The sequence below is a fragment of the Larus michahellis genome, chromosome 6 (genome assembly GCF_964199755.1).
Source record: "Larus michahellis chromosome 6, bLarMic1.1, whole genome shotgun sequence".
Taxonomy (NCBI): domain Eukaryota; kingdom Metazoa; phylum Chordata; class Aves; order Charadriiformes; family Laridae; genus Larus; species Larus michahellis.
The window spans coordinates 29,985,874-30,041,263 of NC_133901.1; the positions used below are offsets into that span (position 1 = coordinate 29,985,874).

A 55,390-nucleotide genomic window follows, 5' to 3' on the forward strand; every position below is an offset into this window, starting at 1 on the left:
TTTAAACACACTCAGCTCTTCTTCTCCGTCTTCCCCCATCCCGGGTGCCAGCCTTGCCACCTGCTTTACTGTATCCCCTGAAGATGCACCGTTTGGGGGGGTGGGGGGCAGTTTCTCCAGGAGCCCTGGGGGCAGTCCCGGAGTAGCTCTGCTCCCTCCTCTTCCAACAGGAATGATTTACTTGTTGGAAACAGGTTGTTTTCCGCATCTCCCTGGCCGGAACCTGGCAGAGCTCCCCGGGAGAGGCAGGGCCGGGGCTGCCTGGAGCCAGGCGGAGCCGGCCCCGCCGGGGCTGCAGGGAGGTCGAGGGGGTGCAGCCCCTCTCCCCCCGCACCCCCGAGCAAGAATTTGGGTAGTGCGTGGCAGCCCGCGCCCTGTGTCCCGTGTGTGCCCCCCCCGCCGCCGCCACTGCCGGGGCCTGGCGCTTCCCCGCGGTGAGTCTGTCGGTTTGTCCACCCACCCCCCCCCGGGTCGGTCCGTCCCTCCGTCCGTCCCGTCCCCCCCGCCGTTACGTAAAGCGACGCCGCGGCGCCTTTAAGAGCGGGGCCGGGCGGGCGCGCACCGCCCCGGGAGCTCGCGCCGGCGGCGGGGCGGGAGGGGGGCGGCGGCGGAGCCGGGGCTCCAGCGGCGCGGCTCGGGGGGGGGCGGCCCCGCGGGGGGTGCTCCCCCAGCGACCGGGACCGGGACCAGGACCAGGACCGGTGCGGAGGCCGGGACCGCCTGCACCATCCAGGGGCAGGGGGCGAGCGGGGCCCCGGGGGTGCCGGAGGGCGGGGGGCTGAGCCCGGGGGTGCCGGAGGGCGGTGGGGTGGCCCCGGGGGTGCAGGAAGAGGGAGGGTTCTCCCGGGGGGTGCAGGAGGCCGGGCTGGGGGCGCTGCCCCGCGGACAGGAGCTGGTAACCGGAGGCGGCGGGGAACCGGGGGGCGGCGGCAGGGGGCCGGGCCGGTGGCACTGGGTGCCGTTGGGGGAGCGGACGGGCCTGCAGGAGTGGGGCGAGCGGCCCGGGCCGGTCACCGCCTTCGATAGCCTTAAGCCGGCAGCAGAACCGCGGCGGCGGCCCCGGGAACGGGGGTCGGCCCGGGCGCGGCGGCGGGCGCGGAGCGCGGAGGAAGCGGCGGCGGGAGAAGCGGGGGGCAGCCCCGGGGCCCAGCCGCCGAGGCGGGCGCGGGGAGCGGTGCGGGGGGTGCAGGAACGCGGCTCCAAAGTCGGGCAGGAGCAGGGCCTGAGCCGGCGGGCGCAGCAGGAGCGGGGCGGGGGGCGGCGGGAGGTGACCCCCCCGGCCCGAGCCCGCTGGTGGGTGCGGCGGGGCCGGCAGGAGGAGGGGGAGGCCCAGAGAGGGGTGCAGGAGGAGGGCGAGCTCTACCCGGGGGAGCAGGAGCACCTCGCCGGCACCCCCGGCACCCGCACCCCGGCCCACCGGCAGAGCCGCAGGAGGGCCGCCCGGGTGTGAGGAGCCGGTGCCCCCCGCCGCCACCCCGCAGGGGATCCCACCCCGTCGGCGTCGACCAGCGCACCCCGCCCCGGCAGGTGGGCGAGCGCATCCCGCCTGGCATGACATCTGTCCGGAGCACCGCCGTGCCCATCCTCTCCCATCGGTGACGCTGCGGATGCGGTGCGAGGATGCGGTGGCAGCGGCGGTGAGCGCAGAGGTGAGGAGCGAGGCGTGATCCCTTGTTTTGGGGGGCAGAGGGGTGGGTGGGTGGGTGTGTGTGTTTTCAGGATTTTGGCACTGCGGCACTGCCTGGGTCGGCGTGTGCCCGCTGCGCCTCACCGGGCGCTGCTGGCACCATGCCCTGCAGCACTGCGGGCTGCCGGGACTGCCGTCGTGCCCGGGCGCTGCGGGGCTGCTGAGCCCCTGCCGGCAGCATGCCCGACCCCCCCACACCCTGCTCCTGCCTGCCCAGGGCACAGCAGGCAGCCGGGCCTGGTGCGAGTGGGTGCCCGGTGCTATTGAACCGCCTCAAACCGTAGCGGAAGCCGGGGGAAGGTTGTTTTTTTCCTGGAGAAAAGGCGGCTTTGCTCTGCTCTTCCTCTTCCCCGGGCTCGTGGGAGCTCTGGCGTTGAACAGAAGATCCTTGTCCTCCGGGGCCGGCCCTGCGCCTCGGGGTGTCCTGCTGCTGCCCAGACCCGGAGCAGGGGTGAGGCATGGGGAGCCTCTGGCTTTGTCGTTTTGGGGTTGTTTGTTTTGGGTTTTTTTTTTTTAATAAAACCTTAAAGTTAAACTTGGTAAGGTGGCACCGACAGCCTAGGTGAGGATCCCACCACACCGGGAGGACTCTGCTCAGCTTCTCCTGGCGTGGTCGCACCCCTCAACTGCTCTGCAAGCTGGGGAGGGGGTTTGGAGGCGGCCGGAGGAGCCTGGGCAGGGGCAGCGTCTCTGCCCACGGAGCTGCCGCCAGCCGTGGGCTGGAGGCCGTGCCGGGGCTGGGCCGTCTGGGCAGGACAGGCCGGGGCAGAGCCCGGCACTGCCGCTTCCCCACGCACTCGCCTCCCTGGCGCAGGGTGCCCTGGTGCTGTGGGGCTCCGGCGTCAGCTCGCTGCCCCACAAGGTGGGTCCCCCTTCATCAGGTGCTGCGGGATCTGGGGGTTGTGCATCCTCCCGTTTCTCAGCTGGCTCAGGGCAAAGCCCTTGAACAAAGGTTTTCAGCGCCAGAGTTTGCAAAACTCTCCTTAGAACATGACCTGCCTAGAGGGGTGTCTCTGAGCAGGTCTGATCTCCCCTCTTTAGGGAGACGGTCCTGGATGGGTCCCCGGTGCTACAGGCCCACCCTGGGCTGCAGCCCTGGTCCCGCTGCTGGCCCTGAGCCCACTTCTCCCTGCAGGGAGAGGGGCCGAAGCAGCCTCTGCACCCCCCAGCCCTGGGGGTGTGGGGTGGGGGCTGTTCGGGCTGTGCAACCTGTTACCAACTCCTGGAGCTACTCAGGCCTCGTTAGCCCGGTATTCGTTAGCGCAGGGCGTGGGCCAGCCCTGCCGGCGGGGTATTGTGGGTATGGCTGGGGGGTGCTGGCGATGCCTCCCTCTTCCTCCTCAGGCAGCTGCCAAGCTGCTGTCCCACCGTGACTCAGCCTGCCCTGGGGCACGGAGGGCCTCTGTGGGCAGAAGAGCATCCCCCACAGGACCAGGAACCACTGGGGGCTTGTAGCCGAGCACTGTCACAGCCACCCTGCAGACCAGACATCACTCTGTGCCTCAGTTTCCCCCTGAGAGGCTCCATCCTGCCCCTGGAGCACAGGGGTTTTCACTCTGGTCGTGTCCACAAGGGATAGTAGCTGGCTGGGGCACGGCATCCCGGGGGGCATTACCCGCTCGTGTGGGTTTTGGGGGGCAGGAGGAGACTCTGCCCCACACGCAGCCCCTGCTGGGACAGGAAGGCTTTAAGGAGAAAGTCTTGCTTCAGCCCTCTGCTGAGCAGCCCCAGGGGGACACTGCCCGCTTGATGCAGCCTGGCTAATTAGGCTGCTGTCAATTAGTGCTAATGACCAGCAGATGCTGGATGGTCTGGCTAGGGTGCTGCTCCATGCTGGTACTGGGGGAGTGGCGGCGGGGGGGGGGGAGGTGAGTCTTCACCTCCACCAGCTCCGGGGGTCCCACCTCCCCTGCTCCCAGCACAGAGGGGAGATGCTGCGGCAGGGACGTGGCTTTGTGCCCATTTGGCCTGAGACCTGGCAAACTTGTTTCATGCCAGCTGCCACCCGCACCGAGGGCATGTTTTGCAGCGGTGTGAGGTTGGGGGTATCGCTGCCGTCATCCCTAGGGCAGAGGGGACGGTTGGACCCAGAGCTTAGGGTGTTTTTTGGTCCCCCCCCTTCCCTGGCAGGACCCCACAAAGGCTCTTTCAGCCACCTGGGCAGGGCAGGGGGTGGCTGTGGGTGCAGGGAGACGTTCCCACCCCTTGGTCCCCAGGGAGTCTGGAGGGTCTGGGCTGGGCAGAGGGGGGGATGCCAAGCTGAGGGGCCCATCCTGACCTCTCCCTCCCGCTTCGCCCCAGGGGGACCCCGCGGCTGGTGTCACCGCAGCCCTGCCAGCCCCATGGCTGAGCCCTGACGCCGTGTCCCCTCACACATCGCGGTGACACCGGGGCTGGCACTGCCGAGGGACCCCTGCAGCGCCACCACCGCGGCCCAGGTGAGAGGAGCGTGGGGGCCAGGGCGTGCGAACTGGCCTTGCGCGGGGGCAGGGTGGCAGCATCCCCACAGTGGCGTTGTCCTTGGGGGCGGTGATGCCAAGGCTCAGTGACACCAAGCCTGCTGCCCTCTCCCCTTTGCGGGCGCGGAGCTGAGGGTTGGCAGGGCGCTGTGGGTGCCAGGGGGTGTTGCTTTGCCTGCTTGTCCCCCAAAACACCACACTGGGTCCCTTGCCTTGGTGACAGAACTTGGGGCTGAGGTGGGGGTCAGAAATTCCTGCCTGTCCCCAGCCTGCGCCGGGGAGGCACAGGGTAGGCTCAGCTCGGCCCGGCTCGACCTGCGGAGGGGATTTAGTGGAGGAAAGAGGCTTAGGGAGGGGATTGGGGTTGCGCCGGGCTCTGTCAAGGTGGGGGGGCCTCCCCCTGCCTGGCTGCGTCTCTCCTTCCCGAACAGCCGCTGCTGCGGGCAGGGGCTCAGAGTGGGGGACACTCTGTGCTGACCATCGGGATTTGGCCATGGGGCCAGGCTCTGGGACCACGGAGGCAGCAGCAGGGGGGAAGCTGGCACTCCGGCCTCCCCGGCCACCCCCACCACGGGGGTCACCGGCCCTCCGTGCCGGCCCCCCGCGACCTCCTGCTTGCCCGAGCTGGCCGAGCGAGCAGCATCATATGCCAGCGCCGAGGGAGGCGAAACACCCAGCGGTACGGGGTCCCATGGGGGGGATGTGGGGTGGTGCTATCCAGCAAGGGGCTGGGGACAGTCCCCAGGTGGGTGGGTGGCAGTAGCATGGCGGAAGCAGGCATGCTGCAGCCGGCAGCCCTGTCTCCGGTGGGAGTGGGGTGCGTTTGTACGCCTGGGTATGTGCGTGCCCGCACGCCTGCGCCACGGCCGCCGGGACCGGGAATGTGTCACCGCAATTTGGGGCCGCCCCCGGGGCCCCGCCAGGGCTGAGCGAGCCAGCCCGGGGTGCCGCGCAGCTGGCCCTGCTGCCGCCACAGCCGGTGAGATCACTTCCAGGTGACACGGCCACCAGGAAGGTGGCAGGCGGGCCGTGACAGCGAGCGGGGTGATGTGCCGGAGGTGAGTGGGGGACCTCATCCTCCGCTGGGAGATGGTTTTGGGGACCCGCCGCTTCCCAGGGTCCTCTGTGCGGGGTGGTGGCCGCAGGACATGGGGGATGCTGTGTCCCCGGTCCCCAGGGATTCTGGAAGGGATGCAGGACCAAGTGTGGTGTCCCACAGGTCTGGTGGCCCCACGGAGGGGAGGCACACCCTATGGTCGGTGTGAGTGTCACCACCCGGGCGGCCAGGGGACAGTGTGCCCTGTCCAGCAGCTGTCATTGTGGTGGGAGACCTCTGGGGAGGGAAGCACAGGCAGGTGGGTCAGGGGTGGCATACTGCGATGCCATCTGTCCCCTCGCAGGGGACCTCATCGTTTGGGTTTCAGCTGAGCCTGGGCATGCCAGGAGGACCCGACACATGGTGGGGGTCACACAAATCCGTGCCCGGGGCTGTGGGGGCAGGATTTGTCCCCTCTCGGCTTGGGGACCCCGCAGCATCGCTCTGGTGGGGTAGGCTGGCGAGGGTTTTGGGGCAGCGCGGGGCAGCTGGGGCCGGAGGGAAGGTGGCATAGCATGTGCATCAGTCACCGGCCCGTGGCGTGCCAGCGCGGTGACGCCGGCGGGCCGCACGCGGGGGCGGCTCACTGCTCCCACGCCGCGGGCTCGGCCTGCCCCGGCTGCGCGGCTGAGCTCACCTCCGTGGTATGGCAGGAGGAGCCGCCGAGGGGCTGCCCCCGCCCGGCCCCCCTGAGCCCCCCAAGCCAGGGCGGGTGCCCCCCGGGATTGGGGGTGTTTCTCCGGGGGGGGGGGGGCCAGGATGGGATCGTGCCCCCTGCCCTGGCACGGTGACAGACTGGTGTCACTCCTCCGGCTGCACCAGGGTCTTGGGCAGGATGGTGGGGGAGGCAGGTGTGGGGGTGCAGCGGAGGTGGGGGGGTCCTGGGGGCACTTCCGGGGGTCGGGATGGGGCACTGTGCCCCATGGCATTTTCATGAAGAGCAAATTGGTCCCTGGGGCTGTGCCATGCCCCAAAGGACAGACAGCTCCTGAGGGGCTGCAGGGCCCCCCCCCCCCCGGTTTCAGCCCCCTTGCAGCTCTGGCCTGGGGGGCTCAGAGAGGGGCTGCGGCCAGGCAGTGTTGGGGTGCGGGGCAGTCCCGGTGTGCAGGTGGGGGGTTCCCCATCCAGGGGGGTGACTTCCCTGTGCCACCTGCCCCTGCTGGGGGCTGTGCTTGGTGCAGCGCCTGGCAGAGGTCTAGGAGACCCGCAGCTCCCTCCGAGGGGGTTGGGGGGGAGGATTGATCCCAGGAGGAGTCCTCCTGGCATGCCCCCCACCCCGGGCTGCCATCCCGGCAGCACCCTCCAGGGCCTGGCGGCTCTCTAGGCCCTGCTGTGCTTGCGCCAACGCTGCCGGGTTGCTGCAGAGCAGCCATCTTCCCAGTGCATCCCATCCCCCTCCGCCAGCGCAGGGAAGCAGGAGGGATGCTGGGGATGCTGCCAGCCCCAGAGCTCCCCCACCCCTCTGCAGGTGCTCAGGAGGGGGTTATGGTGCTTCCTCACCCACCCCGCTTGCCACAGAGCCCCGGCTGCTGGACGATGCTCCCCCCTCATCCTCCTCCTCCGCCTGGCTGCCTGCGCCGCATCCCCGCTGGTGGGCTGCACCGTGCCGGGGTGGGGGAAGAAGGGGGCTGCGAGCACGGCGCTGGGGCTGGCAGTGATGCCACCGCCTCTCTGCTCGGGTGCCGGAGTGGGGACAGCAGGCAGCCAGTTGGGCTGCTGAGCCGGGAGGAAGACAGCGATGCCAGGCTGGGATTGGGGTGAGGATGGACGCTTGAGGGGCTGCCTCCCCCTTCTCTTTTCCCCATCTCCTCTGCATCCCTCCATCCCCCCCTCCCCTCCATCACGGTTGCGGTCACCTTCACCCTCTTGCTGTTTTCCGGAACTGCAGCAACTTTCTGCCATGTGATCCCGAGCCTGGCTCCAGCCCTCACCACCCCCAGGCAGGCACGGGCGTCTCCGCAGAGCCCCCCGCTCGCCACCGCGCCGCAGCTGCTGCTGCCACCCCGGCCATGGGCGAGAGATGCGACTACCAGCGCCTGAGCAGCACCGAGGAGGAGGAGGAGATGCTCGGCCCCCTGCCCCACAGCTTCTCGGACAGCACCGGGCAGCGGGTCCTGCGGCCGGGCAGCGGGCACCCCATGCCATCCCCCCGGCAGGACATCGTCCCGGGCATGCCATGCCGGCGGGTCAGTGCGGGGGGACGTGACAAGGGGGAGCAGCAGGGGGCACCCGGACGGACTGGGTGTCCCCAGGGGGGGCAGGCTCCCGCTGTGGGGCGCAGGTCGGCAGCTGGCATGGGGCTGGGGGGGGGGGTCCCTGCATGTCACCTCCCCTCTCTGGCACTCGTGGTACCCTGTGGCATGGGGACAGCATCGCCCTGCATGGCTGCACTCCTGTCCTGACCCATGGCAGTGGGGCTGCCTGTTCCTTCTTGCTGGGGAAACTGAGGTACGGTGGAACGATGTGCGGCAACGCAGCTCGGCCAGGCCTGGCACAGCTCGGAGGGGGGGACCACAGTGCCCGGCAAAGGATGGTGGCCCTGCAGGCTGCCATCTGCATGTCAGGGTGTCAGTGGGGGGGGAGGTTGGTCAGGCTGTGCGTGGCGGTGTTGGGAGAGGGGATAGGGAACATGTAGGTACATGTGGAGGGTGCAGCTGCCTCGGGGTGTAGGGCAGGTGTTGGGGTGTTGTTGTGGGTAGGAGTGATTTCGGGGGGGCTTGGCCACCCGTGTGCCAGCTCAGGCAGGGGGCATGGCCGTGCGTGATGCTGGGCAAGCATGGAGACCAGGAGCATGCCATGCCGGGGGCAGGCACCCGTGGGCGCGCAGGGGTGCAGGCGGCTCCAGGTGTGTGTCAGGCGGAGGCGGGGGAGCGGGACGATGGGGTGCCGGCGGCTGTGCGGCACCGGTGTGTTTGCGCACGTGCGGCGTGAGGAGGGGGGGGTGCGCGGAGGTGACGCGTGCATGGGGGGGCGGCTGCGGTTGTGCAGGTGGCGGGAGGCGCACGGGGTGTGCAGGGGGATGCGCCTGTGTGGTCCCAGGGCGCACGTGAGAGTCGTCACCACCCGTGCATGAGCCTGGGTGCACGTAGGGTGCATCCCTGGGGATGCAGGGGTGGGTGTACACAGCATGGCGTGTGTGCAGGGCATGGGGGGCCGAGTGGCACCTGCGCCGGGAGTCTTTGCCGCCTGCTGGCTCGTGGGGCCTGGACGGGCATCTGTGACTCTCCCCAGGATGGGGGTTTGCTGGCAGGACGTTTCGGTGTTAATCCCTGCATCCGTGGGTCTGTCACAGAGAGGGAAACTGAGGTACGGAGCCTCCCCTAGCATAGCTGGAGAGGCTGAGTCTCCCCGCTCCCTTTTGAAGACCAGTATTCCCAGTGCAGGGGCTGAACTGAGCAGTCGTACCCAGGGTTTGGGGGCGCAGGAGGTGGGCTGGGGTGCAGGAGGCACGGCGCCAGCCCCCGTGGGTGCCAGTACCGGCTGATGAGGGTGATGCACCGTTTCAGGGCAGGGAACCCCCCGCATCCCCGGTGTCCCCTGGGCCAGGGAGGGGGGAGCTGGCGCGTGGCAGAGGTTGGTGCCGAGGGCACCGTGCCCGGGTGTCCCCAGTCAATGGGCTTGTTGTGCCGGGTGCCTGTGCCGCCGGGTGCCAGCTGGGATCCCGGTGGGGTGGTGGGAGCCACAACGGAGGCTCCTTTGAGCCTGGGGATGCACTTAACCCCCTCCCAGCTGCCCCCCAGCACAGCGGTGCCACAGTCTGGGGGGGCCAGGCAGGCAGGGGATGCAACAAGAGGTTGCCGCAGGTCTTTCCTCTCTCACGCCGCAGCTGCCGGCGCGGCCAGCTGTTCCCCCCAGGGAGCCCATGGGTGGACAACAGCTCTAGGGAAGGGGAGCGAGCTCCAGGGTGCTGGTGGCACCCCACGGCAGAGCCCTGCGGGGGCTGGCAGCTGGGCAGCGGGTTCGTTTCCCAAGCCAGAAGCTCCCCCCCCTCCGCGGTGCCCATCGCCCTGGCATCGTGCCTGTGGCCTCGGTTGGGGAGCGGAGAGCCGGATGTCTCCTCTCCCTCCCTCCCCGCTTCCTGGGGGGGAAACTGAGGCCCGGGAGCATTTCCCAAGGCCGGGGCGAGTTTCCATGGAAATGGGAGCGGGGGTCCAGGCTCCCAGCTGCCGGAGCCCGCCGAACAAGGGAGAAAGCGGCACATTGATGGGAGCCCGGCCCCCTGGGCGCGCGTCCCAGCCCCGGCCGAAAATAACCCCTCCCGGGGAGCGCTGGGCGAGCAGCCGGCTGGGACCGAACCCCGCTGCCGGCCGGGGTCCCCGGGAAGCGGCTCCAGCCACGGGGGTGACCCCCGGCCCTGCGTGCCGTCGCCCCCCGCGCCCCCCCCACCCTCCCGCCTCCCCGGCCCCGTTGCGTTGGGGAAGAGGAGGGACGGCCGGGAGGATCGAGAGCGGGACGGAAGGAGGGGGAGAGAGCCACAGCCTGCGTCCGGCCGGCGGACGCCCCGAGCCCCCCTGCCCGCTCCTGGGGGGGAATATATGGGGCGAGCAAGTCTGGGGGGCATCTCCGTAGCCCAGATGACGGGGCTGCGGCTGCCCCGGCGGCGCTGAGCGGGCTCTGCCGTGGGACGCCGGGGAAGGGACATCGACGGTGCCAGGGGCCGGCGGCGGGCAGCCAGGCAGGATGCGACGCTTCCAGGCTTTGCGCCGATCCTTCCCCTTCCTCACCCGCTTCCGCTTCTACCGAGTAAGTGCCGACCCCCGCCCCGGGCAGACCCTGTGCTGGCCGTCACCCGGCCCTGTCCCCGTCGCCTGGTGGGCAGGGGACCGGCCATCGCCGTGCCGAAAGCTGGCGGCTGCTTTCGCCCCGCATGCCCCCGTGCGCCCCCGTGCCCAGCTGCTTGCCGCACCCGCCGTATTTTTAGCCCAGTGCCGAGGGTTGTAATTGCGGTGACGCAGCCAAGGGACCCGAGCGCGGGGGGCGAAGACGCCGGGGGCCACGTTGTCTCCTGTGGAACGAGGCGAGGATGGAGGGGGCTGCCCTGCTGTGGGGCTGGGGGGTCCCAGCTCTCGGCAGTGGGAGGCAGAGCCGTGTCCCTTCCCAGAAAGGTGGCGATAAAAGCGGGGAGATCTGGGATGGGGGGCTGCAGCAGACATGTTTGGGGGGGACATTGGGGAACTGTGGGTGAGACCTGGCCCCATTCCCTCCCTCCCTGTGCCCTGGCACAGCTCGGGGGGCTGATGCCGGCAGCACTGGGGTGCCTTATGCGTCAGTCCCGGGGACACCAGGATCCCCCAGAGGCTCTGATGACCCTGTCTGCCCCCTCCCTGTGACTGCCCGGTGAGGTGTCACCACCCGTGGCGGAGGAGGCCTGCCATGGTTCTGTGATGCAGCCTGGCCAGGTGTGTGGGGATGCCAGGTGGCCAAGTGGCAGTGACGAGGTGCCTGTCCCTGCTGGGGACAGCTGTCCCCTTCCCAGTCAGCCCCTCCAGCTGGGCAAAGGGAGCCTGGCAGGCACAGGGCCAGGCATGGGGTACCCTTTGGCCGGGGACCGCTGCTGGACACATCCATCCTGAGGCTCTGCCCCATCCTGTGTCCCTGGCACTGCTGCCTGGGGACAGGCACTGGAGCAGAGGGCTGGTGTTTCTATGGGCACGACAAGGCAGAGCAGGGGTCCCTGCCTGTGCCCGGGTTCCTGCTGATGGGGAACCTCTCCTGGCCCCCCTGGGGAGCTGGGTACAGTCTCAGGAGATGAGTCCTGCTGGCATCCCTCACGCCCAACCCAGGCAGCACCCCAGCCTTGGCTCTCAGCCCCTCCAGGTGACTCCCCCAGGGGGGACTGGGCAGAGGGGAGTGGGGCAGAGTCCCCCCTAACCTGGCGCGGTGTCCCAGCAGAGGCTGAGCTGTAGCATGCAGGCGGAGGAGGGCACGGACTGGCTGCTGGAGCTGCTCACCGAGCTGCAGCTGCAGCAGTACTTTCTGCGCATCCGGGACGAGCTCAATGTCACCCGCCTCTCCCACTTCGAGTACGTCAAAAATGAGGATCTCGAGAAGATCGGCATGGGACGCCCCGGTGCGTACATCTCCCCCCCTAGACCTCCCCCCATACTCCTGGCTGGCTGCACAGCATCTTTTGGGGAGCCCAGAGGATCATGTGGTCCATGGGGCTGGAGAGGAGCCCCTCTCCAAGCTGGGTCAGTGGTAGTCATTGTGTCCCTGTGTCCCGCAGGCCAGCGGCGGCTGTGGGAGGCGGTGAAGCGGAGGAAAGCCATGTGCAAGCGGAAATCCTGGATGAGCAAGGTAGAGGATGGGAGAGGGGCAGGTGTGACAGGGCAACTGAGGCAGGCAGGAGGAGCTGGACCTCTCCCCATGCTCTTCCCTGGTGCCTGGCTCACCCCATGCCACCAGTCCCTGGGGGCTGGCAGGGAGATGGGCATAAGCCCCTGCCATGCATGCCCTGCCTGCAGTGTGACCCTGACAGCGTGCGCCCTGGTCCCATGCAGGCTCCTGGGTCACTTCCCAGTGAAGGATGGCCCTGCCACTCCAGGAAATTCATTTCCCTCGTGTTATTTGCCTCTTTGCCATGAAACTCGTTTTCAGCTAATGAATGAGACACAGAGCCTGTGCTCACCCCAGCCAGCTGTGTGGGCAGCATCACTGCCCGTCCCCCTGCCCACCCTTCTGCCTCACAGTGAGGGGACACAGCCTTATGCCTGCAGGGTAGGGGACCTTGGGATGCTCATGTGTGCTCCTGATGCCATCCTGTCCAAAGCTAGTGCTGCTGCCACCCTGGCACCCCCTGGCACCTTGCACCCCCCAAAAAAGCAGGATGCTTGCCAGCTGGGTGCTGGGTCGTGGCCTCTCCCCTGTGTGACTCATCTGGGCTGGGACGGGCTTTTAATAGAAGGCTACTCAGCCTCGCACCGGGCACAGAAATGCCACCTCCCACCCCGGCCACATGCCGGGCCCAGCCCCTGCGTACCCCACATGGGTCCTGGCTGCCGAGGCTGGGATGGACCCTATCTCCTGTGGGGCACATCATCCGTCCTTACTGGGGGAGAGGGAGGGAGGGGGAGAGAGCCTGTCCTTGTCCCCTCTGAGCTGGCGGTGGCAGCAGCACATATTGCAAAGCCCACGTCGCTGCAGGGATGTGTCACCGCACTCAGCCCAAGCTGGAGGTTTCTCTTGGCTTCGTGCCCAGGCACATTGTGTGGCTGCAGCCTGGCCAAGGAGAGCCCAGGGCCCTCCAGCTACCGGCCTGGTTTGCCGGGGCTGCTGTGAGAAACGCAACCCCTTCCCTCCACAGGAATGGCAGCTCAGCATGCAGGCAGCTGGAGGAGGAGGGCCTGCTCCCACAGCCAGCCTGCCCTGGGTAATCACCAGTTAGGGGTCATCATTAGGTTCCAGAGTGTACAGCCCTGGCAGGGGCTTGTCCCAGCACTGCTCACTCGCAGACCCAAGGGCTTGGGGCATCTCTGTGCCCACGTCTCACCTGCCTCCATGTCCCACAGGTGTTCAGTGGGAAGCGCCCTGAGTCAGAGCTGCCACCCCAGCCCCAGAGCACCTTCCGCAAGCCCCCCACGCCACCGCCCCCCGAAGCCGGGGGCCAGCACTCCCTCACCTGCCTTGTGCGGGAGCGGGACCTCTCGCTCTTTGAGAAGCTGGGCGACGGCTCCTTTGGCGTTGTGCGTCGCGGCGAGTGGTGCACACCTGCCGGCAAGACGGTGAGGGGCTGTTCATGGTGGGGGGAGCTGGGCAGTGGGGGCCACCCGGGGAATAAGATGCTTCGGGGCTCATTCCTGCTTTAACTGTAGCTGAACGTGGCGGTGAAATGCCTCAAGACGGATGTGCTGAGCCAGCCAGAGGCACTGGACGACTTCATCCGGGAGGTGAACGCCATGCACTCCCTGGACCACAGGAACCTCATCCGCCTCTATGGCGTGGTGCTCTCCCACCCTATGAAGATGGTGAGTTTGGGGGGGTTGGCCCCGATGCCGCCTCGTGAGGGGGTCCCACGTGATGAGGTGATCAAAGCCAGGCTGTTTCTGTACCCTGAGTCTTCTGCTGGCATCCTCAGTGGGACACAAGAAGGCTGGAAACCAGCCCAACCAGGCTGTCCCTGGCCTGACTGACCTGCTGTCCCCTCTCCATGCCCAGGTGACAGAGCTGGCCCCGCTGGGCTCCCTCCTGGACCGCCTGCGGAAGAACCAGGGCCATTTTCTCATCTCCACCCTCTGCCAGTATGCCATACAGGTGGCCAAGGGCATGGCCTACCTGGAGTCCAAGCGCTTCATCCACCGCGACCTGGCTGCCCGTAACATCCTGCTGGCCTCCAACGAGCTGGTCAAGATCGGGGACTTTGGGCTGATGCGGGCCCTACCCAAAAATGACGACCACTACGTAATGCAGGAGCATCGCAAGGTCCCCTTTGCCTGGTGAGCACTGGGAAGGGGGAATCCTGGGGGTGCAGCACCCATGGCCTCCTGATGCTGATGTCCTTCCCTGCACAGGTGTGCTCCTGAGAGCCTGAAGACGCGCACCTTCTCCCACGCCAGCGACACCTGGATGTTCGGGGTGACCCTCTGGGAGATGTTCACCTATGGGCAGGAACCTTGGATTGGCCTCAATGGCAGCCAGGTGGGTGCACAGCAGGGACTTGCTCCCCCTGCCTGTCCCCAGCAGTGCTGGGGGGGACCTGGGACCCCCTGACGGCACTCCCTGCCCCACAGATCCTGCACAAGATAGACAAGGAGGGTGAGCGGCTGCCGCGGCCTGAGGACTGTCCCCAGGACATCTACAATGTCATGCTGCAGTGCTGGGCGCACAAGCCTGAGGACCGACCCACCTTCGTGGCCTTGCGGGACTTCTTGGTGGAGGTGGGTGAGCAAGGAGGGGGACGGGGCCCCAGCACCCCCTCCCACTGTCTCTGCTCGAGCATTAAGAGTAGATGGGAGGTGATGTAGAGGGGCTCAGGCCAGGCAGCCGTGCAGGCTGGGAGGTGGCAGGTGGTGACACGGTCACAGCAGGACCCCAGATGCCACCTTGTCCTCACTCACCCCAGGGATGTCACAGCTGAGGAGGGGCTACGAGTGGTGATGCTGTCTCTTGCTCATTTTTGCAGCTCCACTGCGTGGGGCTGGGGCTGGCCTCAAGACGGGGCAGGGATGGACGTGGGTGGCTTTGTCCCCTGTCCTCACACCCCTCTCCCCCCAGGCGCAGCCCACCGACATGAGAGCACTGCAGGACTTCGAGGAGCCTGACAAGCTGCACATCCAGATGAACGACATCATCACTGTCATCGAGGGCAGGTATTGCACGGGAGGGGTGACAGGTGTTGCGGGGGGGGCGCGGACCAGCTGCCAGCTTCAGGGCTGCCAGCCTGCGTGGGGACAGGGGACCCCAGGAACAGGGAGACTGCAGGCACTGGCAGAGCCGTGGGGAACAGGGATGAGGAGAGGGGGCTCTGCCCCCCCAGCACCCTGGGCCATGTACCCCACAGGCAGGCACAGCTGCCCCGGCTCCCCTGGGAGGCGCATGATCCCCCAGGCAGCCCAGGGTTGTGGGGCCACCCTGGTGTGGGGGGGTCACAACCGCAGCCCTGCCTGAATGGTCTGCCTCCGCTGACTCACCCCACGGTGACCGTGGGTTTGCCCCAGCCTTGCCCTGGGAAACCGCACGCCACAAGGCCTCTCCCTGCTGATAGCGGTGGGGACGTGCCACCAGCAGCACCCGGGGACGTGCTGTTGTCACTGGGCTGGGAGAGGCACTGGGGGAGACTCTCTACCACTGTGGTATGACCTGTCACCCCCTGCGCTGTGGGCTTCGATTCTCAGTCCCTGTCAGCCACTCTGGGGCAGGGCGACCCCCTGCCGCCACCCTGGGGACCTGCGGACTGAGAGGACCTTTGGTCCCTGCATCCCCATCCCAGCATGTACCCGTCCTCCTCCAGCTCGGGGACGGCAGAGGCTCCCCAAAGGCGCTCAGTGTCCCTTTGCCCCGCTGGCACACGGGAGGCCGCTCCCCACCCCAGCCCCGTGGGGATGAGGAGAAAGGCTCCGTCCTTCCCCCCCTTCCCTCGGCCCCCTCCCGGGGCCGGCTCCCCGCCGTTAGTCACGGCCCGGAGGTGATTCAGGCCGGATTTGTGTGTCTGCAGGGACCGGCTTTCTCCCCGGCCGCCGCCGCCAGGGATGACTCTTGCCCAGGGTCTGGCGGTTTAATTGCAGGGAGGGGAGGGGAGGGGAAGGGAAGCGGCGTCGGCGGAGGGAGGGAAGGAGGGAGGGAGGGAAGGAGCGGCGGAGGGCGGCGCGGCCGCGCCAGTGCGCCTACATCGTCCCCGCTGCCGCATCACGGCCGGGCTGGGCTGGGGGTCCCGCTCCCGCGCCCCCCGACGGCCCCAGGTGAACCACGGGGCGGAGGGGGGGATGGAGTGGGAGGTTGGCGGGAGCGGGACGGGGGGGACATGGCTGTGACGGGGGTTGCCGATGGGTCGGGGAGGGCCGGGAGCGCGGTGGAGCCGGGGTGCAGCCTCCCCTGCCTCAGTTTCCCCAGGGGACGCCGGTCCTCGGTGGTCCCCGGTGGGCACGTTTTGGGGGGGCGGGGCGGGGTGGGCTCTGCAGCCGGGGGTGGGTGGCAGGAACGCCAGAGGCTGCCGATGCTCTTGAAGGGCCCGGAGGGGAGCCCCTTCCCCCGTGCCTCAGTTTCCCCCCGGGCGGCTGCCCCCCACCGCGCTGCCGGCGGGGATGCCCGGGCGGGGAGGGGAGGGCTGGCGGGGAGGGGGGGGCTCCTCCGGGGGGGCCCTCATCCGGCCCCGCCGAGGCCGCCCGGGGCACCGTAAACACCCCCCACCCCTTTTCAAGCCCCTGCCTGTCGTTCGGCGGGCGCCGGGCGTGCGTACGTGTGTGTGGGCAGGGGCAGGGACCTACCTGAAAGTCCCCCCGGGGACCCAGCCGGCCGCGGGAGGGGGCTTTCGGGGGGAAGCGAGGGCAGAACCGGAGCGGGTTCTTGCTGGGGGTCCGAGCCTGGATCCGGTGGGACGAGGCTGGGAAGAAGGGGGGAAGCGGAGAGACCGGGCCGGCTGCAGCATCCCTCCGGCGGGATGCGGCGGTGTCGGGGCGCAGGGAAGGGCGAGCGGAGGGGACCTGTCGGGGAGGGGAGGAACCGGCTGCCCCCCTCCCGGCCCGCCGCGGGCGAGGGGAGGGCGCTCGGTACCGGCTGGACTCTGCCGCGGGCTCGCCGAGGGGTCCCGGGGCTGAGTAAGGCGACTGGTTGGCGGCGAGCGGGGAAGGTAAACAGGAAAAGGGCTGAGCTGGTGGCCGGGGGTGACTCACAGGTGACTCCAGGAAACCATGGGGCCCGTGCCAGCCTCGCCGGGCTGGCACCGCACGCCGCCCCCCACCCGGTGCGTGCCCTGCCCGCGGGGAGCAGGGGGACCCCAGCGGGCAGGGATGAGGGGGGACCTGGTGGGAGCAGGAGGGCAGAGGATGTGTTTAGGATAGGACTCCCCCCGCCATTGATTTGGCATAGGCTGGGTGAGGGGCACCGCTAGGGGTGCCCTTTCCTGCATCCTACCTGTCCCCCCACCCTGGAGGTGGCAGCAGCTTGGGGCAGGCAGGCAGCTCCTGGCTGGCTCCTGGGGCACGCTGGGCTCTCTGGGGGACCGGCACCCTGTCCACCCTGCTCATGTGGCTACGAGAAGTTTTGCAGCTTGAGTCCCCCAGCCTGCCTGCCCATCTCCCCCTGCCCACGCCAGCCTTCACAGGGCTCACCAATAACACAGGAAGGGAGCGAGGGAGACCCCCCCAGTCCCCTGCCCTCCGTTGTGCCCCCCTCAGTTTCCCCTGAAAACTGGGATATCTCCCAGCAGACACCGTGGACGTCCTTTGTGCCATCCCCCACTGCGTGGGGTACAGGGGGACAAGCAGTGAGCAGCTCGATGCCGGCAGCACCCCAAGGCTTCTGCATAGTTTGAGGCAGCTGGGAGGAGGAGGAGGAGGAGGAAGGGGCATATCTTTTTGGGTGCAAATAGGGAGCTTTGTTCCCTGCCGCCCACATCCCCGGCACCTCCCAGTGCAGGGGCCATGCAGGGTGGGAGGCAGAGCGCGCTGCCAGCGTAAGGTTGGGATCCTGGGCACCTGGGTTCCCCTCCCGCTTGTGCCACCGCCTGCCTGCATGGCCTTGGGCGAGTCACCTCGCCTCCTCCCCGTCACCGGGGCAGGCGCGTGTCCCCCTCCCATCCCCTGGTCGGTAACAAGGTCCTTTTTATTCCTTAGGGCCGAGAATTACTGGTGGCGGGGTCAGAATAAACGGACCCTAAAAGTGGGCCAGTTCCCCCGAAACACGGTGACCTCCGTGGCAGGGCTGTCGGCCCATGACATCAGCCAGCCGCTTAAAAACAGCTTCATCCACACAGGCCATGGAGACACCAACCCGCAGCACTGCTGGGGGTTTCCCGATAAAATTGATGAGTAAGAAACTTTTTGACTTCTCTGCATCCCCTGCCTGCTCCCTGCCTTCCCCGCTGCCTGCCGGGCACAGGAGTGAGCCGTGGCTTTGGCTGCCCCCTCCCTTGAAGCATCTCTTCCCCTCTGCCCCCTGCTGTACTGGGGATGGTGGCTCTGGGTAGGGTTCCCGTGGCTGGACTAACTCCCTTGCCTCTTCTTACTAATGGGGTCGGGGATGTGGGGGGCTGCTGTGCTTGTGGGGCGCTGTCTTGGGGGGGAGCACTTTCTCCCAGCCCAGCAGCCCCTCATGGCTGTTGCGGGACGGGAGGACATCAGTAAGCACCACCCCAAAGGTGGCCACATTAACCGAATGCTTTTAGGATGTCCCAGGGCTGCTAAACCCCCACCTTTCAGCATCTGCGTTGGAGGGGAACCATGATAGGGGTGTTCACACTTTTAACAGCATGAATCGTCTTTAAAAAATCCACCAAAATCCTCTTTTTTTCTTCCATGCTCCATCAAAAGAGACCCCAGTTGGTCTGTGATGGGGAGGGGGGGGGTCGGGTGCCTGCACCCCAGGGCGCCCCATGCCCCCCTGCCAGGTGGGACTGCCCACCGGGGGGCGGTGGGCAGGGGCGCCTTGGCTTGGGGCAGGGAGCATGGGCGGTCTCTGCCAGCGCTGGGCTGGGGGGACGTGGGAGGACTGTGTGTAGGGGGCAGGATAGGATTTCAAAGCCTGGAAAGCTCCCTCTGGGTAGAACCACCTCCTGCGCTGGGCTCCGTGCATCCTCTGGGATAGGGATCCCCACTGCCGTTGGGCATCCCAGCCCCAGGGAAGCTCTGCCGGTGCCCTGAGTCCCAGCCTGACCCCACCTCCATGGTGCCCTGTGCCGCAGGCTGTGCTGGTGGCCCTGGGAGGGCTGAACCGAGGCGCCACGCACGCGGACCTGGCTCGTGCCCCGGCAGGCCTCCCCGCGCCCCGCTGCGTGGGCACAGGCACTGGGTACGTGCTGCCCGGGCCGCCGAGAACGCACCGAGCTCGGCACACACCCAGGCCTTCGGGCTGCGCCGGCTCCTGCCGGCTCCCTGCCTTACCACGCCTGGCTTGCGACGGCTCGCCCAGGCCTCCCAGCACCACACTGGCGTGCCGTACCGGGCCGTGGCACCCTGGTGCTGGAAGAGTGTCCCGGGCACTGCACCCTGCAAAAGTACCCTGGGCATGGCGCCCTGTTTGCAGTCCCCTGGGTAGGGCACGTCATGTACATGGAGCTGCAGAGGCATGGGTGACACTGGGATGGCACCAGGCTCTGGGCTGTAGCACTGGCGTGCGGTGCCCCAACGCTTTCAGGGATGGTACTCGCCGGGGCATTGTGCGTGGTGGAGGGGCTGTGGGGTGTCTGTCCTGAGGGACGTGGTGTGGGAGCGAGGGGTCCCCCCGCAGCCCCTGCTGACCCCAGGGTGCTCTCCTCCTCTCTCCCCACAGGCTGTACCTGGGAAATCCCATGGACCCTCCTGACATTTTAGGTGTGGACCCGAGCACTGCCAGACCCACCCAGCTTCCAGGAAGGGTTAAAAGTGAGTGTTTTTTTCCCTTCCTCCTGCCTGTTGACTGCGCAAAGCTGTCGTCCTGGTGCCCTGCTGCCAGGGTGATGGGCTGGACCCTCTCCTTTCTGTCTCTTTGCTGCCACTTGCTTTTTGCAAATCTTGGGGGGGAGCTGGGGTGACAGGGTGCATTGTCACTTGGCCATGTGCCCCTAGCAGCAGCGTGGGAGGCCGGTGGCTCTGCCTGGCTGGACTCTGCCCTGCTGCCCTTCGTCCGGGTCCCTTGTCCCGTTCCAGCCTCCCGTGGCTGGGCTCCCCGGTACAGGGGGATCTCGTTAGAGCTGCCACGGGGAGGGAGCTCAGATGCCACGCGTGTGCCACAACCCACCTAAACCTGCAATTTTCCCTTGGGGGGGCTTCCGGCTGGCGTTCTCCCTGCATTCCACCGGTGACGGGAGACACAACAAAGCATGCACCCTGCTAACGAGCGTCCCGGCTGCTGCTTGCCCCACGCACTCACCCCGTGCCTCCCCTCCTCTCGGGCTCTCTCTTCTCCTGCAGGGCAGCCGCCTCCGCGCCCACCTCAGCCTACCGTCCTGCTCACCAGTAAGTTGGGCTTTTTCGGGTGCTGCTCTCTCTCCTTTGTGCCCGCCCTTCTTTGCTCTCTTAGCTCCTTTCACCCCCTCTACCCCTTGGGTACTGCTGTGCACCTATGCGTGATGACATCTGTGGTGGGGACACAGATGCAGAGCGGGGTGACCGGCAGGGGGAAGGGGATCGGGGGGCTGCGGGGTGGGGAGGGGCACCCCAGGGTCCTCACAATCCCTCTCTGTCACCTCCTAGAGCCCTGCTACGATCCAGTCAGTGAGGAGGAGGAAGGTCTGCCAGGGGGTCTCCGGAAGCTCTGCCTGAAGAAGCCAGGTGCAGGGAAGGGTCTGCGACCGGTCAAGCCGTCGGCACGGGTGCCGGGAACCAAGGTGGGCGAGCGGCAACCCGGCCGACTGGCAAGTGAGGGGCCAGCAGGTGGCGAAGTGACCCTCATCGATTTTGGGGAGGAGGTGCCCCAAGGTAGTCCCTCACCTGTGGGGGAGCTGACAGCCCCATCGTTGGTCAAGCTGGCCATGGAGGCCTTCTCCTTGCTGGACAAGACCCCACCACAGAGCCCCACACGGGCTCTACCCCGGCCCCTCCACCCCACACCAGTGGTGGACTGGGACGCCCGCCCCTTGCCCCCACCGCCTGCCTATGATGATGTGGCACAGGACGAGGATGACTTCGAGGTCTGCTCCATCACCAGCCCCCCAAGCCGGCGGGGCAAGACCAATTACGGCTTTGTGGATGAGGGTGAGTGGGGACCGGCGCTGGAGGACAACCTCTTCCTGCCCCCCAAGGAGCCCAAGCAGCCCAGCCTGACACAGACCACCGAGCTCTTTGAGGAGCTGCAGCAGGAGTGCATGAAGAGGCTCAACGTTCCCCTGGGACCAGCTGCCCCCGCTGAGGACAAACCCCAAATCCCGCCCCGTGTCCCCATCCCACCCCGGCCCTTACGCCGCAATGAGCCCGGGCGCTGGTCAGGGGAGCTTTCTCCAGCTTCGGGGGGCGAGGAAGACCGGCCGCCCCAGATTCCCCCCCGGGACCCGCTGTCGCAGCCCACCTCCCGGACACCCAGCCCCATGGCCCTGCAGGTGGGCTCCCCCCAGCAACGTGCAGCCCTCTGCTCCTGCCTCTCCACCTCGCCGGGGAAGCCCATGCCCACCACGCAGAGCTTCGCCCTTGACCCCAAGTACGCCACCCCCAAGGTCATCCAGGCACAGGGCAAGGACTGCTCCAAGGGACCCTGCATCCTGCCCATCGTGAAGGATGGGCAGAAGGTCAGCAGCACCCACTACTACCTGCTGCCCGAGCGCCCTGCTTACCTGGACAAATATGAGAAGTTTTTCAAGGAGGCCAAAAGCCCTGAGGAGGTGCCGGCATCCCGCCTGGTCACCACAGCCACCGTCCGTCCCATGGTGCAGCAGCCACTGCCAGACTGCAAGGCCAACTTTTCCTCCAACAACAGCAACCCCGGGCCCAAGTGCCTGGTAAAAGCCTCCTGCAGCCTCCAGAAGATCGTCTATGATGGGCCGGACGGCTGCCGCCCCGCCGACAAGATCCGGCTGGTAAGTGGCATCCTTGGTGTCCACAAGCAAGAAGGGGACATGGTGGCCATGGGCTCGCTTGGGCAAGATCCCCACCCTGTGCCTCAGTTTCCCCAAGTTCAGCCTCAGGAGGTTGGCTACAAGAGGTCCCCAGACGTGCAGTGGGAAATAAGTGTCACTGCAACTCCAAAATGGGGATCGCAGGCCCTTTTAACCCAAATTAGCCCTACCCACGACCTGAGGGAGGGGGGAGGAAGGTGGCTGTCACTGCAGTCCCCTTAGGCTCTCTGAGCTGAGCCCGTGGTGGCTGGGAGTCTGCACCCGAGCCCAGGAGAGGCTGAAGATCCCAGGGATGAGGATGGTCCCATCTCTGGGCTGACAGTGCTCCCCAGGGATGGAGCCGAGGTGGGGGGCAGCCCCAGTGACCCCCTGCTCCAGCCACCAGTTCCTTGCCCGTGGGTGGTGGCGGGCACTGACCAGAAGCTCCCCCCAGGTGCAGGACACAGTGCACGGTGTGACCACCGAGGAGTGCCAGGCAGCCCTGCAGAACCACGGCTGGAACATCCAACGGGCTATCCAGTACCTGAAGGTACCGCACGCCCCCGTCCCCCAGCCCCAACTCCTACGAGAGTGGTGGCACCCCTGTCACCCCCCTGACTGTGCCCTGTCCCCTTGCAGGTGGAGCAGCTCTTCTGCCTGGGGCTGAAGTCCCGTGGCGAGTGCCATCGGGTGCTGGAGATGTTCGACTGGAACCTGGCCCAGGCCAGCTCCCACCTCCTCGATCCCTACAGCACCACCCGCCAGAAGTAGGGGCACAGACAATTTTTTGAGGGGGGGTTCTCCATGCCACGCTGCTCTTGGCCAGCTGGCACCATCACCCTTCCTGAGCTCATGTCCTCTCCTCTCCTTACAGGCGGTGACAGCGGGGACGGGGCGAGCTGCGTCGGATCCAGAGCAGGCATCTCGCCACGGGGCCTCCCCCCCGCGTCTCACCCTGGCCCACGCAACCTGCTGCTGGACTCTGGCCTGAGCCCCCACGTGGGGGGAAGGGGACACCCCGAAAGGGAGCCTGCCCAGTGCCCCAGACCTGCCAGGGTGCCTGTGCCCTGGCTTCGGCGATGGGCTCCGTCCCCTGGCCCCTTGTTGAATTGTTTTTGTAAAGAGAAATGTAATTTTAATATATATATTATATATATATATATAAAAAAAATATTCTATGGAGTGGAGGAGGGTGCCTGTGGCCATCTCACAGGTTCAGCCCTGCCAACGCACAGGGACAGGCCATGTCTCTCTTGCCATGGGTGCTGGTTCCTCCCTGCAGGCAGCCGGGACTGTTGACCCGTGGGACGTGTCGCAGGGATAGAGCTTGGGTGGGAATGCACGCGTGCTGTGGATCCCTGGGAAGCTGTATGCCATGGGCACCCATAAAACCCCCCCGGTGATGGCTCCCAGGCTGTTTTGGGGTGCAAAGGTCTCCCCATCTGGGGCTGCTGCAGTTAGTTACATGCTGTCCCACCCCCAAGGCTTGAAGGCTGGCCGTGGATTTGACCCCTCTGAGCAGGCAGAGCTTGCCCACAGCGATGCCCCTGTGCAGAGGAGCCCCACTCGGCTCCCGGCCGCCGGCTGACTCATGCCCGGGCAGGGAGTGGCGGGACCTGCGTCGCACCCCCACCCACGCGAGGGGCGTTGTGCAACCGGCTGCACTGCACAGACAGAGCCAGGTGCTGGTGGGGGGGGTAAGAGGACTGGGGGCGGGGGGGACAGCACTGGTAGGGGGTCCCAGGCCAGGTATCGGTGCTAACTGCCCCCTCCAAGTGGGTGTCAGAGCCCCTTAGCTGGGTTCCCTGAGGTGCCACCTTGCAGCAGCATCAGGAATGGGTTTCCATGCAGATGGAGGAGGACCTCGGTGCCCAGACCCACTGGGTCTAATGGGCATTGGTGCTGCCTGGTCCCCAGGATGCCCTCTGCTCCAGAGCTGGTGGCTTCAGAGGAGAGAACCCACCACACATGGTGAGTCACCTAGCAGGAAGGGCTGCCTTGGCATGGCCATGGGTCCCTCCCCGTAGCAGATGGTACCCAGCCACACCACCTGTGTGCCATGTGCACCCGTGGCTTTGCTCATCTCTAGTCCCCTGGCCCTCTCTGAGCGTGGGGACAGGGAGGTTTGTTGGTGTTGCTGCGGGCATGGCCATGCATAGGAGCTTTGGGTGTTACGTGCCTCAGTTTCCCCATCCAAGGTGTAGCTACCATGGCATGGCAGCCTGGTGGGATGGCTGTCCATAAAGTGAGGTAGGCACAAAACCTTCACCAACTTCTCCACCTTAAATGATGCTGGATCGGGGCTAGACCCTGTGTAGAAGCAAATGTGTGTTTGCTGCAGTGGCCCCACTGGGTCCCTTTGCACGGCCGGGTGCGCCTGGCCTCTGTCCCTGCTGGAAGGTGACCTACAACCCAGGGCAAGGCCCAGCCCCACCGCCCAATACGGGAACAACCCCCCCAGCCAGCCAGGCTTGCGTGGGCGTTTGCCGCGATGGCACAGATAACTGCTGCACGCAGGTCCCCGGCGGCGGCGCCGGCAGTGCCAGGAATGGGGCCGGGGCAGGGTTAACACGCGGGACCCCGAGGCGGCAGCAGGAGGCTGCTCCTTCCTTCTTCCTCCTTGGTGACCAGCCAACCCCTGCCAGGGGTTATCGGCCAAGCGTGGCAAGGACCCAGCAGTAAATAAGGGGGGGTGGATGGGGGGTGCAGGGCCCAGGACTGACCTGCCCCTCCCAGAGGTGGCGGGGACTCCTGTCCCCCCTTGCCACCCCAGGACCTTTGGGCCAGGTGACTTTGCAGCCCATTGGGTGCTCCTTGGGGGCTGGAGATCCCAACCTTGGGGTGTCAACCATGGGGGTCACCCTGGGAAGGGCCTTAAAATCTCCCATGGTAAAACGGGTGCCCCCCAGCATTAGTGGGTTGCCAGGACTGGGTAGTGGCCACCTCTGTGGCAAGCTGTGAGGACACTGAGCGGTCAGTGCCGCAGGCAGGGCACGTGGCGTCCCTGTCCCCCCCCACCCGGGGGAGTGCTCACCGGCGGAGCCACCCTGTTGCGTCGCTCCCCTGGGACGGGGAGAGCTGCAGCCCTGTCCCTGCCGCCGAGGAAGCACCATGGGGTGCTGGGGCCAGCGGCTGCTCTGGAGCTGGGTGCTGTGGGGGCTCTCGGTGCTGCCAGGTAAGTGCCAGGGCCGCCTGCACCGATGCCGGGGTGGCCGGTACCATCTGGGTGATGGGTGATGGGTGATGGGCTGCGAACAACTCTCCGGCTGCTCGAACGCTGCAAGTTCAAGCTCAAGTGCCCGGCCGGGATTTGACCCGTCTCTGCCTGCTGGTGCCATGGCCTTAGCGTGGTCACTCGACTGCGGCAGGGGAAGGGGTGCGGGGAATTGTGGGTCAAATGGGAATTCTTACCTATGGGGAAGGTGCCCGTCTTGCTGTCGGTGTTGGTCCGGCTGTGGGTGCTGGTGCTGGTCTGGCCATCAGCCCCAAGGGCTGGGGGCACCTTGCTCCTGCAGCAGGGAGGAGGCATGGGGGTGATGGGGACCCCAGGCTGTTTTTTCCCTCATCCTGCTCTCACCTACCTGCTCTGCTGCCAGCGCAAGCTGGGGACACACAGGAGCAGCCCCTCGTCCCCGTGCCGGCCCCGGCAGAGCCGGGCAGCATCTCCTCCGCGATCGACAGCACCAGCGCCGAGCTGCCTCCAGACCTGGGCATGTGCCAGGCGTTCCCCACCACCGCGGCTGCTCAGCCGGAGCACCCCTCTCCCGCCAGCAGGGCCACCACCTCCGCAGGCAGCCACAGCTCAGGTAAGGCCGGCAGGCAGCTGGCCACTGGCAAGTTCCTGCCGGCTGGGGCCACGGTGGGGTTGATCCAGCTGGGGCCACCTTGTCTCACCCTGCAGGCAGCCTGGTGCCGCAGGTGACGGCGAGAGCACTGGTCCCAGCCAGGACCAGTGGTGAGTAGGGGGGGCTTCCCAGCATGGCAGCTCTCCCCGGGGGTCCATCAACGCGAGGCAGTCCCCAGGCAGGGCCAGGGGCTGGGGTCTCCTCTGCAGGCACTGCCAGCCACCCGACCAGTGTCCCTCCTGCTCCCACCACCCACTGCTCAGCATGGGCAGCTTCTGTTCCTCTCGCCAACAGGGCATGCAGTGGATCTTGCCACGGGTGGTGGTGGTGCTGGACCACCTATAGCCACATTGTCCCCAGCTCCAGGTGTCCCCGCCATAATGGGGACAAGCAAACCACCATCAAACAGCAGCACTGCCCCCAAGCAGGCTGTGGAAGCGTCCAGAGAGGAGAGCATCCCTGGAGAACCAGTCCTGGGAACAGCTGTGCCCATGCAAGAGGGGACTGTGGCCAAGCCACCCACGGGTGCTGCCGGTGCTCTGAGAGGTTTGTCCCCAGCAGTGGCACGCGTCCCGGCTGCTCAATCAGTGCCAGGGACAAAAGCATCTTCCTCGGTCAGTGGCAAATTGACGGATGCCAATGAGTTGGTGCAGCTGGGCAATGCTGTCACTGCAGAGAGGACGCCAAGGACATCATGGACCACAGTGCCATCGCCCCCCCAGGATGAGCGCAGCACAGGGAACTCGCCCCCCAGCATCAGCAAGAGCTCTGCTGAGCCACACGCAACCACCATGCTCCTGTCCCATGAAGTCAGGATAGGGCTCGATGAGGCCACCTCACCTTCAGCCACAGCAGCCAGCATCTCTCAGGACTTGGGCAGCCCCATGAAGCTGGCAGCAGCCTCAGCCAGCCCTGCCGCTGGCCTCCCTGGGGGTCCCCCCTACGCAGCCATGGATAGAGCCAGGACGGCAGCCCCACCCTCAGCAAAGGTCACCTTTTCTTCTGCCACCATTGGCATCGGTGAAGCTACAGAGCCAGGGACACGTGCCTTATCCAACGCCGACCACAACACCCTGCAGGACTCCCCTGTGTCCCCCACTCAGCCGTCTCCATCCCTTTCACCCCAGCTCCCTGGCGGTCCTGTGCCGGGCGCAGGAGAGACACTTTCCCCCAGCTGCGGCGTGGCCCCCAGCACTGCTGGAGATGGGCTGCCTGGAGCCAGCACTGTCACCCACCCCCAGGCCACCGCACTAGTTCCAGGCACACCAGCAATGGCGATGGATGTCACTGCTGCAAAGCACATCCCCACCGCGTCATTCCCAGCTCTGGGAAGCACCAGTGCTGGGCTGCTGCCCGTCAGGAGTGACCCCAGCGCCAGAGCCACAGCAGGCATGGCTTCCCCGGAGACCAAGGCCACCCCAGTGGGGCTCAGCGTGAGGCTGTCCCCCAGTGCAGCTCCCAATGGCCCTGGTGGTCCCTCTCCAGGGCCCTTTGTGCACTCCACGGTGTCTCTGTTCCCTCAGGCCTCCTCAGCAGGCCCTGAGGCTACCACGGCAGAGGTAGCTGCCGGGGGATCCCCTCCAGCCAGACCCAGCGTGTCCACGTCCTTGTCCCTCACGGGTGCTGGTGGAGCAAAGCCAGACAGGACCCCTCGCGCTGCTGCTGCACCAACATCTTCCCTCTCTGCATATGGCATCGGGACCGGGCCAGCCGCCCATCCATCCTCCCTCGTTAGCAACACTCCAATTAGTGAAGCAGGGATGGGAACAGCATCGCTGGCCAGAGGCAATGCCGCCACAACTCTGCGGGACACTGGCGCCACACCGCCTGTGCCTGATGCATCTCCCAGCCAGCCTGGTCCCACGGTGGGCTCAGCACCCCCAGGAACTGGTGTCACCCCTGGATCCGCACCAGCCCCACAGCTCCAGACTGGGCCCCAACATGGGGCAGCTCTGGGAGCAGAGACGTGGTCACCCAGCACTGCACCAGGCATGAGCATGGCTGTGCCAGGCACCCCGCGGGTACCCAGAGCAGCCAGTGTCCCCGTGGCATTGCAAGCAGGCATCCACCCTCTCCTGGAAGGCAGTGCCACCACAGGGATGGCTCTGGGGATGTCCCCGTCCACCATCCCCCAAGACATGGCAGCAAGCATTTCCCCACCGTCCCAGGCCACCCCACCACCGGCAATGGGTGCTTCAGGTGACCCCCGCCCCGATGGCAGCACTGTGGGGCAAGCGGTGGAGACAGCGTCCCTGGAGGTGGGCATAGAGAAGAACCCAGGTGCCAGCGCAGTGGGGCCAGCTCCCAGCCACATGATCGTCACTGCTGGACCATCACCAGAGCCACCTGCCCGAGGGACTGATGCTCCTGAAACCAGGCCCCCAGTGGATCTGCCTCTCCTGGCTCCCAGGGGCGGTCGTTCGGTCCCACCAGCTGTGGCTAACCCCAGCCCAGCACTGGCCACAGCCAGCCCCCTCCCCAACGCTGCCACAGACAAGACACCCCAGCCTGTGACACCACCACCCGCCAAAAACGCAGTTGCGGAGGGAGGCAAGGGCAGGTCCCAACCAGCAGGAGATGGCAGCACCACACAGGCAAGCTCGACCCTGGCTGAAAACACAAGGGTGGGTGCTGTGACAGGTATCCCCCACAGCGGTGACGCTGCCCAGGGGACAGCCCCACCGGTGTCACCCCCTGTCAAAGCCAGCATCGCTCCTCAGCCAAAAGTGGCTGCATTGGACCACAGCTACCGCACCACTGAACCCACCACGGACACGGACACAGGCATGGACTTGGACATGGACGTGGCTTCTCCCACCACAGGGAATGGGGCTGGGGTGGCTGAGCCACGCACCGGTGATGCCACCCCATCAGCACACTCTGCCCCAAGCAGCAAAAGCCCTACGGCAGTGGCCATTGTGGGCATGGTGTCACCCACAGCTCTGGAGACAGCCATAACACCTTCCCCTGGCTTCGCTCACAGCACTGCTGAGACAGATGTCAGTGTGTCCCCTCCTGTCCCCAGGAACACCCATCTGGTGGTGGTTGCACACTCCGTCAACCCCAGCATCGCTGGCCCAACAGTGGGAGTGGGTGATGCTAGTCTCAATAGGGTCACAACACCCCTCTCTGCTGTCCCCAGGAGTGCCTCTGCTCCACTTAGCTCCCATGTCACCCTGAGGCCATCGTCTGAGGCCACTGATAGCACCCACGCCTCACCCTTGGGGGGTCTCAGCCTGGTCACTGAGGACGAGCCCATGGCTGGAGTCTTCTCGCTGGCTGTTGGCCAGACACATGCATGGGAGACTACAGCCGCATCCCAGTCAGGTGCCGGGGGTACCACCGCCTGGGTGGACACCACCCTCTCTGAGAGCGGTGCTGAGGGTGCAGCACCCCCAGACAGCACCAACAGCACCCATGTGCCTGTCCCCAATGCCACTGGCACAAGCCCAGCCACCACACCAGCTGCCAGCATGTTCCCCAGCGACACCATCCCGCCAGCCGCCTCAGCCGACAGGGAGACCTACATGGTGACCAGGGCCACCGCAGCCATGCCATCTGCCACAGCAAAGGCCACCAGCACCAGCAGTGCCCTGTCCTTTGCTGTAACAGATGACAAGGCAGATGGAGGCAGGCAACCTGTCCCATCCCCAACTGAGGGTACCCCCTCAGTGGAGACAACGGCCGGGTCCTGGGGTGTCCTTGGTCCTAGCCCTGTGGTGGCAGCGCCCAGTTCACCCCTCCCCAGCCTGCATAGCCCAGCAGAGGAGCCAGTGACAGCCCCCTCGTCCCTGCTTGATGTTGGTGCGACTGAGGAGCCAGCAGCCACGCAGACTCCCCCTGAGCCGGCAACAGGCACCACTTCTCCCATGGTCATCAGCAACCGTGCCATGGGACAGGCAGCGAGCACGTCACCTCCTGGTTTTCAGACATCTCTAGGGGCACCTACCTGGGGGGAGAAAACAGCCATCACTGAAAAAAGAACCACCACCATCACAGCAGGGAGCACCACAGCCATCACTGAAGGTACCACCACGGCCATCACTTCAAGGACCACCATGGCTACTACTGCAGGTAGCACTACAGCCATCACTGCAAGGACCACCACGGCTATTACTGCAGGTAGCACCACAGCCATCACTGAAGGCACCACCACAGCCATCACTGCAAGGACCACCACGGCTATTACCACAGGGAGCACCACAGCCATCACTGAAGGCACTACCACAGCCATCGCTGAAGGCACCACCAGAGCCATCGCTGCAGGGGGCACCATGGCCATCACTGCAGGGAGCACCACAGCCATTGCTGCAGGGGGCACCATGGCCATCACTGCAGGGACTACCAGAGCCATCACTGCAGGGAGCACCACAGCCATTGCTGCAGAGAGCACAAAAGCCATCACTGCAGGCACCACCACAGCCATCGCCACAGGCAGCGCTATGGCCATCACTGCAGGGACCACCACGGCCATTGCCACAGGCAGCACTATGGCCACCACTGCAGGGAGCACCATGGCCATTACTACAGGGACCACTACGGCCATCTCCACAGGCAGCACTATGGCCACCACTGCAGGGAGCACCATGGCCATTACTACAGGGACCACTACGGCCATCTCCACAGGCAGCACCACGGCCATCAGTGCAGGGAGTACCATGGCCATTGCCGCAGGCAGCACCGTGGCTGTTGCACCCACAGCCCCAGTGAGCCCAGCCAAGGAGGCGGGAGGTCTCCCGGTCCCAGGCACCGCAGTACTGGGGAGACCACCAGCCACCACCAGCCCTGTCACAGCCCCAGCTCCTGTCTTTGCGACACAGAACGGACCGGCCACAGTACCAAGCACATCTTCCCACACCACCGCTGGCCACAGAAATCCTGCCCCTAAGCCAGAATCCACTCACGGGCTTTTCAGTAAGTAGATTTTCTTCTCCTCAAAGCAAAGAGCAGGAAGGGGTTGTCAGCCAACCAAGCACCGTGATGGCTGATGGTATGGCCTGACCTGGGGTGACTCATCTGCATTGCACGTTGGGCTGCCAGGTTCGTGGGGAAAGGTGAAATAGGACACCTGAGAGGATCCTATTCCAAATTAACAACTGGGTTAAAAACTGGGTTACAAGCTGTCAGAATGCTGGCCAAGGGGAGCGCAGGCACAGCATCCTGGCGGCAAGCAGGCGAGTTTGCCCTGGCTGAAGGAAGGATGGAGCAAACAGTCATGGTTTCTCACATTTTCAATTGATCTCCTGCCCGTGGCAGTGCCAGCAGCCTCGCTCTATCCCTTCGGCATGGAGGGAGGGGACCAAGAGTGCATCCAAAGGACGGTGGATTTTAACTCCCCCCTGTTCAAGCCAGAGATTGGGTTCCCCTTCGGGAAGTCGCTGCGGGATGCCCTCTACGTGAGTTCCCCCTCCTTGTTGAGTATGTAATGGATGTGCAGCCTCTTTGGTAGAAAAAAATCCCCATGGAAATAGAGCAGAAACTGAATTTAATCTGGATAATTTTTTTGCAATGTAAAATGGCTGGTTTCTGCTCACCCATGGAGGCTAAAAGCCATCCCAGGAGCTGCCTGGGATCACAGAATGTCAGCAAATAACAAGTTTTGCTGGTTAGTTTACAGATAACGGACAGATCATTTTCCCACCCACGGACAACTATGTCCCCTCTAACCCCAACCCACCTCCCCGGGGCTTCAGTGGCCAGGAACATTTGCCGATGGTGGCTGCCTTTTGGGATGATGCAGATTTCTCCCAGGGTGTCGGCACCACCTGGTATCAGGTAGGAGCCACCAAAGATGTTCTCCTGGGAAATCCCAGCTCCCAGCTCACCCCTTTAACCCTCTCACTTGCCAACCGGCAGGAGTACTCCACCCTCAGCTCTACCCAAGACCCCCTCGTCCATGATGTGGAAGCAAAGATTGAGAAATACCTGAAAACCCCCTACACAGCAAAATGGACCTTGAAGGTGACATGGGAGAAGGCTCCGGCGTACCCATCCCGGCGGGATGACACTCGGGTGAGCAGTGTGGGATCCAGGTGATGGAGGGGACTGTCACCAGAGACGGCCGGGGCAGGGCTGGGCAGCTGCTCTCCCACGGCTTGATGCAGGCGTTTTGGGTCTCAATGCCTCAGCCTGTGCTGCGAGGAGAGCAGGGGATGCTTTGGGGATGCTAAGGGGGTGTCTTGGCTTTCTCCAGACGAACACCTACCAGGCAGTCCTCACCACCGATGGGAACGTTTCCTTTGCCCTGCTGCTCTACCAGGACGGTGGGATGCGGTGGGACTACTCCAAGCTGGCTGCGGGCAACGTGCTGATCGGCTTCTCCAGGTGCTGTGCACGTGTGTGTCTGCGTTTTGGGACAGCAGGGATTTCTCCCAGCACTATGTTGGGACCATCGGAGATATTATCCCCAGGAGAGCCCAGCTCCCACCCCCAGAGCACCCCTATCCTGTTTTAGCCCTCTCTCCTACAAATCTCAGCAGTTCCCACCCCAACTGCTCTACGGGGAGCGGAGGAGGGTTGTGTTGGAAGGATGACCCCAAACCTCCTCTTTCCACACAGCGGCGATGGTGATGCCCAAAATAACGAGCTGACTCAACAGCCACCAGCTGTCAAGTACCGACCTGACCAGCACAGCGGTGCTGGCACCGGTATGGCACTGGGGGAGCCCCGGGGGGCGGGTGGGGATGGAAGGAGCCATGTGCTCCATGCTGGGAGCATGTCCCCAGCACACGTCCCTGTGAGGCGATGGGCAAGGCTGGCCACCGAGAGCAGAGCACAGGTGTCCTGTGTCCTGCTGTGGCTTGCCGTGGCCATGCCAGCTCTAGAGGGAGCCTGGAGACCTCGTGTGAGGTCAATGTCCAGGGACAGTTGTCCCACGGGATCCCCCTAAACACAAGGCGAGCTGTGCTGTTCTCCGGTTGCTCTCCCAGAGGTGCGCGGGCTGTGGATATACAGGCTGGACAGTCTCTCCCGGGTGAACTACAGGCTGCGGTGCCTGGCGTGGCTGGACACAGAGCCAGCGCCGGACGCCTGGAACAGCCAGCTGCCACCATGCCCCTGCTCCCAGCCCCAGGCAGAGCTGGACCCCCGCTACCGCCGGAGCAGAGGTGCCATGTGCGGCCCCCCAGGGCCAGCCACAGGGTGGGAGGATGGCAGCGGGTCCCCTCCTCCTCTGGGGGTGGCTGTGATCTCCCCCTGACAATTTCAGATCCGGCGAATGCCTCCTTGAGGATGCTGCGCACTGCATCCCCCAGCCCAGCCGGCGCTGGGGTGCGGTGTCTGTACCAAGATGGGAGCTTGCTCGAAGGCTGGCAGGAGAGGGCATGGAGCCTCCCCATCCACCCCACCGCTGGTAAGCAGGCAACGGGGCTCCCTCACCCTAAAACACCCCCAGCACCGAGAGCCCTGCAGGTGCAGCGGGGACCCCGACACCCCCCAAGCGCCCGCCCGCCTTCCTCCGCAGACAGGGAGCTGGAGGCATTCGACTGGTGCTGCCGGCACGTGGGGAAGCCCCTCTTCTGCGACAGGTTTGCTGAGAAGAGACCGAGGGTCGGCTGCGAGGGATACGTGCCGCCCACCCCTGGTGAGTCCCCAGGGCTCTGCCTCCTCTGTGCCAGGGTGCTGCGTGGGTGGCACGGCCGTACGCAGACCCATGCATGAACCACGCTTCTCAGCATCTTGGTGGGGACTGACGAGTCCAGCTCAGCACCGGGGTCTGCTCTCCTCCATGCAATGAAACCAGCATTTGCTTTTCTTCCTCCCCCCAAAACGGCTCCATCGCCTTTGGACCCCAGCTGGCGCCTTCGGGGACCCCCACATCACCACCCTGGATGGACTCACCTACACCTTCAATGGGCTCGGGGACTTTGTCCTGCTGCTGGCCAGTGGTGCCCAGACCAGCTTCGTACTGCATGGGCGCACAGCCCAGACTGGCACGGCCCAGGCCACCAACTTCGTGGCCTTCGCTGCCCAGTACATCTCTGCCACCACCACAACAGTGAGTAGGAGTGACCTGGGTATCTTTGAGCCTCTAATGGGAGACAACCCTCTGGTATGTTGGGCATCGGCTCTGGATCACCTACAAGTGGCTGGGATCCAAGGAGCATCCCCTCTCCTCTTCCTGCTACCTCCCACGATCCCAGCAAAATGCTAAGAGCAGTGGGTTGGACTAAGACTAATGAGACGCAGCTCTTGCAAGCTGGCCAGCAAGAGCCTGGAGCTCTGCAGAAACTCAGTCTGCTCCACCCTCTTCATTGCACACCCTTTGCCTTGACCATCAGTCTCCTCTGGACACTTTAGCACAAGCACGTACTCTTCCTTGCTTTGCAGAATTGCTCCCCACACTTGTCTCAGTAAGCAAAATCTGGTTGTCACCAGAAGTAGCTGCTGAGCAGCCTGAGGAACCTGGAGCCCACCGGCATAGCTCTCCACACTGCCACAGTGGTGGCCTGTGCATGCCCCGTGCCAGCAGTGATGGGGGGCAGCTTGCTGTCCTCTCTGTGCAACCATCAAAGCTGCTTTATCGTGTGTTTGCTGGGGTGAAGAGCACACCAACAGAGCCCCCAGGGCTGAGCCTCGCTGCTGGGGCTGGAGGAAGACAGGGTTTACCTCGAGTGTCCCCAGCATGGGGGGGATGTCAGGAAGGGACAAACAGAGGGGCTGACTTGGACATCCATTGTGATTTGCAGGTTGAGTGGACCTTGGGGAGCCAGGGTGAAATCCAAGTCCTCCTGAACAAGGAAACCATCCAGTTTTCCTATTCCCAAGGTGAGCAGGATGTGCTGTTAAATGTATCTGGGGGGGATGATAAGGGGTGTCCCCCATCCCTGCCCAGCGTGAAGGCAGCCACCCTGAGGTCCATCCAACAGCTCCCACGTGCACCCGGTCTCTGACTTGGCTGGGGTGGATGGGGAGCGCTCCCCTCCCCGAATCCAGGGGCATCAGTTCAGACCCCAGCCTTGCGTGGACTCTCCCTCTGCAGACATGGGTGCCGAGGTGTACTACAGCCCCGGTGTCTTGCTGGTCAATGCCTCCTCTGTCACGGCCGTCTTTGATGGGGCCATCGCCATCTCAATCTCGGCCGCCTCCAGGATCCTCAGTGTGGTCTGCAGCCTGCCTGATCAGTACCGCAACAGCACCAAGGGCCTCCTGGGTGAGGACTTCTGGCATCATACAAAGCCCCCTTCCCACCCTAAAGCAGGCTGGAAAACACTGAGGGAACATGCTTGTGAGGGCAGGGACCCCTGGGGCTAAACTAAACACTGGCCAGCACCGGAGTGGAGGTCAACCCCGGCATGGGGGACTCCAGTCTTCTGGTGATGCTCCACCAGGTGTGTGGGACCACGATCCTGCAAACGACTTCCAGATGCCAAACGGTACCAGCATCCCTGTGAACAGCAGCGAGGAGGAGATCTTCAGCTACGGGATGACCTGTGAGTCTAGGCTCTGGATCCACCTTGATGATCCCCCTGTTTCTGCACCTTCTGGCCAGGCTTTGGCTGGAGACATTTAGACACTTGCCTGAGCAAAAGTGATGCTAGTGAAGCCCTTTGGCCTCTTTGCTCTTCTTGTGAAAATGAGCCCTAAAATATAACAAACCTTAAAAAACCAAGGCCATACCCATGTGTGCTCTCTTGCAGGGGCTGTTGGAGAGCACGGCCTGTTTGCTCAGCCTCTGGACTCACCGGTAATGAACTTCACACCCATCTTCTTGTCTCGGCTGCGGCAGGAGAATGAAAGTGAGTACCAGCTGGCAGCCTCGCAGTGCCACGGCAGCAAGGAGTGCATCTACGATTCACTGAGCACAGGGGACATGGCCCTGGGTCTGGCCACCCAGAGCCTCGCAGCTGACTTCCAGCAGAAGAAGACAGTACTCAGTAAGTGGAGCAGATCCTCACCTCCAAGAGGGCATGGCTTGGGTACCTGGGCAGTGCCCTGCTCCCTCCCTGGGCTCTCTTGTGCCACGTGAGGCAGGAGAGAAGTCACCAAGATCTTGGAGCTGCTTTGCCCAGCTGACTGGTCTCCAAGCCTAGGAGATGCCACCAGCAGAGTAGTTGCCACCAAGGCCTCTGAGTTGCATTGCCCGGCTGGCTGGTCTCCAAGCCTGGGAGATGCCACCATGCTGTGCAACACGAGGGCCTTGATGGTAGGCGGTCATGGCAGCATCTGCCTGGGGTCCCATCCTCACCAGGAGGGACTCAGAGCCCCACGTGTGCCAAGGTCGCATAGGAAAAAAAAAACAGCTGCGTGCTGGGTTGCTCTTTCCTCAGACGCCTTCCCTCCTGTTATCACCGGTGATGAGTCGCTCACAGCCTTCAGGACAGAACGGGTCAGCAGGCAGTACCATGCCACTGGGGTGGGCGCACGCTTTGTCCCCCACCTCTCACCAGAGCTCAACATAACAGGTAAAAAAGGGGAGATGGGGCAGCTGGGACGGAGTCAGGGGACACCGGCCACCCAGCCCACCTCTGCCACCTCCTCTAACTCCCACCTCCCCCCGTGACAGAGAGCGGCACCCTGACGTGGGACCCCCGTGGGACGGCCCCGCTCACCATCAGCCTGGAGGCTGTCGGGTCCAACAACGTCTCTGCCCTCCTCCAGCTCCGCTTCACCCTTTGCAACTGCAGCAGGAGCCAGGAGTGCGACTACAGCAACACCGTCATCCTCAGGGCGTCCTCTCTGCAGGTAGCGTGCCGGAAAGCTCCTCTGGTGCCACACCATGACTATCCCCATGCCAGCCACACTCTGTCTAACCATTCTCCGCATGTCCCCTAAGCCAGTGTCACTGTCCCCTTCCCAGCTGGCAGCCTGCAGGTGCGAGGGCGGCTACTCGGGTTCCTTCTGCCAGGACCCTCCAGACCCCTGTGCCCAGGGATGCTTCCCCGGCGTGGGCTGTGACTCCCAGACCAGCTGTGGCCCCTGCCCAGCTGGCCTGACTGGCGACGGGCGGCACTGCTCAGGTGACAAGGGCTCGCCATGGCCACCAGGAACCTGGGGTGCCCGCGGGACCCCGGTGGAGGTGTTTCTCCTGGTACCATGCTGCATTGCCTCGGCAGATATCGACGAGTGCACGCAGGGGACGGCGTGCCCAGGGAATGCCACCTGCATCAACACGGTGGGCAGCTACGCCTGCTCCTGCCCGACCGGCGAGGAGGGTGAGTACGGGCATCCTGGCGGGCATGGTCCTCATTCCCATCACCCCCAGACCTTGGTGGAACCATGGGACCCAAACTGGCCAGAGAGGAGAGGAGGGAGAGCTGGCTGAGCTCTGTACCCAAGCCCTTGCTGTCCTTAACAGAAGGGACCAGAGCCCAGCCGCTCCTCGTGCTGCCAGGCTGCAGATCTCACTAATCTGCTGGGAAGGGAAACTTTTCCCATGCAATTTTTCTCTTAGAAAAAAACCAACGCAATCTTATCCCATCAAAGTTCAAATGCACAGGTGGAGGCTGGGGGGGGCCAAAACCAAATCCTGCTGTCGGATGGTTGTGGTGGGGTGGGGGTGATGGGTTTTTGCTCCTGTTCTAATGCAGCAGGCTGGGATTTCACAAGGGCAAAAGGCTCCAGCTGGGCTTTTTCTTGAGGATCTGAATTTATACTAAAAATCCTAATGCATAAAAAAAACCCCAAAACTCGGAAGAAAGAGGAGCTGAGGATGGGTCAGTGCACTGGGGCTTGTGCCTCCACCTGACCCGGGCTCCCCGTCCCGCAGGCGAGCGGCCAGGCTGCGGCTCAGCCTGTGGCTCCCACTCCTGCCCTGAGGGCTACTGTGGCAACTGGGGTCGCTGCCGCCTGCACCCCATCACCTGCACCCCCTCCTGCACCTGCCCCCCGGCTTTCACCGACCAGCGGTGCCTGGTGGCGGGGGGGGATTTTCGGCCGCTGCCCAGCACAGGTGAGTGCCGGTGCCTGGTGACCCCCAACCCCGCTCACCCCAGTCCTGGGATGCCAGAGCCACCCCTGTGGCTTCCCCCCATCCCCGCAGATCTCCCCCGGAGAAGCGTCCGTCTGCGGGTCAGGACATTGCAAAACGCCACTGACGGCGAAGTCAACAGCACCGTACGTCGCCGGAGGGGATGGGGTCAGGGAAGAGGATCCATTGGCACACTGGACAACATGGCAGCTTGGGGTCCATGCCTCCCTGCACCCCCCCTCTCCCGTGGGATCCCTGGTGATCCAGCAGATCCGCAGTGCCAGAGGGAGGCAGTGCCAGCCGTGTGATGCCGGCTGTGGCCGTGGCCATGGGCCAGGTCCCCGACACATGAACGAAAGGCCAGAGCAGCCCCTGGGGCTCGGCCACGGTGCCTGCGTTGTCCTTCAGCCTCCCCCTGCACTGGTGCTGTCCTGCCCTCCCCTAACACCCTCCCGCTCCCCCCGCCACAGGTCTCGGCCATCCTGGGCTCCCTGGAGGTAAAGGCTTTCCAGAGCAACACCAACATCACCCAGACGTGAGTCGGATGTGGGATGGCCCCTTGCTCACGCCAGAGAGCCGGCGGGCAGGGCTGGGCATGGGGCCACAGGGTTTGGGATACAAGGGCATTTTTCCCCACCCCGGTGCATATTTTTCCACACAATGGCACCTTCCATCTCCTGCTTCATCCCTTCTTTACAACCCCCCAAATGGGGAAACTGAGGCAGGCGAGGCTTCGTCACTCTGAGATGCAACAGCAGCTCCACCAGCAGCTCCATCCTTTCCCTGCAGGACAGACAGCGATGGTTTCACCTTCACGGTGGTGTCCGAGTTTGCCTACAGCAGCCGTGGCATCGTCATCCAGTTCCTGAACGAGGAGCTGCTGGGGGCCATCACTATCGCCTTCAATGGGCGGCGGGGGCGGCGGGAGGCGAGTGCACCCCTCCGCTTCCAGCGCCTGCACCGGGACAATGTCACTGACCTGGTGAAACGTGAGTTGCTCCCGGCACTGAGCTGGGGAGCCCGGGAGGAGCACCCCACTATCCCCATTGTCCCCATCACCCTGTGTGCCGTGGGGTTCGGGTACCACTTGTCGGGGAGGTGGGCGGGCAGGAGTCCCCATCCCAGGCATGGAACCAGCTCAGGGAGACCTGAGGAAGCATCAAGGGCTGACGCTGCCGCGTGGCCGAACCCATGTAATCCCTCACCAGTGACCGTGGCTGAGCTGAGGAGCTATTTCCCTTGTGGTCTGTATGGCTACAAAGGCTACCGGCTCCACTACGGAGGGACCATCGGTTTCATCTGCATGTCCCCTTGCAAGATGGGCTACTGCCAGCATGGTGGCCAATGCCAGCACCTGCCAGAGGGGCCTATGTGCAGGTAGTTGTGGCTTTGGGGACAAACAAGGCAACTGGTCACGGCCACATCTCCCCATGGCATGACCGCTCCTCCTTTCCCTTCCACAGCTGCCTCCCCTTCTCCATCTTCTCCCCTGGCGGCGCCCGGTGTGAACAACTGGCCATCAGCCTCGCCGCCTTCCTCGGCATCTTGCTGGGAGCCCTGGCTCTGCTCTGCCTCCTGTTCGCCACCGCCTGCCTGGCTGCGCACCTCTGCCGCCGGCACTGGCACCGGGGGTGAGCTGTGGGCTGGACCTGCACAGGGGTGGGCGCTGAGGGTGCGGCAGGGAATGGAGGGTGGGTGCCAGGAAGAGCTTTGCCAGCCTGAAAAACTGGTGGAAAATCCATCTCTGGAAGGTCCACCACTAGTGGGACCTGTCTTGCCCAGGCAGGGGGAGCCTGCCCTGGGGGCCTGGGGAAGGGGCTGAGCCCAGTGGTCTTTTAGCATCTTCCAGCCCCGTTCCCAGTCATCTGCTGCTCAGGGGTGTGGTAAGGTCAATGGGTTGAACATTACTTTCTCTTTTCCCCCATGTCAGGGAATATTTGCATTTCTTCCTCATCTCACCCAGGGCTTAGTTACAGATGGGCTTTCTATTTATTTTTAATTTGAATACCACCCAAATGGTTTCCACTGCAATTCACATTGCTCTGGAAAGAGTTGATCTGTAGCAAGAAAAAGGTGGTTGCGGGCTTGGACCTTGCTCTTCCGTAGAGCAGGCAGTTAGCAGGGTGGAAGCACCAGCATCGCTTTCCCTTCTCCCCAGCCCTTGGTCCTGGCATGGCATCCATGCCTGGAGGAAGCTCAGCCCCCCCAGGCCCTCCATGCTGGTCAGGGCTGGGTCCTGCCCCTGCTGCCAGCTCCAAGCTCTCCGGGAAGGACCTCCGTTCGTTTGCACTTGTGGCAAGGCGAGAAATTGTGTGTGTGCAGCAACTGGGGCTTCTCCTCCTCTCGTAGCCTCATCTTGCCCCCACACTCAGTCACTGCTCCCCACTCCCGCCCGATCCAGGCGCCAGGACCAGGCAGGGGCTCTCCCAGCCCCCCCTGACATGTCATCCTCTTTCTGTTCCTCTCCTCTTAGGGCCAAGGAGAACTTCTGGAGGCCACGGCCCTTCTCCTGTGAGTACATCCCTGCGAAAACCCCCACCCTAGTTCTGCTTCACCCTGGTCGTCCTCAAGCTGTGCTCATCTTCCCTGCTCCAGCTCTGATGACGGCAGGAGAGCGGACAGAGACCCCTTGCTCCCGCTCCCTGGGAAGGCACTGGGAACTGCAGCTCCAGGCCATCGACCCCTCAGTCCAGGTCTGCCCGAGGGTTATCGTCCCCATGGGGGGGGTCAGGGTGGGGGACTGCGGGCTGGGGACTGATGTCCTGTCCCCGTGCCTCAAAGATGCTCGGGAGCCATGCCTCGTCCCGGAGCATCGCTGATGCTTTGGCTGGTGCTGGGGTCCGAACTCGTTGTGAAGAGCGGAGCCCATGCAACGCCGACAGCACGGCATGGCCTGTTCCTCCTTTATAGATAAGGATCCAGAGACCCCACGTCAGGCCTCTGAGCCAGCCCCCCGAGCAGCCCTAGCCTGCCACCACTCCCGTCCCGGCACCCCCAGCTCACGGAGGAGCCGGCCGCTGCTGCTGGTCCCACCGCCCGCTCTCGGGGTCTCCGGCATCGGCGCCTGCGTGGAGACAGGGGACAGGAACCTGCCTTTTGCAGGCTGGTCTTTGTGGGAGGATTCACCCTGGAGGAGGTGATTTTTTGAATGAAAAATATTGGGTGGCCAAAGCAAGAGGATTTCACCTTCCCCTGAAGACCTGCAGAGGCAACCGGAATAGTCCTTGAGCATGTCTGCACTGGGGCATGCTCTAGTGCAACATAACAGGGCCCAGCAGAGCCACTGAGAGCAGAGTCAGGTGGGGCAAAGCATCTATTGTAACCCATTAGGAACAAAATAGAATAAACCAAAGATGATGGCATGATGCTGAGTAAGTTGCCTGCACCCCATGTTGCCCCCACGCCAGCCCTGCTTCCCTGTCGCCAAGCTTTCCGCTGGTCTCATCCACAGGGCCAAAGAGAAGACGGATGTAGCTTTTTTTCGTGGCTCCATCCCCTCATTCCCCCTGTGAAGCTGCAACTCTCCCCCTCACTGCTGTCCCCAGGCATCGCTCGGATCACGCAGGTCGGGCTGTGATCCCCACAAACACCCTGCAGCCCCTCGCCCCTGCTGAGGGAAGATGCTGTGCCCCAGGAGGGCGTATCAGACCCCGGCAGACCCCAGCTCCAGCCCCACTTTCCTTGAGCCCGGTTCGGCCGCAGCCTGGACACCCACAGCACCAGCTCGGAGGGCAGAAGCATCCTTGCAATCCTGCTGCTCCAAGCTTGCCCCCACCACCACCCCCCACCCCGGTTCAGCCGAGGACGTGGCTGCTGCAGGCTCAGTGATGCTCAGACCCCTCAGAGGCTTTATTGAACAAACAAGATTTGACAAGGATTTTTTTTTTCCCTTTTTTTAAGAAAGGCAGACGCTCTCTATATGCACAAAAAAAAATTATTTTTCTCCCAAGGTTTCTGATCAGGGGGTTGCATTTTGCCCGTGCACACCCAGCAGAGGTGTCAAGCTGACTCTGGCTTGGTCCGGAGAATCGCCCCTTCTCCTGGGCACTGGGCACAGCAAGACAGGACTGGCTCACGGCGCGAGCCTGGCACACCATGGCATTCGCGGGCTTGGCCACAGCCAGTCCCTGCGAGGTGTAAAAAGCCTTTCCCTGGGTGCCAGGGGTTCACACAGGGTGCAGGGTGGGAGGCAACATCGGGATGTAGGGAGGACAAGGGGTGGTGTGTGCAGTGGGGGGGACATGCCCACCTCCCTGCCAGTGAGGAGGTGCCCACAGGCACCTGCTCAGCTGCGGCTGGGGAAGGGCGACTGAAGCAACGGGCTCCTTGGGATAAGTCCGGATTAGGCAACCGCAGGCAGTGGCCGAGTGAGCTGCCCTGCGTGGTGGGCAGGGGTGATGGGTGCTGGGGGAAGCGGCAGGGTACAGGGGATGAGCAGGAGCAAAGGACTCAGAGGATCAGCTGTGGCCCAGACCGTGCTGCAGGGGTGCAGCCCCCCGGGTTACTTGTCCTCTTCGTCTGCAAAGAAGAAGAAATGAGAATTCCCCGGCCACCTCCTCCCTGAGGGCTTGGGGCGAGCTGGGAGCCCCGGGGGAGTTTCCATGTGAGGGGACAGGGAGAGAGGGAAGTGGTCAGCAGAGAGGAGACCCCCAATCCCGCTCACCTCTCTGCTCCTCAGAGTCGCCCTCCACCTCCTCCGAGGAATCTGCTGGAGATTGCAAGAAAGCCCCATATCAGTTTACACCAATAACTACATTAGCTGTGGTCCTCCTCCCCTCCCGGTGCTGCCACCCCCAGACTACGCTGGTGCTTATGTGCTAAGGGAGATGCCCCCCACAAGCCCGCACAGCCCAGGGCACAGACCAACCTGCACGTGGGCACCCCAAAACCCATCCCTCGTCTGCCTGGGGCTCTTGCTGTCTTCACCACAGGGTGGGATGTTTTCCCCCAACCCTGGGCACCAAGACAGCATCACCCCGGCACACAGGGCCTGCAAACCCACCCATGACGGGTGACTGGTATCCATCACAGCCAATCTTCGGTCTCTTCTCGCTGTAGCGGGCGCAGGTGCTGGCGCTGCCCGCCTGGTTACAGCACCAGTCGTATAGCTTCAGCTCCTGGTCTGGAGGTAAAAAAGAGAGTAAGGGGCTGAAGGGGAGCGGAGAGAGAGAGATGGGCAGGCAGGGCGCTCGCCTCGGCTTTTGGCCGGTCCACGCTCCCTCCGAGGGCAACAGGATGTCAGGAGACGTGTTGGCATGGAGATGAAAATGATTTACAGGCTACAGTGATGCAAGCCTCAGCCCAGGGATGCCAGGGCTGGCTGTGCTTACCTCGGTAGGGGGACGCCTGCCTGGAGGACCTCCAGTACCTCTCCTGCCGCCCCTCAATGAGCTGGTTCTGCCTGTCGTACAGGCAGCGGACACCGGCGCCGTGCTTGTTGGGGGAGGCAGAATGCAGCATGGAGACACGGGCAGCCCACCAGCCTGAAACAGGGTGGCAGTGAGTTTTGGCACAGCTCTCCCCAGCCAGCATCCCTGCCCCGGGGCAAGGAGCAGGGCTGGGGCTGGCTCCTTGTTATCCATCGCTCCCACCACATCACCCATGGTGCTATGGGGGTTTGAAGGGACTAAGGGAGACCATCCAAGTGGTCCTGCAGGATGAGACCCTGGTGCTGGGAAGGGTCTATTGCTGCGGTCCCCATGCAGCTTAGACCTGGTCCAGCCAGTCTAACAAGACAAAGACAGGTCATCCCTCATTCCTCCTCATTTTCCCTGCCCCTGCTGACAGCTTGGGGAGGAGGAGCATGGGGAAGCGGTGTGTCCACTTGCCTCCGCGGCTGTTCTTGAAGCGCGGGTCCTGCTGGCCTTGCTGCAGGGAGCAGGGGCAGGCGGGCAGGCCCTGGCTCCATGCCCCTGGGTCCTGCTGCCGCCCTGTCCACGCCAGGCACTTCAGCCGGTAATTGACACTCACGAGGTTCTCCAGCTTGTAAATCCACATCCCACGGAGGTCTGAGCGGGGAGAGAAACGAAGAGCTGTCACCTCTGGCCAAGGGGACCGCAGGGGACATGTTGGTTTGAGGAAAGAGCTGAGTGATGCTGATGTTGGAAGCGAAGCTGGCGTTGACCCCCAGCTGTGGGTCCCCATGCTTAATAGCAACCCAACAGCAGGGAAATAGGGGGAGGGGCTCTTGCGAAAGAAGAAAGCCTTGGGACAGAGCCGTTGCAACAAAAATGGTCCATGGACCCATCAAGGACGTTTCAGCCTCAGGGCTGGTACCCAGGGGAAGCATTTTATGTGCTTGGGGGGAGAGCCTGGCCTCGGTGAATTCATTGAGAGCCTTGCTATAGTGGCAGGCTGAATTTCATCCCCTAGGAACGTCCCCCTCCCCGCATAGCTCTTCCCTGACCCCCTGAGGGGCAGCATGAACCCACCCTGGCTGGTTCTACCTGTGTTGTAGCCCCTGAACTGGTCAGGGCGGTATTTAGCGGCTGGAGGTCTTCGAGTCAGGTCATCATTGCGGTAAAAGCCATCCCCACTGCGTGCAGAGGAAAGGGGAAAAATCAGGGGTTGCTCTTCCCGGGTGGGGTTATCCCAGCCCTAGCCCCAGCCTGTCCTTCAGCTGCCCTGATCCTGAGCCGGTGGGACCCTACAGCACCCAAATCGCAGCGCCGGGGACAGGAGAGCAAAGGCAGCAGCTCCCCCAGCCCACTGCCTCCTCCCTACAGGGTGCAGTTAGTTTTGGGTGCTACAAATGCTCCTGCTGCCTCATGAGCTGAACCCCGCAGACATCTCAAGACCCCCCGTGAGCAGCTTCCATGGTTTCCAGCATTGTGCAGGGCGATACAGAGAGGAAACCCACAAGCAGTCGTGCACAGGCAAGCATACACACATGCCTGTGCCGCCCGCGCTTCCCGTCCCGGCCACCTTTTCCTTACCCAGCTGCAGCAAGCAGCTAATGAGCAAACCCTGGAGACGGCGTGCACGGGATGAGATGTAATGCGAGGAGGCAGGAAGCTACCGCTCCGGCCAAGTGGCGGAAATCCCTTCCCTCGACTGGTGCAAAGTTCAGCAAACATCCCCTATTCCCCACTCCTTCCACCCAAACCACCGGGATGCCGCTGGCCCCAGGACCCCAGAGGGTTGAGTGGATCTTACAACAAGCACAGCCCGGCGAGTGAGCGTGCTGCAGCATGATGCCACCGACGGGGCAAATTTGGTTGAGAGACCCCCACGTGTTAGGCTATATGGGTGTGCAGACCCCATGTGGGCTGCCCTCATCCTTGCAGGACACTTCATGGGACACGGGGGGAAGGATTAAATCAGCCGGAGCCAGGGGTGGGACACAGCCCCTGTGCTCGGAGGAGGCAGGGGTGGGACGCTGAGCCTGCTGTACCTGGTGTAGCCGATGAGCACATTGGTGGCAGGGAGCCTGGTGTAGTCCCATTGCATGCCTCCCTCCTGGTACAGCATCAGGACGTAGGACCTGAAACCGTCGGTGGTCAGGATGGCCTGATATGTGTTCGTCTGGGGAGAAGCGTTGCAGACAGGTAAGAAAGCGAGCAAAGCTGTCGGGTTTAAACTTAGGGGTGGTGGGCAAGTGCTCACTAGGGAGCAGGGGGACTGACGTCCTAATGTGCAGGACAAACGCAGGCTGGGACGGTTCTCATTTTGCATGGAAAACATGATGGTTTTAATTTGATGCTCTTCCATGAGAAGCCTCAAATTCACCCAATTTTATGCTCCTGAAGAACTGTGTTTCTGGTGCACAGTAAACTCCCACCACATGAAAGAGAAAGATTTTATGGAGCAGGGAGAGTTCAACTAAAGATGTTCCCCCAGAAAACTGAAGACCACCAAAACATGGGCACAGCCCAGTTCTTTTTGGCAAAAGTCTTCAAGACTGATCTTTTTCACAGAACTGGTACTTATTTTCAGGCACAGACAAGGTGACCGCCCGTGGGCCTTGGGGTTTTCTTTACAACTCAACACGCCCTTCAGCTCCATCTTCCCCTTACCCTCCGTGTGTCAGTCCGTGCTGCATAGGCTGGTGCCTTCTCCCAGGTGATCTTCAGGGTCCAGGCTGCGGAGTAGGAGGACCTCAGGTACCGCCGAATCTTCGCTTCCACATCACGGATGAATGGAGGCTTGGCCGTGTTGAGGGTGTAGAACTCCTGAGAATTGAGTACATCCACATCTGTGTTAGCTCCCAGTATGGCAAAGACAGGTTTAGATTGGGGTCATGCATGGAGCACTGCGACTAAGGGTCTGGATGAGGTTTGGATGGCTCAAGAAGTGACCAACAGCTGACCAACAGCTCTTAGATTTGACCCAGAAAAGGGAAACACCACCCATGGGCTCCATCAATTACACATCTTAAGGGGCATCCACAGAACAGGTGATCAGTTTAAGATCAAAAAGTGTTTCATGCAACCATGCACCCAGGTGGCCTCTCTCACCTGGTAAAAGGTGGTGCCAACACCTCTGGAGAAGTCAGCATTGTCCCAAAACACGGCGATCATGGGAACCTTCTCATGGCCATTGAAGCTGCTGGGAGGAGGGTTGGGGTATGTGAAGATGCTGTTGTCTGAGGCTGGGAAGATGATTTGTCCATTGTCTGTAAACTGAGCAGAGGGATGCCTCCATCAGGTGAGGTCAGGACCAGCAGGACCCTCTGACACAGGGGTGGCAGCCCTCCCATTTCCAAGCCCACTTTGAGCAACACCCAAGGGAGGCCATCCCTTGCCACCACCAAAATGGCCACAAAGTCACCTCCTGCTGCAAACAGACCCTGGCAGCATCCCAAAAGAGTTGTCACCCCAAGGGTCCCATCCCAGGCACTTGGTCCCTGGTGCCTCCCCGGAGCTTTTGGGGGATGGCTGCTTGCCCAACAGCCAGTCAAGCCAAGGTAGACTCACATAGAGAGAGTCGCGCAGGGCTCTCCCAAACGGGAATCCAATCTCGGGTTTGAAAAGTGGAGAATTAAAATCCACCCTCCTTTCCACGTACTCCCGATCATTTTCCCTCGCTCCATACCCGTAGAGGGGCACAGCTGGAACTGGAAAAGAAAACAAAAAAAACCCAACCCAAAACACACTTAGAGCAAAGCCCTTGTTGTGTTCCAAAAACTCAAAGGGAAGAAATGATTCTGCTTCCAAAGGGACACAGCTTGGGCAGCTGGAGGATGGGGGGACACTGCCAATAGCCACCTGGGACACCCTGCATGTCACCTTCCCTTGCAGGAGCTTCCTCCCACCCCTTTTGCTGCCTTACACGTACGCAGCTGCCCTAAACCTGCTGTGACGGCCTTTGCGGTCACTGTCCCATCCTGCTCCAGCCCACGCTGAAGAACTGCCATTAGGAGGGGAAAAGCATTGTATAGGACTGTGGTAGGGGGACAGCAAGGAATGAAACACCCACAGCTCTTTCTAGAGATGTTTACAGCCTCCGGCTCCCTATTTACATCTGTTAAATAAAACACAGCATTTGGAGGGGATGGGTTTTCCAGCTGACGGGACCATACTTGAAGGCAGGCTCAGCCTGCCAAAATTACAAGCACATGTGCAGCAGGGCCTCGTGGTGTGTGTCCCCCGGGGGTCCTGGTCCCAAATAGCCCCCTCAGTCTCTGGGCACCGAATGTCCCCCAGGACGGTTCATCAGGTGGCCAGACACGCTCCTCCCGCCCAGGCTGCCCCATGAGCATCACATACCTGTGGGGCTGGGCAGCAGTGTCGGGGCGGCCGCCGGCCCTCCTGGCAGAGCTGGAAACATGGGGGACGATGCGCGGGAGGTGACAGTGGCTGCTCCTGGCTTTGGGAGCACCTCCCTGCCCCCAGGGAGGGGGGCTGGTGGGGCCGGGCTGCCTGTGGTCGGGCTGCAGGACACGGCTGGGCGTGCGGTGGCTGGGGACCCGCTACGGGCTCCCCCCTGGCCTGAGAAGGCTGCGGGGAGGCTCGATCCACCAGTGGAAGGGGGTCTGTTTGCCAGGCTGGTGGTCAGCTCACCGCCCAAGAATGGCTGCCGGGCAGCGGCAGATGAGCCACCAGCAGCTCCTGGCCCTGGGATCTTTGGTCCGGGGCTGCCAGCAGCGATCCCGGCGGGAGGAAGTCCAGGGAGCCCTGGGCTCCCCCCCAGTGGGGAGCGAGCGGGGGTCTCCACACCCACCCTGGCTCCAGTCGCGCTAGGAAGGAGCTGAGCCATGTCCCCTCGCCCTGCCATCGCTCCAGGGAGCACGACACTCACTTCCCCGGGCACAGGGCGGTCAGCATCCCCGGAGGGGACTCCGGGGCTTCCCAGCTGGCGGGGAGGCGGAAGCAGGGCAGGTCCCCCTGGTGCAGCAGTCCCCAGCTCTCCCCTTCCCCCCGCAGAGGACCCCACTGCTGACTCACGTGCCAAAAGCGGAGCAGAAAGCCCGGGGGTGGTGGACACCCCCTCTGCAGCGTTTTCGCTCTGTGGAGCAGAAGGCAATGCTGGGGCAGCACTGAGGGATGCGGGGGCACGTGGGGATGCTTCTCCTGAAGGTGCCGGCATCCCAGAGGCCACCTCGTCTTCAAGAGACCACGTCTGAGCACCACCAGCATCTCCTGCCACCCCACCCAGTGCCCCCGGCACGAGGGGTGTGCTCCCACTCTGGGTGCTGGGGGAAGATTGGGGGTCTCCGTTGGGTGCCAGCCCCGAGCTCAGCCCGTGCCCAGGGAGGAACAGAGAAGTAGACGGTGAGGTGGCCATGCCATCGGAAGCACCACCACCTGGAGCCACTGCTACCAAGGGTTGTGTCTCCTGGGGGGAGGCGAGAGCAGACGGGGCCAGCGCTCCCGATGCAATCTGTATGATGGATCCTGTGCCCTGTCCCAGGCTATCACTGGGGGAAGGTGCCCCGTTTGCTGAGGCTCCTCCAGGCAGCTCCACCACATTGACTTGGCTCAGTTTTGCATCAGAAAGTCCAAGACTGGCACCACTCAGGATGCTGGGGGCAGACAAGGGGGGCTCCTCGGCGCCAGCAGCCTCCAAGCCTGTGCTCAAGCCACCACCAGCTCCACCAGCTCTAGGAAGGCTTGCTCCACTGCCAGCCTCGCCAGCCAACCCAGGTGATGAAGATCTCTCCATAGATGGGGAAGAAGATGCAGACTGCAGAACCACTCCCATGTCTCCATCAGGTGCTCCTGAACCAGCTGGTCTCTCTCCAGCAGTGGCCTGGGACTGCCTCAGGGACCCTCCGTTAACATCTGCTTCACCTGCCCCTTCTGCAGCAAGAGGGACCCCAGGCTCAGCACCCAGGGAAGGCTGCAGAGCTCCAGGAGCACCGCCTGCTCCTCCAAGGACACTTTGACTGCCTGGATATGAAATGGAAGATGCTGCCACCACACCACTGGGAGAGGCAGGACCAGACAAGGAACCTGCACCAGGCAGTTGATCCATCCCAGCTGCTGTCCCGCTGCCTGCACTGGAGATTAGGGATGGCTCAAAACCAGTCCTGCTGACTGCTCCTCCCAGTGCCTGCTCCACTGTGCCAGCTCCATGTCCCTCTGCCGCCGGCAGCCCCACGTTTGTGCCAAGCTGGACCCCAGGGACAGGTGATGGGGGTTCTGCTGGTCCATAAGCCGCTGAGCTGGGGCCATCCCATGCTAAAGTCAAGCCAGAGCCAGGTGCGTTGGCTTCAGGGAGACCTGCTCCTTGGGGAACACCAGCTGCTGTTCCCCATGGCTGTGACCCCCCGAGGGATGGAGACATGGGGGCTCCCTGGATGGCATCAAGGTCGGAGCTCACTGGTGTCTCTGCCCCAGACACGGGGCCAGCTGCAGCCCCCGGGGGTGGGTAAGCAGCTCCAGGAGCACTGAGGAATTCACCAGGCAGGTCTCCTGGTCCTTCAGCCCCTGGGAGGTTGGGCTCCAGCCCAGCACTGCCAGGAAGTGCAGGACCAGGCAGGGACACTTGTCCCAGTGCTGGGGCTGTATCTGTTCCTGCTCTGTCCCCGAGAGCTGATGAAGGGGGCAGTTCAGCATTCACCAAATCTCCTGTTCCTCCTGCCGGCAGCTCTCCAGTATTAGCAGGATCCTGCTGAGTACTGAAGGCTGAAGGACTTGTCTCCATGTAGGGACTTTCACTCTCTGGGTTTCCTGCCTGTGCTGTATCTCCTGCGCTCTCAGCCCCCGGCACCAGAGCAAGCTCTGGGCCAGCTTCACTGTCCGGAGAGGCCAGGGACAGACTGTCAGAGCCAGGGGCTGCAGCTGAGATGAGTCCTGCTCCATCACCCTCTGAAGCAGAGGATATTGCCACCACACCACTGGGAGAGGCAGGACCAGACAAGGAACCTGCACCAGGCAGTTGATCCATCCCAGCTGCTGTCCCGCTGCCTGCACTGGAGATTAGGGATGGCTCAAAACCAGTCCTGCTGACTGCTCCTCCCAGTGCCTGCTCCACTGTGCCAGCTCCATGTCCCTCCGCCGCCGGCAGCCCCACGTTTGTGCCAAGCTGGACCCCAGGGACAGGTGATGGGGGTTCTGCTGGTCCATAAGCCGCTGAGCTGGGGCCATCCCATGCTAAAGTCAAGCCAGAGCCAGGTGCGTTGGCTTCAGGGAGACCTGCTCCTTGGGGAACACCAGCTGCTGTTCCCCATGGCTGTGACCCCCCGAGGGATGGAGACATGGGGGCTCCCTGGATGGCATCAAGGTCGGAGCTCACTGGTGTCTCTGCCCCAGACACGGGGCCAGCTGCAGCCCCCGGGGGTGGGTAAGCAGCTCCAGGAGCACTGAGGAATTCACCAGGCAGGTCTCCTGGTCCTTCAGCCCCTGGGAGGTTGGGCTCCAGCCCAGCACTGCCAGGAAGTGCAGGACCAGGCAGGGACACTTGTCCCAGTGCTGGGGCTGTATCTGTTCCTGCTCCGTCCCTGAGAGCTGATGAAGGGGGCAGTTCAGCATTCACCAAAGCCCCTGTTCCTCCTGTCAGCAGCTCTCCGGTGCTAGCGGTGTCCTGCTGAGTGCTGACGGCTGAAGGACTCGTGTCACTCTGGGTATCTGCAGAGGGACTACCATTCTCTGGACCTCCTGCCTGTGCCGTGTCCCCTTCACCCTCGGCCCCCTGAGCCAGGACTCCAGCCGTGGGCCATGCCAGTCCATCAGGTACGAAAGACGCTGGGTTAAGGGCATCCAAAGCCGAATTCAAGCCAGCGCTGGTTCCATCAGCTCCCTGGGGAGCACCAGCTGTCCCCCATGACTGTGACCCTCCAAGGGATGGAGACACAGGTGCTCCTGGGGCAACACCAAGGTCAGGACTCACTGGTGTCTCTACCCCATCGTCAGCTGCAGGCAGGGTGCCGGCCCCAGCTCCCAGGGGGGGATAAGCAGCCCCAGGAGCGCTGGAGGTGTCCGTGGGGGACGGCAGGGCAGCAGCAAGCAGCGGTGGCTGTTCTCCGGTGGGGGTCTGCCATGGGGCAGGCTGCAGGGACGGCTCAGCCAGACCCACAGCCCCCACGTCCCCTGTGGGCAGCACGGTGGCCAGGGCTGGGGGATTCACATCACTCTGCACATCAGTGGGAACCCTCGGGGCCAGCAGCGAGGTGGCCATGTCCTCTGTCACTGCGGGTGCCTCACTGGCTGCGAGTTGCTGGGCTGAACCAGGAGCATCCGATGACATGCCAGGAGCTCCCTGCCCATCCCAGTCCCCACCACCGACTGGTTCCAGCGAAGCGGTCGGGCTCAGCACTGCCTGGCCGGGAAGGAGGGAGGGCTCCTCTGGGTTTCCCACTGTTTCCAACACCGTTGGGCTCTCCAGGGGCAGGTGAGATGAACCAGCCGTGCTGAATGCAGGATTTACTGCATCTCCTGTATCTCCAGGCACTAAAGCCAAGGGATTTTCCTCGGTGGCTGGGGCCATTTCTCCTGCTGGCCCTGGGATGATGCCCATGGCCCCACTCCCCGCCGCATCCTGCTGGGTTGTGAACAGCCCCGCGGCGCCAGGGCTGGGGCTCAAGGAGTTGGCACTGGCGTTGCTTTGGATATCCACAGGCAGGGTTACACCTTCCTCGATGGCTCCCGAGACTGTGGTCAGCCCATGGCTCGGCACTGTGGTGACACCAGCACCCATGGGGCTGCCAGCAGTTGGCTGTGCCCCCCAGGCAGCTGCTGGCGGAGGGGTGGTGGGGAGAGACATGGTGCTGGCAGTGAGGTCTTGATCTTCTGCTCCTTCTCTGGTCACAGCTGCAAGGATGTCCTCCTGCACATCTGCAAAGAGAGGGGTGGCCCCCAGGGGTGCGTCGGGAGTGGTCCCCATTACAACAAGCTCCACGTCTGAGGTGACAGCGGGGTCCTGTGAGACGATGGCGGCAGCAGTCGTGGCTGGAGCAAGAGCAGCTGAACCCCTCTCGTTATCCTGAGATGTGTTAAGAGGCTTGGTCACATTCGTCAAAGTTGGTACTGTAGAATCATATTGGCTCGTCACTGTCACCAAAGTGCCTGGCTCAGCCCCGGGAGGGAAGGACGGGCTTGATGAGGTTGCTATGAGGATGCTCTCGGCTATTTCAGCATCGGCTGCTGCAGTGCTCGTCTCCGCAGTGCCCGTCACCAGGGCATGGGGCACCTCGCTCTCCGCCGTGATGGAAGAAGCAGTCCCTGCAGCAAACGGCCCCTCAGCAGTGACAGGGACAGCAGCAGCGGCCCCGAGCCCTGCAGAGAAGCACAAAGTGGAGCATTACACCGGGTGCTGGAGCCAGCAGCCTGCCACGCTCAGCCACGCATCTCCTCTGGATGAGCATCAGGAAGCTCCTGCCCCTTCTTAAACCCTACTACATCATCCCATGGCCTTGCAAGGCTCCAATTCAAGAGCCAAGGAGCGCAGCCTGGGCTGCCTTGGGCACAGCACCACACAGCACCTTTTGCATCCCCAGCATCAGCAGCCACCAGCTGAGACGGGACACAACTCATCACAGGTCAGGGAAAGACACTGGTGCAAGCATGGCGGCGAAGGCAGCCGCTGCAACCCAGCCCAGTTACGCTGGGGGTGGTACTGCCTGGCCACTGGTAAGAGCTGTGGCCCAGTAAGTCTAGTTCCTAGCCCCAGGGGTGTCTGTGGACTCAGCCGCCCGAGGACAGCCCTCAGCCCTCTCTGCCTGGCTGCAGGGACAGTCCTGAGCACAGACGCTTCTGCAGAGCCTGGAGCCGGGGGGGAGGTTCTTGCGTTGTTTCACCTTTTGGGGTGTCTGAGGGACATCTGAGTACACTTCACCCAAAGCCCTTTGGCAGACGGGACATATACAGCTTAGTGAAACATTCCCTGGCTGCAAACGGCTCCTGACCCGCGGCAGCTAAAGCAGGTTCGTTAAATCTCTGCCGGGGTGGGAGCCTGCCTGCCCCGGCCCCCATCTCGTTTGCCCCCAGCTGGGTGCAGGCACCAGGGCTTCCCTGCCCATGGAGGGAATACTCAATTCCACAGCTCCCAGGACCAAGCCCTGCTTACAGCTCCCTCCTCCTGCTGCCAAAAGCCTGCCCCACATCCAGGAGCTTCGCTGAAAGGAGAAGGAGACATCACCCCACATCCCAGGCGTTTCTCCCGGCACCCACGGGTGAGGGTTCACCCAGTCTTGTTTTTAGGACAGGGATGCGGGCTCTGGGGAGACCAAGCTGACGCCGTTGGCTCCAGGAGGAGCCGGGCGGATCTGCTGACGCTTGGCTTTAGGCAGCTGCAATTAGAGGAGACGAAGGGTACCCGGAGGGTGAGACCCAGCAGGGTTTCGCCGCAGCCCGACAGCCCGAGCCTGTTCCCCATCCCGGTGTTCCGGTTCATCAGGTTCCCCCCGCCACGCAGCCAGATTCCCTGCAGAGGTGCCTCCAGCCTCATCGCCAGCTCGGCTCCTTAGCTTGCGGACAGCTTGTGCTGGAGTCATTAATGAACATTGTCTCCTTTGCCAGACCAGTCCTCGAGGGGCTCCATCCTCCTCCAGCCCCCTGTTCACCATCCCTTTCTGCTGCTTTCTTGCCATCTTCCCTGGCTGAAATAAGCTCTTTCCACCAACCCTCCCCAGCCAGAAGAGCTCAGATGCTCCCTCCCCATCTCAGCGAAAACAAAGCTCATCAGTCAAGTCCCTCCAGGTTAGTTTGGCACACTCCACCCCAGTAAATCCATGTTTTATCTTAATTCTTCCATACAGAGCAGGAAACATCATCTATGCCACCTATTCATGGGAAGCTTGTGCAAGAGGGGCCCCAGCATGGAGCACAGAGGTTTGCCCTTCCCTGGGATGTGGGAGGGATGGGAGCATCCCTAGAGCCCCGCTCTGCCAGCTGGCGTCCCTTGGCTCCCTTACTGGAGGGGTTCACGGCTGCACGCAGGCTCATGGGCTGGGCTCTCCCCTCTCCCGTGGCTCCACGCCTGCAACCAGCCCTTCAGGGTGATGCCTGCCCCGTAAAACACTTTTCTAGCTTTTTGGTTGCAATGGATTGCAAGGACTGGTCATAAGAGGAGTTTCCAGTACAGCCAGGAGGGAAAAGCGCCTCACAAGCCTACCTGCAGTGCCCTGCAAGGGCTCAGGTAGCATGTGCGCTAGCAGAAAAATATAGGACATACCATGCAGAATCCATAGGCAGCATCCCACGAAGGTGGAAAGCGTCCATCCCCTGGTCCCCATGCCTCGGGCCTTCAGGCAGGCAGAGCACTGGGAAGCTCAAAGGGAGGTGAGAGCAGCGAGGAGCGGCTCCGTCCCTCCCTCCCTGCCTGCCTCTCCTGCAGCGCTGGAGTCCCACAGGTGCAATCCTGCTCCCGCTCCCTCCTATTTATAGGGATGGCAGAAGGAGGCAGGTTGCAGCCACCGTCCCCTCCCGCCCCCGGTGTTTTCCCACCAATGTCCCTGTCACCATTTGCTTCCTGCTGATCCCTCCCCTTCCCAAGGGCTGGATGTCCTGTTCAGATGGGGCATGAGTTGGCGATCACCCAAAGGCCACCCTGCAGGGACCCCATCCCCCGAGGGACCTGGGCACAGCCCGGGGAAGCTTCCTGCGGCACCAGCAGCAGCTGGGGAAGCCGAGCCTGGAGCAGTGCGTGGCACTGCCAACAGTGACATGGCAGCCACCCCACAGACCCCACAGGACCTGCTACCCACGGCAGCCTCCTCATGGTTCCCATAGGACCTGCTCCCCGCGGCAGCCACCCCACAGACCCCACAGGATCTGCTCCCCACATAGGGGAGGGGGGCCACAGAGCAGCGGACGGTGGTGACGGAGCGATGCTAGCTGGTGCCACCATGCCTGTGGGGACACTGTGGGCACCAAAATCAGCAGCTGAGCTGCCTGGGGCAAGTCCTCACTTGGCTCAAGGCTTACCCAGGAGCAGAGGCAGGTTATAAAGCAGAGAGAGGGCTGGGGGCAGGCCCTGGAATGTCAGACAAGCTCCCCGGTGCTCAGCTGCAACTGGGAGCACTGGGTATCCCCACCCAGAGCCCCAGAATGCCCCAGCAGGGTTTTAAACCTGCACCTCAGCATGGACACAGCAGTGCCAGGGGATGCATGGGCCAGGGAACCTCCTCTGCAAGGTGGGACCAGCATTCCCAGAGTCTGGAGCAGGAAAAGATGCGTACCCAGACCCAGACCCCTGCTTTGGGGATCTCCTGGGTCATTTCACCCCGATCCCCTGGGTCACTTCACCCCTATGTCTCCCCTTCTCCCCTTCCCCTGGAGCGGCAATTCCCACTCCCCCCCCGCCACTTGAAAACTGCTGCCAGCTCCCCCATGACCAGCATTATGCAAACTCCCACCACTACATGGTTTTGTAGTCAGTTAAATGCTCCTTAACCAGAAAAACCCCCAGGCGACTCCTGCAAAGCGCTATTAGGGGTGTTAAGCAGTACACAGTGTCCCGCCAGTGTCCCTCCATCGGGCAGGTGGCAGCAGCAGGGCACGACAAGCGACACCCTGACCCACCGGCCGGGTAGTGTCGGTGGGGGAAATGCCAGAGGAGGCCAAGTCACGGCCGACAAAACCCTGTCCCGTAAACCCACGCATTACCCCCGGCAGCGGAAACAGGGCACAGACGGTAAATCAGGGGAGAGCACCGCTCGCCCGGAACGAACGCTCGCCTGCCGAAATTGTCAGCGTGGGGGCGAAGCCGGGAAAGGATCTGCTGCCCATGCCACCAGCGCTGTGGATCACGGGGTGACTGCCCGGCCAGTGACCACCTGAGCAGCCGCCACACCTGGGCCAATGGAGGATTAGAGGGATGCAAGCCCGCTGTGGGAGAGTCAGTCCTGCCTGTGCTGA

At 63.6% G+C, this 55,390-nt stretch overlaps 2 protein-coding genes across 9 annotated transcripts; both read left to right on the top strand.

Moving 5' to 3' along the window:
* The first annotated feature begins 750 nt into the window (after positions 1 to 750).
* On the top strand, positions 751 to 22,585 carry TNK2 (tyrosine kinase non receptor 2). Of its 8 annotated transcripts, XM_074591422.1 has the most exons (18): positions 751 to 1,649; positions 3,989 to 4,125; positions 7,131 to 7,428; positions 11,135 to 11,312; positions 11,469 to 11,539; positions 12,751 to 12,963; positions 13,054 to 13,206; positions 13,397 to 13,674; positions 13,750 to 13,876; positions 13,969 to 14,115; positions 14,453 to 14,547; positions 17,509 to 17,703; positions 19,163 to 19,254; positions 19,783 to 19,827; positions 20,065 to 21,380; positions 21,853 to 21,948; positions 22,038 to 22,165; positions 22,273 to 22,585. In XM_074591422.1, exons 3-18 carry the CDS (start codon positions 7,252 to 7,254, stop codon positions 22,277 to 22,279), a joined length of 3,318 nt encoding a protein of 1,105 aa, XP_074447523.1. In that variant the 5' UTR covers positions 751 to 1,649; positions 3,989 to 4,125; positions 7,131 to 7,251; the 3' UTR covers positions 22,280 to 22,585. The 8 variants fall into 8 exon arrangements, with proteins under 8 accessions (XP_074447523.1, XP_074447526.1, XP_074447525.1 ...); XM_074591425.1 differs by lacking the exon at positions 7,131 to 7,428; XM_074591418.1 differs by lacking the exons at positions 751 to 1,649; positions 3,989 to 4,125 and adding an exon at positions 6,260 to 6,999.
* Positions 22,586 to 30,119: 7,534 nt separating this feature from the next.
* MUC4 (mucin 4, cell surface associated) lies at positions 30,120 to 40,728 on the top strand. Its single transcript, XM_074593035.1, has 26 exons — positions 30,120 to 30,157; positions 30,500 to 30,639; positions 30,854 to 31,018; positions 31,100 to 31,239; positions 31,415 to 31,567; positions 31,802 to 31,890; positions 32,173 to 32,349; positions 32,451 to 32,594; positions 32,706 to 32,825; positions 33,037 to 33,293; positions 33,931 to 34,009; positions 34,224 to 34,394; positions 34,573 to 34,674; positions 34,882 to 35,118; positions 35,512 to 35,646; positions 35,748 to 35,926; positions 36,042 to 36,201; positions 36,298 to 36,396; positions 36,951 to 37,133; positions 37,224 to 37,297; positions 37,622 to 37,686; positions 37,941 to 38,140; positions 38,360 to 38,528; positions 38,615 to 38,782; positions 39,625 to 39,662; positions 40,697 to 40,728. Coding segments are annotated over exons 1-26 (3,477 nt in total). The 5' UTR covers positions 30,120 to 30,156.
* The last annotated feature ends 14,662 nt before the right edge of the window (positions 40,729 to 55,390 follow it).

Excerpts from the sequence above, each read along its gene's own strand:
- TNK2 (XM_074591418.1), top strand. The coding sequence starts at position 6,665 with ATGCTGGGGATGCTGCCAGCCCCAGAGCTCCCCCACCCCTCTGCAGGT. Across the intron at positions 7,429-11,134 it reads CGGGCATGCCATGCCGGCGG|AGGCTGAGCTGTAGCATGCA; the intron begins GTCAGTGCGGGG and ends GTGTCCCAGCAG. Across the intron at positions 13,877-13,968 it reads TTGGCCTCAATGGCAGCCAG|ATCCTGCACAAGATAGACAA; the intron begins GTGGGTGCACAG and ends CCTGCCCCACAG.
- MUC4 (XM_074593035.1), top strand. Across the intron at positions 35,927-36,041 it reads TCAGGGCGTCCTCTCTGCAG|CTGGCAGCCTGCAGGTGCGA; the intron begins GTAGCGTGCCGG and ends TCCCCTTCCCAG. Across the intron at positions 37,687-37,940 it reads AACACCAACATCACCCAGAC|GACAGACAGCGATGGTTTCA; the intron begins GTGAGTCGGATG and ends CTTTCCCTGCAG.